Raw genomic sequence first — 72,089 nt, 5'->3', positions numbered from 1 at the left:
TGAATACCGAAAGTCTTAAAATTAGGATTTTTCTCAATTTAGTGGTAGTAAAGTTAGGATTCCTAACTTTAGGACTCCTAAATGCCTTTTGTGACTACCGAAAGCCTTAAAATTAGGATTTTTCTCAGATTAGTAGTAGTAAAGTTAGGAGTCCTAACTTTAGGACTCCTAAACTGAGAAAAACCTAATTTTAAGACTTTCGGTATTCACAGAAGGCATTTAGGAGTCCTAAAGTTAGGACTACTAACTTCTGTGAATACCGAAATGAGTAAGTGTCTTCTGTGAATACCAAAATGAGTAAGTGCCTTCTGTGAATACGAAAATGGTAGTAAGTTTAGGATTTTGTCTTAAGTTAGTTCTGTGAATCGGGCCCTATGTGATTGGCTAATGAATGCCTTTATTTTTTTCTAAATATTACCACTATAGTACCCTAATTAAAAAAAAAAAATGTTAAGAAAATTTGTACATATTTCTTTATTTTTCCTGAAACTTCCACAGACCTTTTTAGGCACCGTAAAACATTCTGCACAAAAATGTCAATAAATGTTACTACCCATTACCACTTTAAATAAATTGCACACACCGACACTCTACCTCACTCCACTCTACCCCACTCCACTCTACAACACTCGACTATACGCTATTTTAGTCTATGCCACTCCACTGTATGCCACTCCAATTTATTCTATCACATTGCACAACACCACTCTACACCACTCCACTGTACGCCTTGTCACTCTAAGCCACTTCACTGTACAACACTCCACTGTACTCTATTATACAGTACGCCACTCTACTTTACCCTACTCCATTCCACTCTCTGCCACTTCATTCTATGCCACTCTACTCTGTGCATGCTATTCTACTCTACGCTATTCCACTCTATGATATTTTACTGTTCACCAGTGCACTATACCTCACTCCACTCTAAGCCACTCTACTTTATGCCACTCCACTTCACTCAACGCTATTCCCCTCTATGCCACCCCAGTCACTGCCACTCCTCTGTATGCCACTCCATTCTACGCTACTCCACTCTAAGCGATTTCAGTGAATGCCACTCTATTGTACGCTATTTCACTATTTACCACTCAACTCTACGCCACTCCCCTGTATACCACTCCACTCCACTTGATGCTATTCCGCTGTATGCGACTCCACTCTATCCCACTCCACTATATACCACTCCTCTTTACACCAATCTACACTGCGCATAACTCTACTCCATGCCACTCCACTCTACACTTTTCATTCTATCCAATTTCTCTTTATGCCACTCCACTGTATGCAATTCCACTGTACCATACACAACACTACATTATTCCAGAGTAAGCCACACCACTCTACCCAACTCCACTCCATGCAACTCCACTGTACTCCGATCAACAACACTGTACTGAACTCAACAACAATCTACACCTCTCTACTCTATCACACTATACTTGACTCTATAACACTCTACTGTACAACAATGCACTCCTATCAATGCGAGTCCACAGCACTTTACTTTACTCTCTGCCACTAACACTCTAATCCACTCAACAATTTCTACACAAATTCATCTATGCTACTGTACTCTACTCTATTAGATTCTATGCCACTCTACTCCACTATATTCCTTGACTGCCCTATATAACACTCCACTGTCTGCAACTCTATGCCACTCACCCCTAAGGCAGTTATGCCAATCTACTGTACCATACTGTACCACACTCTACTGTACTCTGTTACTCCACTGTACAGCACTATAATCCAGTGTGTGGCACTCCACTCTAAAACAATTTCCAACACTCTACAACACGTCAGTCCACTTCGCTGTATGACACACAACTCCATATACAACACTTTACTCCACTATATGTTACACCAGTCCAATCTTCTCCACTCCGTGCCACTCTACTCTATGCTGTGCCACTCCACTCTAGTCCACTGCATAACACTTTACCTCACTCTATGCCACCAAATAACTCCATTCTACAACACTCCAATCTATCACACTCTATTCCTCTCTATGCATCTCCACTCTATGACACTGTACTACAGTCTGTGCTACTATTCCACACTGTACTCCACTCTGTACCCTTACACTTCACACTACAACTCTCTACTCCACTCTCCAACACTTTTCAACACTGTACGACACACCCCTCCACTGTACTGTACAACAAGTTACTCCAACTTATGATACTTTATTCCACTGTATGCTACACCACTCCACTCTACTTCAGTCTACAACACTGCACACTGTAACACAGGACTCTATGATTTAAAACATTTTGATATTAAAAAAACATTGAAATTCTACATTAATCCACTCCATTGAATTAACTATAGCTTGCACCTTCTCTATACACTGCTTCTACACCTTCACATTACATCACTTACACCACCTGAAATCACAGCATTCATATCAACACGTATGGCATCACAAATGAAATAATTTGTGAGAACACAGTGCATAGAGTCGTGAATTATAGTTCATATAAGGTACGCAACTGTATAATAATCTAAGGTTATAAATTAAAAGTATAACCAACTTTAGAATTTCTAATGTTTGTGTAGTTTAATTTTGGTTTGTATAGAAAAATAAATAGCGCTTTCCTAATTATGACTATATGCATAACTATAACAAAGAAAGGAGGTAGTTTCTCTGTTGAGCAGATGCACCAATGGGTGCTATCAAGCCAGAGTGCATGTCGCTGAGAGGTCTGAATTTCAGATAATAACGCCCTCACCTTATACTTAAGTAAATTTCTCAGTGACCTAAACATTTTGAACTAAAACAAACACAGATATTCAGCAGTTATAGTTAGCCCCACTAAGTATAACTTGTGCCCCTCTATGCACTGCTTATGACCTCACATATGACATCACTCATGACATGTTCTATGACATAATTTATGAATTCACTGATTCTAGAACTTTGGTTGTAGAAATATAAGATAGGAATTTGGAAGTTTCCAGGGTAATCTCTGCTTTATTATAAGAGAAGCATCATCACAGTCAGTCCAGCTAGATTAATTTTTTAAGTAGACTTTTGTAGTGGTCAGGGTTGATTGAGTGTAAATGATGAAAAGCAATACCCACATTAGTGTACGTTTTCTTATGAATTGATATCTGAACAGCTGTGAAGTTGGTGATATCAGTGTTGATTTTGCTACCATCAGCTCTGCATCTTTGTATTATAAGAATGAGATATTTTGAACTGTATCTTAAAATCAATCTACACAACAGTTGTGATCTGCTGTATGGAGAGGAGACGTTCTGTACAGCTTTCACAAATAGTTTTTCAAATGAAACGAACTTGAAATCTGGTACTGTAAGGTGCACAAATCACTCTGATTGAATGTCTGCTCTGCCTCAATAGACACAATTTACACACTTATGGTTCCATGAGTAGTTTTGTGTAAAGAAATCATTTATTGCAGTTCAGTCATTTTTTAACACATTTAGAACTACAATTAAAAACTCCTGTGAAGAGTAAACTGTGTTCCACTATCACAGCAGTCAACTATATCATATACAAATGCACTAGAATACATGTGTGTTTTTCAGTATGTACTTCAGATTTGCTTTTTGCGTTGAATAATGCTTTTAACGGAATAGAATATTAACTACTACATTACAGTAACATGAGACTCCAGACGTGTTACAAAATGGAAAACAAAATATATTGTGCTGACTTTATTTGTTTTTATCTTTTTTCAAGTGGATGTAGATTCTTCACTTCAGGTTGAAACATTTGAAAAATCTGCAGTCTCATAACTTTTTTGCTTTCTCTAAGTTGGATGCTTCTCAACAATGGAATATAAGCTCAGATGAGGAGCATAAATTCCTCACAACCAACTATATGCTATCACACAAGATGAGCCAGCATTTACTCTGCTCTCATCAAAATCTAGAAGGTAAAAGCCTGACAACGTCCTCACCCGTGATAAAGCGACATAGGATATTCTTTCATTAAAGACTGTGTGACGTATATTTATCAACACAGCATCCACATTTAATCCTTGAGATTAGTGAATGGTGACAGCATAGGCCAATCACAGAGGAAACATTTGTCTTTTCAAATACAGTGAGCAATATGCATACATGTGGAAACATTTCTGCCCGAGCTAGCGAAAACTCCCCCTGTGTTGTGCCGTGTTTGTGCCCGCCCGCACGGTACACGAGATGGGAGACTGGAAGTCTGGAAACTGGGTCATCTGGAATGGAGCAGAGTGGAGCAAAATGAAGCAAAACAGACAGGTCAGATAGCAGTAAAAAAGGATGGAGAGAGGGGAAGCCCCTTGAGTTACCGGCAAATCTGGACCTCTAATGTTGGACTCAGGGGACTGCGGATCTCCGCTGCTATGCTACACTGTACTATGCTGAGCTATACTAAGTTCTCCTTGGACTGCTTGGACGCCTCTGGAATGTCAGAATCAACTGTCCATTATCTGCTATTGTCTACTGGTCTCATACCCGCTTACCCCCGGTCACTGCACCTCACTCAGGGTGCGGCAGGGTGGTGTTGGTGTGGATGGGTAGTGGGTGGTGAACACTATCTCAACAGCAACTCCACACCCTACAGTACTTCACACCTGTGTTCTTCTCCTACCTGAATTGCGGAATGTCTAATTTGTTGTGTGGGGTGCTCTGTGATAAGGCTGACTACACTGGATTGTGTGGGCGGTGGCCATGGCTCCTAGGCAAGGACCAGAGGGAGGTAAGCCTGCTGTCTATTTGCCATTTTTTCTCTGCTCTGCTTGAAGTTGTTGGCACTATCTGTTCCTTTGTTGCTGCTGCCTTGTTGTGCAGTAACCCACAACATCCCATTGACACTCTCATTGCCCAGTGCCTGCTGTTTGCACCCCGGCATCCCAACCTGTTTCAACTTGCTTCAAGTTGCCTCATCCTACTGCGTCAGGGAAGAAAAGCAGCTCTTATGTGGCATTTTCACGCCCATACTACCACGCAGACTACATAGACTACAGGATACAGGAAACAGAGCACACAACCCACACAGGGTTCACATTTGGTGCTATTGAGGTTTGCTTTCGCCTGCTGGCTCTGACCTTTCACTACTTTGCACCTTAGTGAGACAGCCATGGACAAACATAAGTGAGCTGGAAGGCAAAAGGTCATTTGTCCCTGCACTAAACCCATCTCAATTGACCGGATGTTGCAGAGGGCAATAGGGGTTGTCTCAATGCAGATACAGTTGATAGAAAGAACACTGTCTCTGGGTTCAGCATCATCCCTTCACCTACCAGTTGGCTCACCAGGATCGAGACCATTTATCTACGGTTGAGAAGCCATATATATTAACAATAATGGGGTTCATGCTTGGGGGTTCTGGCACATCTCCAAGTGCAGCCAGTAGAGGCAACTTGTCAGAGCCCTGCTGCACAGAAATCAATCAGGCTCCAAAATACAGAGAAGGAAGTTTGGAGCAAACAGAACAAGTCGGTCACAAACAAAGCTTCCAAAGAAGGCCCTGCCATACCTGCCCAAGAGCCTTTTGAAAGTGTGGGAAGGGGTCCTGACATATCACCGAGCTGGTTGGCCTGTTTAGTGGAGGAAATAGTGGAAAGGGTTAAGGAAGTCCTGTGTACAGAACTCACACCAGGACTGGCACGGCTGGTCGTGATTGAACAATCATATGAAACCCTAAAAAAGCAGGCAAACATGAGAGAAGTTAAGGATGCTTGCTGCAACCCCACTATAGGAGTCTAGCAATTAACTGTGCATGTAGAAGCCCTACCCCCACTATCCCTGCACTAGCACCCAGAGCCAATGCAACAACCTCTGAGCATCCAATAGGACATCAAGGGGACCTACAGTGCCTAAATGGGAGCTCAAGTAGGCCAGTAGGCCCACCAAGCAGTATCAGTAACAATTTACCTGTATAAAATTACCACCTGCAGCATACCCCTGTGTGTCTATCCTAGCAGGAGTCCCTGAACTACGGGAAGGGCAGAGAGAAATCCAAGAGGAGCTTTCCTATAAATGCCTGAACTGGCTAGCAAGAAATAGTAACTTTCTATTTTCTTTGGCACACAGCATCCCTCTAACACACAGAGTGGGGTAGATTGGGCAGGGTGCTCGCTCTGGGGACTTCACCATAATTAATTTTAAAAATCAGAATGTAGTGCAGAAACTTCTATTCAACATTCCAAATAGGCCAACAGGGTGAGTCACAAATTGATATCTTACTACTGGGTTATTTCCACCACCCACGAGCACCACACACATCTAGCACTTGCATCACAGCTGCCAAATGCAGAACCAAATGGCATAATCTGCCCTGACAGAATTCATGGTGCGTCAAACAAAAACCATAAGAGGGGTGAGGACCACTACACCATACTGCCCTACAACCATTTTGCCTGTTTGGAAAGGGTTAACTGACCTCTACCCATTAGGCAAGGTCCACAAGACAGTTCACTCATATTTAGTTTGAAATTAAGCAGGTATCTTACCACTAGGAGGTTGTATGGTTTTCAAAGGAAAAACGCTGCCTGGGGGCCAAATCCAGCAGGGTTGCCCCTGTAAGGAATACCAAGAAAATGGAGAAGAAAATTACCGACAGGTATACCCTGACTTGAGAGAGCAGCATTTGAGCCAAAACGAGATTCTGTATACTGTCACGGTTGGCAGCATTATTAGAACATACAGCCCAAACCCCATTAGACGCAGACATCCCATCAAGAATAGAGGTGGAACTCCGACAGATCATGCAAACGCAAAAGAGCAGCATGGAGGAGATTACTATAACAACAAACACAGGACCCCATACTAATATTATTTATTGGAATGTGGCAGATTTGGCACTAACACTTGATCGCCCTGAGTGGTGTGAGGTTATCGAACAGTTTGATTCCTGCCTCTTCCAAGAGAGCTGGTCCATGCAGCCGCTTTACCATGCAGGCAATTTCAATTTTTCAAAGGCAGCTCTATCACCCAGAGGGAAGGGAAGACCCTCAGGGGGACTTACATCCCGGGTGAGAACTACAGTGGAGGGGGTGTTAAGAGAGTTCAAGGTGGACTCTCCAGACTTACTGTATGTTTGCCTTTCAACCCCCCTGGGCGAAACCTTTTATCTTTATAATACCTTTTGTAGGTCTGCTGTGAATAACAATGAAGCCATATTACTGGAGCACTTAAACGCTCATTTAGCTCATTGCCTGCAAGTGCCAGGAAAATTGCAGGGGGTGATTTTAATTGTCAATTTGAGCCCCTGAGTATAGGGTCCTCATGTCCTTTGATAGACGAGGATGAACTGTGATTCCAGTTTTGGAGATTAAACCAATTAGGAAATGGACAGGCAATGCAATAAAAATCAACTCACTGGTCTTAAACCAGGGGCTGCGAGCCTGCAATGGCAGATCCACCTCTTACAGGGCAGGGTCGCACACCTTCAATCGCATCACAGCAACTAGCCTAATAGATTATTTTTTGCTGGATCTTAAAGTATAACACACAAGATGATGGACAGAGTGTTGCACATTGGCAAAACATTCACCCCCAGTCACAGATCTGGGTTTAATCCATCGTTATTTTGCTCACCACGCCACCCCAGTTCAGACATGGCCATATGCAAATCAGTCTTGACCCTGTGCCACATGGGAACAGTCCAGCCCGAACTGCCAAGCCATGTCTTCCCTGGACCGGAATCAAGCATCCTAGGACCGGTTTCGGGGTTTCACCCCTCTTCAGCCAGGATAGCTTGACTCCAGTGGCGTAGTGAGCACGGGATCTTAAAGTATGGCCATTTTTTGGAAGATATGACAGTTTTACCCCAGAAGGATAGAAGCCGAAATGCCCTATCTCTCGAGTTAAGAATAAATGTTAAAGGTTCAACTGACATCTCCAGAAAGCCATTGGATAGAAGATTGAGAGTCTCCACTAACAAGTGCATGGTCACATGGAGTAGCATGGCGAACTCGCAGAAGGTCTTGGGACAGATCTATCGAGTGGTAGCTTATGGGATGGAGGGAATGGAGTTGCTAATCCAAACAGGGGACTACGGCCCATCATTAGAGAGAATTTCTGAAATCCACCAAGGGATGTTTGAAAAACTAAAAAGCTTATTTTATATTGAGGCCAGGCAAATGAGAGAGAGAAAGCGACCCCCGTCCTGCTACAACAAACAGTATAGAGTGGCAAAACATAATTTAGCCCTAGCAATAAGCACCCAAGATAGGGCCCAAATTCAAGCAGAACAGGGTACCCAAAAACAGGCTCTCAACTTAGTGGAAACAAGGAAGGTGAGAGAGGCTCTTATCTGCTGCCAGAGGAAAAGACCATCATGCCTTTGGGAATTTAATGTCCTTTTGTTCTAGGGAGGCACACTGTACTATAGCGACTAATATTGCAGCAAGCGACTGGGTAGAACACTTCTCTGACTTGTATGTACAGCTGGATGAAACTGCCATTTGCTCAGCCAAATCGTTGAACACAGGACTTGCAAAACAGATGCCTGGAAGCCTAGGGGAGGTAGAGGTTAAATTGGGGGGACCTCTGCCACAGTCCTAAGAACTGGGAATGACTATAGTCTTTTTTAGTCTGTAGTGGAAATATGTACAGCCATTAAGGGCATTGTCCCTGATAAAGCACCAGGATTAGATATAAATTCCGGGGGACCTGTTCTGGTGTGAGGTTGAAGTTTAGGGAGCCTATTTTTCGCCACTGTTTACAGCTTTCCTGCAAGGGAAACCTCTGCCCCCAACCTGGGCCATGGTAGAAATTGTCCTCATTTATAAATAGGAACCCCGCAAACTTCCAATCAACTACAGACCTATTAGTCTGCTCGATAGCTCTCAAAAGTTATTCTCCCGCATCCTACTTGGCAGACTAAAGGATTGGATGACAGATAATAACATCCTGTATCCATTGCAGACAGGGTGTAGGGAAATCTTAGGCACGGTTGACCAGGTGTTCAGACTCCTTTTGTTCATTCAGGACACGGTCACCCTGGGGGAGGTTGCCTGTACATCATATGTATGGACATCTGCGTCGCCTTTGATGTAGTCCCTAGGTCAACTCTATGGTCGGCGGGACTCGGGCTCAATTTCCTCGGACCTGTCTATTCTCGCCTCGGTGCCTATTCTAATCATGGGCCCCACGCTGCAACTCTGGGCAATAGCTTGCTTAGCCTCCACACCGGCCCCAACAGCGCTAAGGATGCCTGGCTTCACCCTGGGGGCGCCCAGGAGTGGACACTTCACAGGGAAAGCCAGGAGGGGTTCCACAGCGGTATGAGTATCAGCGCCAGGAAACCGCATAAGGCGACACCGCAAGGTGGCCGTCTGGTGACAGTGCGCTCTATAAGTACCTTGACATTTACATTTACATTTATGGTCGGTGCTGCAGGAGCTGGTGGTGCCAATTTATTTACAAGATATCATAGCAAGGCTGCACAACAATAACTATGCACAGGTCAGATGCGGGAATGCAGGTGAGCTTACAGAGCCATTCCCAGTCAATAGAGGGGTCAGGCAGGGGTACCTGTTTGCCCCCACACTATTCTCACTGTACATCAATGGCCTTATACAGCACCTAGATGCGGGTGTCAATGATGGCCCTAAACTGGTAGACATGGAGACCCCTGCCCTCGTGTTTGCCAATGATACCATCCCCATTTCTAAAGCACCAATGGGCCTCCAAACACTACAGGACCACTTTTGAGATGTTTGTATAGCACGGGCTTTGAAATAAGCATGGGGAAAACCAAGTATATGGTAATCAACCCAGGTTGCACATCCAACATTGTCAGGAAAACCTTTGGAGAGAGTACAGGCATTCACCTATCTGGGCATCACAGTAACAGAGAAGGGCGGGAGGCAGGCACACATTAGGCAGCACAGATTAAGACTAGAGAAAGTAGCAGGGTATTACAAAGCTGTCCCGTAACTCTGCGTTCTGACCGGCACAGCTGGCATTACAGGTCTGCCACCATCGAAACCCGGGGACGGCCACTTACGGTGCAGATCTGTGGGGCCATCTAGACGTCTCCTCGCTAGAACTGGTGGAAGACTGATTCATGCGAGCACTGGTGGGTGTCTCTGTAGGTACGCCTTCATTGCCACTAAGGCTTGGTTTGGGGTTGAGACCTCTCTTGTATAAAGTTGGTTTCTGTCCCATTCTCTTCTGGAGGAGGATCTGGGCTACTCCAGAGCTCCGTACATACCGAGCTGGATTAGAAGAAATACTCAGGCTGGTGGGTTCAAGCAATATACCTTGCATTAAGTATATTAAAGGCACCTTGGGGGAGATTGGGCTACTATCACTGTGGAGTGCACCAAGAGAGTCTAGATCAGTTTCCAAGAATAATATTAAATTAGCATACTGGCAGCATTGAGAGTCTTTAATACACTCAAATGCACAGCACGGCTCCCTGACCGATGCCTTCCTCTCAATTAAAGGCTCATTCATCACAGAAGATTACATGGATGAGATCAAACCCCCCCAAGCAAGGCGTCTTTCCCTGCTAATTTGCTATGGGACCCTGCCCCTCCATTAATTTACCACAAAATTGGGTAAATCGTCTCTGGGAGATGAGCAGCTGTGGTCTAGGGAGTCTCCAGACCATGTAATGTTGCTCTGTCCAGTCTACCTAACTAGTTGGCGTCGTTGGATCCTACCTCTGCCGAAATTTGGAGATTAGAGAATATAAGTCTGCCCTAAGGATATTAAAACTGACTGTAGTGAACCATTGATTTTCACACTCTCCCACTACTTGTTGGCTATGTGGATACGAGGGCCAAACCTAGGGCCTTAAACTGCTAAATATCTGGTGCAATTTGAATATTGAGCATACACATACAAAAATTGCATTTTAATGTTGTATTTAATTTGAGTTCTTATTTTCTGGCCACAAGACAGTTTTAATATTGTTTTTAGCCATATTTACTTCTGTACCATGTATTTATTGCATTATGATTGTCAATGTTTTACCATGCCTATTTTTGTGCTTTTATGACCATGACCCAAAATAATGCTTGCACGAATGAACGAACAAACACACAGATCTTTTACCAAGAGAAATCTGGCAGCGCAACTTCCTATTTTTTTCACGTCCTCAATGTGATCAAAAGTAATCAGAATATATTCATACTCTGTTCTGTTCGGATATGCAATAAAGTCCATCGCATTTCCCATTGCACCATTCACTAATCCCTTCTTGACCTTCAGATCTTATTGCTAAATTATTCTGCATTTTTTAAGGAGGTTTAGAATCTTCTCTAAACCAGCAGTATGCAACACTGTTTTCTCTAGAGATTCCAGTTTCTTTACCACTTATAGACATAGTGGTAAGTCTAAACATTGGTGTTCCATTTTATCTTTACTATCAAGAGTCACTATTTCCTGTTTCTCCAAATGAAGTATTTCTGAGTTAAACTGTGCACACTCATCCAATGTTGGCAATAAGCACACAATCTGTTTCTGCCTTTTCATAATATGTTGCAATATAGAAGCTGATGATTTCTTGTGTGGGAATAGAAATGTAACCAAGTGAGAAGCAAAGGCTTTTAAGTGTCTTTTAATATTTTCCCATAATCTAGATCTGATTCTCCTGTTAAATCAGAGTACTGGGAACTAAACCAGATGTTAACATTTCAAATACTTCCTCATAACTTCATTTAGTTGTGAGACCAAACTTTCTAAATCAATCTCACTCTTCTCTTGACCCATAGCATATTCTACTTCATTCATTGCTATGGATTTCTCTTTTTCAAGGATAGGCCGGTACAAGCTGATCTTGATTATTAGGCCCTGGGCTCTCACTGTCGTTTGTAACTTATTTAGCAATTGTTTACTCCTGTTGGATTTCCTCATTTAACAATTTCTGATATGTGTTGTGAGATGCTATATTTCACTGTATTAAAAGCATCTTTACAGCAGTCATAACCAATGTTCCCGCTAATTTTTTTCCTCTATGTGCGGCAGAGTAAGGTCTCTGTGCGCTTCAGCCAAGGCTATGTGTGCCAAGAACCCGACCGCGCGTGTAGACCCGGGCTTTAAGTTGAATGAAAAAACTAGAGGGGTTTATCAAAGGGGTGTGACCGATGCAATTAAGGGCATGGCTTAAATGCAATTAAGCGAAAAATCTGTGCTTAGAATAGTGTGCCACCCGACTGATATTTTGCTTCTTCTGTCATTGCATCCAGATCAGTGGTCGAAGTGGGGAAAAAAACAGTAGGGGAACTGTGGGCGGAGACTCAGAATGCGGGAATAACCTGATGATTGGATCAATGGGCGGAGTTAGAGGTGTGGCCAGGATTGCAAAACATCCCAATCTTTAGTATTTGTTTGGCATTTCACTGACCAGTTACAGCTTATTATGCTATGTAATTCAACCAATGGATACACATGATTATTTAACGATTAATATGAGTTATTGACATTAAAATAATTTCACAAAGTGGGATATGTTTCTAATCCCAAAATGTCCCAAATATGCTTAAAAGTGGAGTCACAAGCCATTTGTTTCCGAGCCATGGATTTTCTGTCATCGGCAATATACACAGAGACAATCAATTTTACGTGTGTAAATCACTGTATGGGAAATGTTACATAAGACCAAGGACTACAAGGTGTAGGAGTCACATGACAACCATATTAGTAGGCAGTATAGTTTAATAGTGATTGATCCGGAGAAACACAAACTCAGAATTTAAAACTTAATACCATGATTGGGGGTCACTTTAATAATCGTTATTGATTTCTATCCAAATGAACACTTTTTGCAACATTAGGATAATCAAAGACTTAGGGAAAAAAACATAAAGCTCTAGTTTATATCTTGCAGTCTGTATGCAGCTCTAAGATGAAAGTTATTAGCTCACTGTTCTTTGTTAGGATTGTAACTTATAAACTTCAAGTAGCAAAAGAATCTTACTGACAAAAGCAGTAACCCACAGACCTATTTACAATATGTGCACTTTGTGATGGGCATGGTACATGTTCTTAGCAGCAGGCACATTAACCCTCTGCTCTATCTATGCTGAGGAATTGCCTAGTACTTCCAAACCTCGTGATATTTGGGGCCCACTAACTGCATACCTGTTGACTATCAATGATGTCTGATTGCTCATGTCATTAATGTACTGTAATCCTCCACTGCCACATTGTGTCTACGATTGTCATCTAATTCATTGTCGATATCTCCTGCCACCCCGAGTGTAGGAACTGTTAATGTGTCATCAATTGCTACAGCATAACCATCTGTATGTGCTCTTTTTGAATCTGAAATTGAAATAACTAATACATTTTTTTTTTAAAACTCTGCGCTATCTTTCCATGAGTCAAAACTTCCTCTAGACAAAACTCCGAACTCGCTCTAGGAAGACTTTTATTCACCGGAGTTATCATGACATTTTTATTATTGCCGAAAATTGCTGTAGGCCAGGAAGGAGGCAGCAAGTGCTTTTAAAACTACAATATACAACGCCCCCACTCAAAGTCAGCACCCGTTGCGGTCACACCGGTCGCACTGCCCTAGAGCCAGCTCTTCTCTGGGGATCCTGTGACCTCAGTGACAGAGTCACTGTTGCTCTAGGGTCCGCTACTTCGTAGGCCTGCCTGCAAGACTGGAGGTGAACTTCAGTATGGATTGTGGTGGGTAAGCCTTCAAGGTGAACCCACACTTGCCAATGCTAGGGTCCAGGGCTTTTCCGGAATTGCAGGGCCTTCTAAGGTCTAGCATGGAAATGTGCTCCCTCAGGAGAGTGGTCTGGGGGACTGCTCATGAAGGCTGAACCTGGTTCCTCAGTTCTAAATGTGGCAGCTCTGCCCCCAGTACTGCATCCGCTCCCTCTCTGAACACCATACTGCCCCACTGAGATAAATTCACACTGCCTTCAACTGCAATCCAATTTGACCTGCTATAAACAACTGGATGCTTAACTTAACGCTTTTACACTCACTATTCAGGAATCAGTGAGTGCTTCTGCCTGAAAACTACAGGGCCCAGAAAGAACCCATTTCAATGTCCACTGCTTATATGCTCATAAAACGTAAGCAGTATGGTTTAAAAAGACCACATTTGTGAACACAAAGCCGCCGTACACATTTTGTTTTCCAATCCACCCATCAACCAGGTATTGCAGTACCTCCAGGTTTGATGCACTTCCCCACCGGGGAAAAACAGCGCTTGACTGGCAAACTCAGTAAAGTTACACTAATATTTTTGGGGTTTGAATAAAACCGATCTGGCCACTTTAAGAACACTCCATCTTGCTTTGTTTAGTTATTGATTTTTCTATTTTGAACCTTTTATTTCCCAGGATGCACTTTGGAATAGAAAAATGTCAAAACGGCATTTTCATCAAAAGTGTTTTTCTTTTTTGCATCCATTTCACAGGGGAACAAATGAACGACAGAAAGAAAGAGGGTGAGAACCATTTCTTGAGTCACGGTTTTTGGTAAGTGAGGAGGAGCTAGACAGACAGAGAGGGAATAAGAGTAAGAAAGAGGTGGCGCAGCTGCCAGCGTCAGTGCAGAAGCGGACACCTTCCTTGTCTCGTCTGGGCAGGAAGCAAGAGATCTTCACAATGGCCTACAATCAACCCGCAGTCGTGTTTCATTAAGACAAGACATGCATCAAGTCCAAAAGCACGACGTGTAAAGCACACGTCGTGCTTTTGAACTTGTTGCATTTCTTCTATTAATAGATGCGCGGCTGGGGGCTGATTGTGAGCCATTCTGAAAATATTTGTTAATTGCAGCGCATGACGGTGTTGCAGTTAACAAATATTTTCATAAAGGCCTACAAAGAGGCCTCAGCAGCGCTCCATTATTAAAGAAATGCGGCAAGTGCAGGAGCCCCTGCGGGCATAGGCTTCCCGCAATCAGCAAATTACCGTTTTTCGCGCCGCTCGCGTTTTAAAAGCGTGTGGCGCGAAAGCTCACCCAGGATGTGCTCGCTTCATACCGGACACTGCGCGTTTGGCGGCACAGAGGTGCGCGCACGCGCAGCTTTCAGGGAACACTGGTCATAACCACCTAGCAGATCAGTCTCTCAAAGCCAAATATTGGAAAATTGAAAGAAAGCCAAGTGACAGAATTCTCTTTTCTCTGCTGTTTGACAGCTCATTTTACAATGGTTAATGCGACTTGGTTTTCATGTCCCACTAAACATCCATTACAGCCAGTCACCCCAAAACTTTCTTGATCAATGTTCTCATCTATGTTATTTCTGTATGTAGAGTACTGCAGTACTTCATACAGTTAAAGAAGGCCCGCTAGCCCAGGCAGTGCATGTATTGTTTTTATCGTTTTTAACATTGTCTTACCCGCTTTACTTTTAAAACCACTTTGAGTGTTATTTTCACTTTGCTATTGTCACGCTACTCACCAGCGCACCGGAGCCTCCACTTAGCCGGTCCTGCCCTCCTTTTCCCGCACGCTCGAACGCAGTCTAGCGACCTTGGGGGTATCAGCTGCTGCACAGCAGGGCTGATTGGTGGGGAGGGGCCAGGGGTCACTGGAAGCATAAAATCACACCCTGGAGCGGACGTGCCGCAGACGCGTGCAGCGGGCATGCTGCTGGCACGCATAAGGCAAGCCCGTCTGCGCCCATCCGTGCCCCAACGGGTCCAGGGGGCAGGATCCCTGGCCAATTACGGGCATACTCGGGTGCTGAACTAAGATCTCATGATCTCAGGTCCTGTCCCTTAAAACATGAGACAGTAACTATACTCAAGAGAGAAGGACTCCTCACCTCACAGGGGGGTGAAACACCTAATTCATTCCCTGTACTCACTCCGGGGGTATCACAATCATGTCGGCAGTAAGACTTTGAAACTCTCGGTTCTGAAAACGCGCTCACTTCAGAAACATGCCACAGAGATCTTCACACTCCTAGAAGATGATGCCCCTGACATTCAAGCCCTGACTGAAACATGGCTTGACGAGAACTCCGGGCCCACCATAGCGGCATCACTACCCGATGGCTATGACGCCATCTGGCATAACAGGCCAGCAGGAAAAAGAGGAGGTGGGATGGCGCTTCTGTATAAAAATCACCTAACAATGGAGAAGTTGTCAGGAGAAAACCTGGAATGAGCTGATATTTTAATAATTAAGATTTGTCATAACTCGTCTAGTACAGTAATCACGGTAGTCTATCGTCCACCTAAATGTCCCCCGAATTTCGTACACCTCCTGACCGAATGTGTTACTAATCTCCGATCATACTTCAAACAACTCCTGGTAGTAGAAGACTTCAACTACCACTGGGATCAACAACCTAAAGGGGCTCAGGCCCGAAAGTGAGAGAAAATGCTCACCACTCTTGGGCTTATTCAGCTAGTAATGACTCCCACCCATGAGCTAGGACATACCCTGGACCTGGTTTAGTCTACTCTCCCATTGGTGACCCTCGGGGATATCACCCCTTGTGCATGGTCTGACCACCACTGTATCAACCTGCTACTCCCCCTAGCCAGGCACAATGTACGCCCGCCCCCAACTGGAAATTTGTTCGTAACTGGTCAAAAATCGAGGGTCAAAAACTAGAAAGTACCCTGAGAGACAACCCAGGCAGGCGGCCAGAGACAGCAGATATTGAAGAGTGGACTGAAGCCATCTCCAACCAGCTACTATCTGCCATCAATAAATTAGCCCCAGTTAAGAAAATAAAAATTGTTAACAAAGGAAAGGGCGCACCGTGGTTCACGGAGGAGCTCAGAGCTCTGAAACGTACGTTCCGCCACCACGAACGACAGCCGTGTAAAGCTTGTGAGCCACAGGCCCTCATAGAGTATAGGGCAAAAATTTCCACCTATAAAAAAGCGTTCCTTAGCAGGAAAGCTGAATACTACGTAAATAGGATTCTGGTAGCAACCAACAAACAAAAAGAAACATTTAAAATCCTTAAAGAACTGAGTCAAAAACTGTCGCTGGAGCCGCCATCCAACCAGGAACAATGTAATCAATTTTTATCCTACTTCTCTGATAAAATACAAGACATCCTGATTGAGATCGACAAATCCCCCTTTAAGCAAGTCTTCAATGCGGAGGCGGAAACCCAGGGAAAGAGGGTAGAGTTGATCTCTTCCTTCCAAACTCTCGACATCGAGACCCTACGACGCATCGCAACAAAAATCAAATCTGGCTCACCCACAGATCCATAGATCCATGCCCTCCGAGGATATTTAAACTAGCTCTTCCAGAGTTTGAGGGAGATATCCTCTCCTTGTTGAACCTCTCTCTGGAAACTGGGAAGGTTCCCAGATACTTTAAAGAAGCCAGAGTAATCCCTCTACTCAAGAAGATAGGTGCGGACACTTCCAATATGAAAAATTACAGACCCATATCCCAACTCCCATTTTTGGCTAAAATCATAGAACAATATGTCCTTCAAACTCTCTCCAGGTTCATGGAGGACCACCACCTCCTGGGAGATAGGCAGGCTGGCTTCCGAGCACACTACAGCATGGAACTAGTGATGTTGTCTGTACTCGATGATATCAGGATTACAGCTGGCAACAAAAAACCATGAGTCCTAGTCCTCCTAGACCTGTCGGCAGCGTTCGACACGGTCAACCACGCCCAACTCCTTGGAAGACTACGAAACATTGGGATTGGTGGGCCAATCCTCCAATGGATTACTTCATTCCTGACCACCTGCACCCCAAGAATTCAGATGGGCGACTGGGTCTCAGAGAGGGGACCGATTCCCTACGGAGTTCCACAGGGGTTGGTTCTTTCCCCCTCCTGTTTAATATATACCTTAGACCTCTGATAAAGACCCTCGCTTTGATTGACTGCCAGGTATTTAACTATGCAGACGACACGCAAATCATTCTTCAAATTGAAAACACCCCTCAGGCCCACTCCTGGGCGAAAGACGTTCTACGATTTGTGGTTAACTGGATGACGGCCAATTCACTGAAGATTAACCCAGACAAAACGGAGGTTCTGGCCGTGACCAATGATAGCAAGCCCTGGAAATCCTGCTACTGGCCTCAATAGCTGGGCGATGCTCCAGCCACAGCCTCTGTGGTAAAAAGTTTAGGAATAAAAATAGATGCCAAACTTTCATTGGCCAATCAAGTCTCCACCGTGTTTGGAACTTGTGTGGGCCTACTCAGGCTATTGAGGAGACTTTCCCCATCCTCTCCTTTTCTACCATGAGGACAGTTGTAGCAGCCCTGATCCTGGCCTGCCTGGACTATGGTAACTCGCTCTACATCGGATTACCAGACTCATTGGTGGGCAAATTCCAGGTAGTGATGAACGATGCCGCCAGGCTTATCTCCAAGCTACCTAGGCGCACACGGGCATCACCCCTACTGCAACAACTTCATCTGCTGCCCATAAAGCAGAGGGCCAAATTCAAGGGCTTCTGCATCACACATAAAGCCCTCTACGGTCAGGCACCCAGCTACATCCAGGAACGCCTGGAGAAATACGCCCCAGGCCGCTCGCCTAGGTCCTCTACCGAGGGCCTCCTGAAATGCCCGCGATTCAACTACTCCACCAAAGGGGGACGAGCCTTCTCGGTCCTCATACCTACACTCTGGAACAGACTGCCTGGCCAGCTTTGAGCTGAAAATCACCTTAAGACCCATCTATTCAAAGAAGCCTGGGCCTAACCCCGCCCTCTGTGATACTACTCGCCCTGGTACTGACGCTGATCTTCTTGTAGCGCTTAGAGACCTGCTGGTTTTAAGCACTATACAAATCAAAATTAACAAATTAACAATAACAATAACAAACACATGAGTTCTAGATGGAGACTTCGGTTAGGATAAAAATGTCATATTTGCTTTAAGAAGATCAGTACTTTCTGGGTCAACCCGAGCAAGATACTTAGGGGCATATGTACAAGCCCCTATCGCCATCATGTCACTTTGAATGACGTTGTGGTGGCGATAGGGGCCTTGCCTTATTTACAAGGCAGGGTTAAGCCACTGAACGTGGATTAACGCTGCCTTGTAAATAAGGCCCCTTTTCACGCTATGCTGAGCGTGAAAAGGATGGGCAGTGGGTGTTGTGGTGGGTGTTCAACAGCAACTCCCATTGTTTTTTTACGCTGCCCCCTATTGACAAGGGCAGCGTAAATAGGAGGCAGCGCCAAAATTAAGACCGGGTCTTAAGTTCACGAACAGCGGATCTAGCGCTGCAACGATTCCTTGACATCGCCATTACCGAGGGCGAGGCGCGTCATCTGACACGCCCACCTCAGCTGGCCACGCCCCTCACCTCGACTATAAAGAGTGCGCGCAACTGGAAAGCGCGACACCTGTGAACCCACGAGTCTCCTGAGGCGGAAGCCGGGAGTGAGCTTAGAACTTTTAAAATTTGATTGTTGTGTGATACTCTGTAATTTTTTACTTACTCACCTCCTGTTCACGAACAGCGGATCTAGCGCTGCAACGATTCCTTGACATCGCCATTACCGAGGGCGAGGCGCGTCATCTGACACGCCCACCTCAGCTGGCCACGCCCCTCACCTCGACTATAAAGAGTGCGCGCAGCTGGAAAGCGCGACACCTGTGAACCCACGAGTCTCCTGAGGCGGAAGCCGGGAGTGAGCTTAGAACTTTTAAAATTTGATTGTTGTGTGATACTCTGTAATTTTTTACTTACTCACCTCCTGTTCACGAACAGCGGATCTAGCGCTGCAACGATTCCTTGACATCGCCATTACCGAGGGCGAGGCGCGTCATCTGACACGCCCACCTCAGCTGGCCACACCCCCGTGACACCCTTCCCCACAGTCATAAATTATGTGTCTCGCTAGGAAGCGCAGCGGACGGGCGCAGCGGGCGCGCCGTCAGCGCGCCGAAGGCGCGCCAAAGGCAAGCCTGTCTGGGCCCGTCCGGGCCCGGACCGAGCCCAGGGCCAGCCCCCCTGCCGGTTCCACCGATTCCACCCGCACGTGTTGGACCAACTCCCAACTTCACCTACTTAATTCCTCCCACTGCTCGGCCACTACCCCCTGCAACCCAGACCATTTAGAATCTGTTCCTTTCTATTGCCCTCAATGCAACTTTACTCTCCCGTCCTATCTATCTCGTTCGCCGTTTCATCCCACACCGCAGCTCCCCGCTTCTAACCACCGGACGCTGAAAGCAGGCTTGGTCAACTGCCGGTCCCTCCCCCGCCATGCCAACGACATCTGGATGTCTATTTCCTCTGACGAGTGGGATATTCTATTTCTCACTGAGTCCTGGATCACTGATTCTTCCTCTCCGGACATCCATCTGGCTATTCCACCAGGCTACGACATAAAATGCATTAACCGGGCTGGGGGCAAATCTGGAGGCGGACTAGCCGTCATCCTCAAATCTCATCTTCAGATGACCACTACCAAACTCACCAACATTGGTATAATCGAAGCTTTGTACTTCTCTGTATCTGATTCCGCGGCAGTTATACTGGCTGGCTCCTTAGTTTATAACCCACCAACCGCCGCCTCCCTTTCCCTTACTGCTCTTACCCACCAGCTGGCTGATCTATCCCTTAAACACCAATGTTTTCTACTTTTAGGTGACTTTAACCTCCACGCAGACAACCCTCTCTGCGTGAAGGCGAACAATCTGTTGGAAATCATGGATAGTCTGAACCTCACGCAATTAGTCACCGGTCCTACTCATGTGGCTGGTCACACCTTAGACCTTATTTTCGCCAATTTTTCCACTATCACTGTCTTCCCTCCCCTTCCCCTTACGTGGTCTGACCACTATCTTATCCCCTTCTCTCTGGCCTTAGACCGGAAATCTATCCCTCTGGCCCCTAGGAAGGAGCTGGGAAGGAAGTGGCACAAAGTCACATGCGCCACCTTGGACCCGGTATTCCACTTCCAGACGGATCATCTATCCTCTGATATTGACGGAAATATCTCTAGGCTTAATACTGCCCTCATCAATGCTATTGACTACATTGCTCCCCAGAAAATCATTGCCTCCACTAGATCTCGCCCCTCCGCCCCCTAGTTCTCCACCTCCCTCCGTGAGGAAAAAAGCAGATGCAAAGCACTCGAACGGAAGTGGAGACTAAACTATGGCCCTGAAGCTAAACTTACCTACAAAGCTGCCTTGAAAAAATTTCTCAAACATAAAAAAATCACTATGAAAGATCATTTTTCCCTTCAAATTGCCAATGCCAAAAACTCGTCAAAAACCCTCTTCACTATAGTCAAAGACTTTATTAATCCTCCGGCTAGGGCCACTCAGAATTCTGCAAGTCAGATCCTATGCGAGGGACTTTCAGATTACTTCCTTGAAAAAATTAACAAGCTATGTATCTCCTTCCCTAAAGGGCTAGTCTCCCTGCCTCCTTCCACAAGTCCCCCTGCTTCTCCGTCCTTCCTCGCCTTCAATAAACTCACCCAGGAGGATGCTATCAGGTTACTCATCCATTGCAAATCTGGTGCTCCCTCTGACCCCGTCCCTGCCAAACTCATGGGAGAGCTGGCCCCCTCGTTAGCCTGCTCCTTCCTCTCCATCTGGAACGCCTCCCTTCACCACGGCTTTTTTCCTACCACTTGGAAGGAGGCCTTGGTGATCCCCATCCTAAAAAAGGCAGATGTTAATCCCACTGTTTTCGCCAACTACCGCCCCATTTCCCTTCTCCCCAAACCCGCAAAGGTCCTGGAAAAAGCCGTGCAGTTGCAACTCACGGAGTATTTGGAAAGCAACTCCCTACTACACGATTCACAATCTGGATTTCGGGCGGGATTCAGCACAGAGACGGCTTTGCTAGAAGTATCGGAAACAATTCGGGAATGCATGGACAGGGGCGAGGAGGCCATGCTAGTCCTCCTCGACCTGTCCGCTGCATTTGATACGGTCTCCCACCTCATCCTCCTTGACCGACTCAAACAGATTGGCATTGGCGGCACTGCCTTTAGCTGGATCGAGTCCTTCCTTTCAGGAAGAAGTCAGAGGGTATTGTTGCGGCCTTTTAAATCGCAGGAAAAACCCTTGTCATGCGGTGTGCCACAGGGCTCTGCCCTCAGCCCTCTGTTTTTCAACATCTATCTTGCCCCACTGGCTGGCGTTGTGGAGTCCTACGGAGTCAGGGTGGTCTCCTATGCTGATGATACCCAGCTAGTGTTCTCCTTCAGAGACCACTCGGACTCCGCGTTCACCAACTTCCGCCAGTGCCTCAACAACATCAGTGGCTGGATGTCTGAAAACCACCTTAGACTCAATGCAGACAAGACAGAGGTGCTGTTCTTTAACCAGAAAAATTCCATTCCTTCTTCCTGGTGGTGGCCCACGGCACTTGATCCCGCTCCCTCTCCCGTCCACTCTGCTCGTAACCTGGGTTTTCAGTTTGACGATTCCCTTTCATGCAAAACTCAGGTCAATAAAGTGACCTCTGCCTGCTTCCTGAAGTTGCGCATGATCAAAAAGATACTCCCCTATCTCCCTCTGGATTCCCGCCGTACAGTTACCCATGCCCTCATCACGTCCCACCTGGACTATGCTAATAGCCTTTATGCTGGTGCCCCCCAATATCTGATTGACCGGCTTCAGATTGTCCAGAATGCGGCGGCCAGACTGATTGGCAATATTCCTTACCGTCAATCAGTATCCGCATATCGTAAGGAACTTCACTGGCTACCTGTGGCCAGACGTATCCAGTTCAAGATCCTTACCCTGACCTACCGAGCCATCAACGACCTCGGACCCAACTACCTGAAAAAACGTGTCTCAATATCCCGTTCCATCAGATCTTTGAGATCCAATGACCTCCGCCTTCTGATCTCTCCCCGTTTCAGACTCTCCAGAATGGGTGGCAGAGGGTTTAGTGTTATTGCGGCAAAACTGTGGAACGCTATGCCAATCGACCTCAGATTCTGTCCCTCCGAATCCATCTTCCGGGCCAGACTCAAAACTTGGCTCTTCTCTGGACCCTGATCTTCTCCGCTGTTTTCCCTCCTTGCTCCTCTCCTCTCCTTTGGAGGTTCAGGTTCTAGCGCCGGGACACCCCTTCGGGGGTAGCTGTGCGCTCTACAAACTACATAAATAAATAAATAAAATAAATAAATAAGTTGGCGAAACTAGGAGAAATGCTTTATTTCTGCTCATTTTTTGCTTTTTTCATGTGTGCTGTCTTTTGCAGAACACATGGAAAAAGCAAAATGTCTTGGATTGTTTATGTGTAGGAAGGGGATCCTTCCTGCTCATAAACAATCCTTTAAAAAATGACATTTTGTAACTTCCATATGTGCTGCATTAAACAGCACACATAGAAGTGATAAAATGGCATTTCAGGATTGTTTATGTGCAGGAAGGGCCACTTTCCTACACATAAACAATCCTCCCCTGCACACAGACAACCTTGCACTAGGGGTACTCCGTTGGCGCTACACTGCTAAGTGTAGCAGTAGTGTAAGGGGAAACACAAGACTGCACCATATCCTTCTAAATATGGTGCAACCTTGCTTTTCTGAAGTGGCGGAGTGAGGCATTAAGCCATGATGGCTAACACCTCACTCAGCCACTTTCTTGTACATATGCCCCTAAATTTCGGGAAAAGGTCTCAACACACACTTATGTGTTGATGCTAGGCCTAAATTAGCCCAAATTATTACTTTGGACTTCCAATATAAGCTGTAAGGACTAGACTAAGTCTGTCACAAATTTCATAGGATCCAATTTATCTGATTGAGAGCATTTTTAAACTAAAACTGTCGGGAGCCTTTCATTGCACTTGTCACTTTGCCGGTGTTGCTGCCTGCCCAAGGTGGACTCCATTCCCCATCCTGCATAGCGGCCAGAGCTGCTAACAATGGCAGTAATGTGCCCGGAGGTACTTAAAAGTTGCTCCGGGTACCCGCAGTGCGGGATGCGGGTGGACGTGCCTGTGACGTGCCAAGTGCGGGCCCGTCAGAGCCCGGAAGAGGCTGGGCTGGGTCTGCTCTCTTGGTCTTGCTGTCTCAGTGGGAGTTTTCTGGCAACATGAACTAATCCCAAGAAGATGTACAGATACTGTTCCACACAGTAACCCTCTTCATTACTTTATTATTACCCCTACTTGTGGCTGTGACATTTTACCTGCAGGGAAAAGGGAACAAAACTGTGTTCTGCAAAATGGCTAAAGGGAAGCAACTGGGGAACAGGGAGGGGACACCCAAGATCCTGCAAGACTCCACACTCGACTGCTTCTTGACAAAGGCTGCTACAGCCATAGACAAGGATATACTAGCAGTTGAACGACAACTATCCTTAGGGGGTAGCTCCCTTATCACTGTGAACCAAGACCTAGTGCAACATGGAGTGTTTGATGACATTGACCACAGTGATCCTGGAAGCCTACACATATTTGTTACACCCCCAGTAGAACCATTACTGCCTCTCCTGAAGCCTTTTCCCCCATACCAAGTCCCTACACCACTTGGCCCATCCGATAAAAAGAAGAAAAAGTAAAATACCTGGAGCCCACAGTGGGTGCAAAGACTAGGTCTAAGAAAAAGCTGCAGGAACAAACCACAAGGAAATAATATCATTCATCCTGCTCCAGCTATTGCGCAAGAACCCCAACTTGCCCCGGCAGTCATTCCAGTACCACCCCTGCAAGACATATACTCTTTATTAAATCGGTTTGAAATATTATTAACTAACAATCTTTCACTTATTCTTTATAGACTCGCTTGACGCTAATGTGGGAGACTTATTGAAATCCGTCACAGGTCATTTGGAAGGGGTAGGAAAAGATAGAGTATTGCTTTCGGTCTCTACCACTATGGGGGAGCACATGACCCTGCAGGTATCCCGATAGGACCAGGATAAAGCTCAATCCAATAATGGAGCACTAAAACAAATTAACCAAACTCGTGGAAGTGGGTTCTCTGGTGGTAGCCTAAGGTCCAAAACCCAGAGTTCTGAAACTAATTTAAGGGGAAATGGTTTAAGGGGTAATGGCTCAGTGAGACAACTTTTTTGTCAGACAAATGTTGTGGCTCATCCTTATAAACCACCAAATGAAGTTAAATTGGATCTTCCGCCCGAATGCTGCCCATATGTTGCAATATTAATCAATGTTCCTCCAATTCAAGACAGCTCACAAGAAACCACAGAACAATTGAAAAAAAGGTATCCCACTGGCTATCCCTAAATATAGAGTATGTAAATTCTAGATCATGATAGTCTGATGGTTAGACGAGTGAGCTGGGTGGTTCCCCTATGTTATTCCACTCATGGAGACTGTATTGTGATAAATTGCCGAAACCCTGACCTTGCAGAGTTTTTATTCAGGAGTGTGAGAAACCAATCCAGATGGGGTCCAGACCATGGGATAGGCATAATGCAGCTGGGTTTTTTCTATAGACATCTAAACCCCTGTGGCTCAGCTAACTCACAAAAAGTGCGACTAACACGGCAAGAGCAGAAGAGGAATGATCAATTCCCTTTGGTAGTCAGCAACCGATTTGAGGCACTAACAGAATTGGATCAATTAGATTGACTAAAGCCTAATAATGTTGTTCTCACGATGGACCAGGGTACTCCCCAGGCCGGTAATCCTGGAGAGGATAAAACACAACTCATCCCTAAAGTAATAGAGAACCATATCTCTGCTAGCCCACCTGAGACTAGGGCTCCCACCAGAGACACAACAAGAGATAGCTCCCAAACAAGAAACCCAATGGGGGAAGGCCTATTGCTGATCTACAGCAGAACATCATACCTTGGAATATTGCAGGGTTGCACTCTAAACTCAATGATCCAGAGTGGGGCAGACTAGTGGATAACTGTCACATCTGTCTGTTCCAAGAAACATGGTCCACTGAACAGATTCACAGGGTGGGTTTCTCTACATTTAGACTAGAAATGAGACAGTCCTCATCTGGTAGACCTGCGGGTGGGATGTTGATCTGGGTCAAGACAACATTAGCTTGTAAAATTAAGAGCCTAGACATAGATTTACAGGAAATCCTTGGAATTGATTTGGTCTCATTCAAAAGGGACATTCATGTTAAGATTATCAACATATGTAACCAATTTCAAAGCCCCCATAAACTCTCTGAAACAATGACAATTTTAATTTAATTCCTTGAAACTGCCAAAAATGAGTACCACCTGATTATAGCAGGTGATTTTAATACAATATATGAGCCTGTAGAGCATGTCCAGGAAATAGTTCAGTAGGAAGAAGAAAATAGAGACATTAAAAGGCTTCAGATTCCAACTCTTAAAAGATGCACCAGTGTTGGGCAGCAGGTCCTATGATTTACTCTTGCTTATGGGGTGGGTGCGTGTAATGGGAGGACACACTCAGATGCAAATGCAGATTACACTTTTAAGAGGGGGAACGTTAAAAGCAGAATTGACTTCATTATGGTAGACCTCGATCTTTGGCCCCAAGTTACTGATATGTCCATCCTCAATCGTGAGGTCAGTGATCACAATGCACTGCTCTTAACCCTCTCTGGGCTTACAGCTCCCGTATATAGCCTGAGTATAATCTAGCAAAGGCGCCTGTAGTAACGACCAACAATAAAAGGAGAGTCAAGTGGGCAAAAGTAGTTACTGACGACAAGCTTCTCCCTAAAATCTCCAAAGAGGTGGCTCAGACTCTAGTGAACATGAGTAATGCTAACAAAAATGATGACACCATTTTAGCTAGTTATCAAGTCTTGTTGAACAACATCTTGCCCTATTTTAGTAGTCAGGGAAGGCCACTATCGCTTAAATATAAAAATGCCACATGGTATAACGATGCATGCAGACAATCAAGAGCAGAATTAATGGTGGCAGGAAAAGTAGGGTCAAGGCCCGAAATAATTTACAAAAGGAGCCTTTACAAGAGCACACAAGTGGAGGCTAAACGGAGCTGGGAAATAGAAAATTGGCGTATCCTAATCGAGGCATCCAGGCAAAAGGATTGTCGCCTGTTTTGGCATCTTTTTTCTAAAGGGGTAACCCATCAAGTTAGTGAAGAAGATTTTTATTTACAGCCACGCCTCTGGGATGAGTACTTCCAGGCATCATATTCTGAGAATGATTGTGGGCTTGAGATTGATGCAGTGGATCCAGCTGGGGCTAGTACTGAAATTCTTGATGAAAATTAGGTAGTGAGCTTCTCATTAATGGAGACTATGAATGCTATTAGCTCACTACAAACAGGGAAAGCCGGTGGGTTAGACAAACTGCCGGGGGATCCATATAAATCTGAACCCAAAACATGGGGCCCTCTGCTGCACACAGTTTTTAACGACATTGCACGTGGAGGAGACATCCCGGCAACTTGGGAGGGTGACGAAATAATCCCAATATCAAAAAAAGGGGAAAGAGGGGACCCTGCAAATTATAGGCCCATCAGCCTCATAGATGTGTCCCAGAAAGTTTTCAGCAAAATGATTTTATCACACATTCAAAACTAGATAGAGGACAATAGTATTCTTTCACAATTTCAGGCAGGGTTTAGAACCTCTACAAGCACCTTGGATCAGGTGTTTTGTTTTCTCTTGCTGATATGGAAAGAGGTCAAGCTCAAGAAGGGTCATCTTTCTGTAGTCTTTGTTGACCTCAAAAAGGCTTTTGATCCCATTGGTCGTCCTAGGCTCTGGTCTGTTTTCAGGGATCTGGTAATCCCCCCTGGCTTACTCCAACTTTTAATTCGTCTAAACCATGATAACTATGCCAGAGTTAGATAGAACTCGGATGGGAGCCAGACCAACACTATACCGATTATGAAACGTGTCCACCAGGGATGTGTTTTGGCCCCAACTTTGTTTACTTTATACATAAACGAGATCATAGGAGAGCTGTATGATTGTGGAGGTGATCCACACAAACTGGGAGGCAGGTTAATACCGTCCCTTTTATTTGCCAACGATAGATTACTTATATCAAAAACCTCAATGGGCATTCAGAATGTTTACATGAAATTTGCGACTGCCTGTAAAGCCCGGGGCCTCAAAATCAATCGCTCAAAAACAAAATTTATGGTTTTTAATCCATGCAGATCGACTAAGGGGAAACTGAGGCTTGAAGCTCAATTATTAGAACAAGTCAAGGATTTTGATTATCTAGGCATTAGAATTATTGACAACCTGGCATGGACTCCCCAAATCCAGAAAACTGGCCTGACCCTGTTGTGTGTAGATTTAGATTCCGTATATAGGTTTCCTGATTTATGCCCTTATATAGGTACAATTCATATTGCCTTTATTTAGGGATGGAAAATCCAGCCCTTATTTAGGCATTGTCCATGCTAACCAAATACAGGCATGGTCTCCTACATCCAACCATCCACATCAAAATGAGTTCTTGGAAAACCAGACTCTTAAGCCTTTAGGAATTTCCCTTGCTTGGATGTTGATTTCTCCAGGAACTCATTTATTATGCATGAACATCTATTCCTTAGGGGTTCATTCATGATGTTCTGATGCCCGACTTTTACGTCAATACAGGCATTCCTAAACACCTTCAAGGTATAAATATACCTGCACTTGCCCTGGCACACCACGGTTCCGGTACGGTCCAGCTCGATTGCCTACTTGTGGTTTGCCACGGCAAGTGTGGAAGGAAATCAAGTTCCAGCTTGACGCACTGACCAGATGCTGTCATCCTCCTCGCAGAGAATCCAGCTCCAGTGTTTCTGACTCCCCTTGCGGGATGTTAGATATCGAGTCCCGGAAAGAGATTCCAACCTCACACATTCTAAGGTATGGAGCAGACTAGAACTTAGAGAAACTTTTGGCAACTCTTGGCAAAACTAAAACTATAGCTAGCTATACTTTAGAAAACAGCACCTACTTCTTACCTCGTACTACACTTAGGTTAGGTACACTGGGGTAGAACTATTTAGAAGCATCAGATGAGTATCCACATTTTAGCCTGTGTTATTTATGTATGTATTTTAATTAATATATGTCATAGCTACAAACTATGCTATGGCAGTATTATTTTATCCTACTGTTAACTCTGTACATATTGTACTTCGCAGCCTGTCTTACGATTGTAGCAGTTCATATCTCTTGCATGAGAAATTAGACTGTTCAATAAACCCTTTTTATTGAAACAGCCGTCTTTCTATTTCTGTGCAACTCTGTAGAAACGAAGTGTGCACGATTGACTAGGTGAAACTGTTATCTATTGTTTCCACGGTACTGAGATTGTTCCGACTCTAAGGGAAACAAAGTTTTCATGTTTATGCGGTTGTCAGAAACTAATCCCTTTTTGTATATTTGAGAAGTTTCTAGTGACCTCTGAGTTAGCTGGCACACACAAGTAATTAAGTTTAATGTACTCGATAGAAACATACTGACCTCAGTCCTATGTCAAATCTATAGTGTATATTATTCAAATACGCAGAGCATATGTGAACTGTGCAAATGTTAAAAAAGTAAAATGCTCAGCTTTTCACCCAATTTCTCCTATGCTAGAAATACACAGGGCCAAAGGCTTGGGCGCGGCACTCTATGGGGCTGAACTGTGGGGACTGGAGCATATTAACCAACTAGAAGTTGCAGAAAATAAATTTTTAAGAGCTCTTTTAAATATACCAAAGAACACACCCAAATAACCCTTACGCCTCGTTTTGGTTTAAAGTCCATTTCCCATTTTGTTGTTCTGACGGTACTCATGTTTTGGATAAACTTTGGACTAGTAACACCCATGTTCCAGTGAAGGATGCTGTAGAGGAATTAGTAATACTCCAAAAGAGATCAGGACGCCTGCCATACTTTGCAAAAGTTAAAGAGTGAGTATGTATATTGGGGCTGGGGAATATGTGGGACGACCCACAGACCATCACAAAAAAATGAAACCTCAGTTAAAAATACTATACTGGAACCTCATTGATACCCTAGGCACTGAGTCCAGGTCATTCGGCACCTTAACCACAAGTTTCTTAAAGGTCAAAAGCTGTTTTAATTTTGATATGTACATGGATGATGTTGAACCAACCCAGGCATGAGCACTTGACATACAATTACGATTAGGCACTTTACCGCTAAATGCTAGGAGAAGCAGGTGGACAAAAACTACGACTTCCCCTGCATGTCCATCCTGCAACTCTACTGCTGAAACTATTGATCACTTTGTTTTTTTCTGCCCCACATATGCTAATCTGTGGAAAACATGGATTATCCCTGCATGTCTGCTGATGTCATTTTCTCACCCCTCAGAAGCTCTTCGCGTATTTAGGTCTGACACTACTAAATGGCTTGTTTGTGCGCCATCTAGATATCTCCTTTATGTTTGGGGGTCTAAAGTGGTTATATGAAGCATCATTACTGGACTATGGGGATTTCTACAGGAAGGGCTTAGACTGTGGTCCAAGTGTAATTTATGACGTAGGTTAAATGTTGCAGCTCCCGTCTTCTAAAAAGAATATAATATTTTTAAATCCTGACTTGATATATTTGTAATTCTGTTCTTTTTTAATATTTCATATGCACTTTTATAGATGGAATTATGCATTGAGATTTACTGTTATGTGTATGCGATTTTTTGTTCTGTGTATGATCATGCTATTGATCGAATAAAATAAAATAAAACTGAAACTGTAAAGCTTTTTAGTTAAAGACGTCTCTGCAGCCATCTCTCCCCCTTCATCTCTGTCTTTTCTGACTTTGATATATATGAAGTGTCGTATCCAGTTACAGCAATAGAATTGTCTGCTGCAAACTGAATATCCATGTTGGCATTCCACATGGACAGGATTACTGGATTGTAATCATTAATAAATTAGAAGCTGGCTCTTTGTGTGATATATCAGGATTCTTATATACCGTGTAAAGAGTCCAGAGGTTTCCCTACTAGTGGATTAGGCTTGTTATGCAATCCCAAAGTGCTCTATTAGGTGGTAGTGTGGTTGAGCACACTTAGACTTAACACAGAGAAGTGTAAGACATTTGCAAATACACATACTGATTAACAAATGACAACATGACTCCTGGGGCGACAAGGTCTACCCGTCCTGCTTTATGCAGACGATGCCGTCCTCATTGCCAGAACTGCAAGGGGGCTTCAGTCTCTGCTTGACATCTTTCTGAGTTTCATGGATGCCCGTGATTTGGCAATTAACAACTCCAAATCCTATATTTTGCAGGTCGGGACCCGGTCTAAGATACAGTACCATTTTAAAGTGGGAAAGGAGAAATTACCAATGACCTCAATTTTCTCTTATTTGGGGGTTTTAGTAGATGATCGCCTGAACTTGGGGCCCTTATACAGAAAAAAATGGGGGAGGTTGCAAGGGTGAATGCTGCTATTTTCAACTTTGCTGCTAAGATGGGTAAGTGCCCAATCGCGGCGATGTTGAAAATATACCAGTCTAAAAGTGTTGCTACTGCCAGCTATGGGAGTGAAATCTGGGGGTATAAAGCCACAGAGGCCCTGCAGGTGGTGGAAAACACCTTTTTAAAACGTCTCTTAGGGGTGCCTAGCGGCACACCAAATCTGGTAGTTCATGAAGAAACGGGGATGCCGTATTTAAGCGACATACTGGCTTTGCGTTCCTTGGTGTTTTGGCTTAAATGTTGGCTAAATAAAGACTTAGCTCTTAACCATCAGATCTTAAGGGAGAGCATAAATCTTGATCACATGTTACGTATACCATGGCTGAAATGCATCAAGGGGTGTTTTGAAGAGTTGGGGCGTCCGGATCTCATTTTCAAAGCCTGATTCTATCACTCTGAGAGACATGGAGTTTGTAAAGAAAACTTTTATTAGTTTGAAAAAGTTTGAAAGAGATTGATTAGAATTTGGAAAATTGAGTGTCCGTAAATTTGTGATGCTTAAAACAACCCCTTCTATAGAGCCATATCTTTTGGGGCCATTGTCGATCTATGAGCGCTTTTTATTGTCCAGGTTTCGACTGGATTTTTTTCACTTACTGCTTGCTGTTCCAAAAGGGAGCTGCAGAGGTCAATATAGCATCCTGTGGCTGTGACGGTATGTCTCCACAGGATTTGCTACACTTTATGTTTTTTTTTATGTTTTATGAAGTACCTCGTAGACATTTTTTAACACCCCTTTTAAAAGAGTTGAATTTTATTCAGGTCCGTCCAGCTCTTTTTTATTTACAGCTGTTGAAACCAGATTGTATACCTTTTATAGTGGGTTTCTTGAAATCCACATTGAGACTTAGGACTTGTATGGACAGTTCGTTCCCCCTTGACGATGGTAGGCATCCCGCATCACCATTGTGTGTATATATCCTTTTAACGGGACATTTCTCTTGAACTGTATGTTTTATTTGTAATATGGAAATGTGTAACGTTTATGGTTTTATCTTAAAGCTAGATAAAGTTGTTTTTAATTGATTGATTGACAACATGACTCAAGAACGAGATCCACACCAATTTAGAAAAATAGCAAGTAACTTTATTTATGTTTAGGCATCAGAGAAAACTCGTTCAGGTAAGTATGTTTTTTAAATATAAATTCTTGTCACTTTAAAAGGTGAACACAGTGCAATTTCTGAGTTCTGCACTGTTATCCTATGTAAGGAAGAGTAAGTTCTGCAAACAGCAGTTAAGTTGAGTGGTGGGCAAGACCCAAGGCAGCACCAACAGAACACCACCAGCCGCACAAGAGCATCCGGGTGAAGGGTGCAAATCTGTGCCGGTAGCCCAATGCATTTCAACGAGGATTGGTCTCTGTATAAAGAGGCTGCATGTTCTGTCTAGGAAGCCAGGTGGGGTGAACCAACGGGGTTGAGATGCTTGGGGAGGTAGGGACACCTGAGGTCCTCTGAGGTCCTCTTCTCTGTAGCCTGGGACTGATGTATGAAGAGGTGTCTTTAGGCATTTTAAGCACCAGGTTTTCCTTACCAGAGCAGTTGCTGTCAAGGGTGCTACATGCAGAGGCTGCATGTGACCTCCGGGAGCCCATGAGAGCTGAAAAAATGTTGGACTCCAACTCTGGAGTGCTGGGGAACCTTGCTGGTATCGGTGGGTCACTTCAACTCAGGCCAGAGGCAACACATGCAATAGTGGTTTCGGGTGACCGAGGCAGTTCTGGAGGCCACAGATACTTCTTTTTGGAGTTTCTGCTGAACAGGTATGCTGTTCACAGGATGTGTTGAGTCTGTTTCAAAGACAGACAGTCACCCCACATTTCTAGAGTCACAGTTGCAGGGCGAGACAACTTTGGCACAATTTTCAATGGGGGCTGCAGACAAGTCGGTGGGGCTGGGGCCAAGTCAGGAGCTCTCTTTAGTATTCTCAGCTTTCGCAGCTCTTCTGTGTCCTTTCCCTTCTTAGGTCCTCTGGATCTGCTTCTCTAGTGCCCAGGACTCCCCTAAATACTGAATACATTGGGTAGGAGCCAAAAGGCTACTAAACCTTGGGATCACTATGCCCCCTATATGACCACAGTGAGCAGAACCGTGTCCCTGAATTCTTAGCTATGCCATTGCAAAGCTGGTTACCTCTCAGAATTTGGTTCCACCTCGTCATTAGCCCACATTAGGGGTTGAAGGTCACCATGCTGAAGGAGGCTAATCAGCAGGTTATACTGTGGAAGGGAGTGTTACACCCTCTTCAAGGACAGGCTTACGTTCCTCACCTCATGAGAGAAAAGAGCTCTCATCATAGAAGGTCAGAAACTTGTCTCAAGTGTCAGACTGACCGAATCTAGTCAGCAAGCAAACCAAAGGCAGTTAGGCTTTCAGGGGGCAGCTTTAAGATGCCCTCTTAGTGCACGTTTTGATAAATCCAACACTGGTATCTGTGTGGGTTTATCAAGACGAGATGCTTGGTACCAAACATATCCATTTTCAGTGAAGCAATCATGTAACTGGTGAACCCCTTTTTACCTGTATCCAGCACATGGTTTAAGATGGCTTTTCTGGTCACTTGCACTGGCTGCAATATGGCTAACCAGCCCAGGGTCATATTTGTTAATGCACCCTGCCTTAGGCCTGTCAGACCTGCTGTAAGGTTGACTTACAAATATTATATGCAGTGGAAGGGGACATGGAACACAGGGATGTATGTCAGGTCGTGTTTTCACTTTTGTCTGTACCAACACACGCAGCCTCCAAAGGCAGGCATGCACGTGCTTGGTGAGGGTTCCCTTAGGCTGGCAAAATTCGAGCAGCAGCCCTTAGGGGACCCGCTTTTGGTACCACGGCTCCTAGACAGCAGGGTACCATTTAATAGGGGCATATTGTGGTAGCTAAAGGTTTGCCAATTAGGGAAACAATTGTACATTTTTATGGAAAGAACACTGGTACTGAAAACCTGGTTAGCAGGGATCCAGTACACCTTGGTCAAAGTTGATCAAAAAACAGGCAAAAAGTGGGGGGTACTGCAGCAAAATTCCAGTTTCCCACACTTTTTATTGAAGATATAATGAAGCATGGCTTCACCTCTGTGCGTGAAGTATCTACAAACATTTGCATTATCAATGGAACACAATTCACCTGCAGACTTGAAATCAGTCCCTGGAACATTTGCATTAGCTTGCCTGAGGAACTCATGAAGATCATCCCATATACTCTACACAACTCAAAGTAACAAAGTAGGTGGGAACACCTAGAATGCGTAACATACATTTTAGCTCAATAGAACGACGGACCGAATGTTCATTGGTGCTATGTTGGAAAGCCAAAACATTCATCAAATGAATTTTGATTGCCTCATCTTTACCATGTGCTTTTTCCACAAAATCTTCAAACTGTGTTCCTGTTCTCCTAACATGGCCCACAGCATAAGACAGCACTGAGAAATCACCTTCAAACAAAAGGTGGAAAATGTATGGTATATTTTGCCTAAAGCGGAGATCTTCAGAATGTGATGTAGTGCAATAATTTTCTGATGCAAGAATCTGTAGAGGACAGTTATCTTAACGACAAACTTGTCCTGTAGGAAACAGCATAGGAAAACATTGTGCTTCTAAACTCTTTTACCACACACTTATTTGTTCTCCTTTTTCTTGCTTCATTTTGTACACTTTTAAAGAATCACCCATCATATCTCTGGAAGGTAGAGGGTGAATGCGGTAATGTTCACATATTTCTTCTGCTTCACCTAAATCAACCTTTTGTTAACTGAGTAGAAGAAGCTATTGTTAAACTTTCTGTTCTAAGACAGGTAACATGTTCCTCTTTATCAATTTCTTTGTAAATACATATTCCATTTTATGGTATTGTAAGTCCTCTTAACCCTATCAATACTGACAAGTTCCTGCCAATTTGTTTTGTCTTTGGTTGGAACTCCATTTACTAGAACCACTAGTAGTTCTTCATCATACCGATCTACCCCTATAGTTTCAATATTCTTCTTCATATTCAAAGGAAAGTACACAACTTTACCTTTCCAAACATGAGAAGGAATTAGCAAAACTTCCAATTTGTTATGAATTCTTCTAGCAGGCATTGTATTACCATCCAGCTTTTAAATGTAGTATTTACACACAAACTGACTCACACACAAGTCAAATCTTTCTTCAGTGATCAAATAAAGAGCAAGTTCAAACCCTTGTACTAAATCCCTCTCTTCGGTTTTTTCACAAATAGAATTTTTTTTGACTTGTGATTTGTAGTGACTTCACCCACAACAAGCACACACCTTGTCTGGCATGTATGCAGCTGTCATGATTGGATCTTTTTTTACCAACTTTGACGTGCTGGGATGGTTCCCGACTTCAATTCTTGAAGGTTCTGTTCCAAGGTAAGGGCGACCCTTCCTGGTAGCCACGGTGCTGTTGACAATAAAACGCCAGAACAAACTGTCCCTTCCAGAAGAAGTCTTAAAGAACAAAAATCCCAAAGGGAAACAATCTCTTCCTAGGCAGAGACTCCAGAAAAGGAAGGGAGATGAAAAATAGAAGGCCTGGGGAGAAGCCAGAAGATTCCTGGAAAAATTAATCAGACCAGATAAAAGGACCTCAAAGCAAGAGCAGAAATCTCTAAGGAATCCAAACAGGAACATGAAGTGTCACATGAACCAAAAGACACATCAGACAGGAGCAAGAAGCACCAACAGGAGCGAGAACACACCAGCAGGAGCAAGGAGTGTTGCACCACCAAGAAATGAGTGATTCAGCCCCTTCTATACCAATAGACAGGAAGTGATGTGACAGGAAGTGAACAGTCACAATCTTGGATAGGAAAGAAGTGGTGAAGAAGATAGGAAAGATCACCATCTTAAAATGTTGTAACCCTTTCCGAGGTCTTCTGGAAGTAAGACTGTGGAATCATGGGAAGAAGACAGGCAAGAAGATGGCCCCAATGCATGAGAATTGTCACTATATATGCCCCCCAGGGCTGAGGTGAGAACTATTGGGCTTAAACGTTTTGCAGTACAAGACGTCTCTGTCCCAGAATTGGAACTGAATCATTCCCTGGATACTGCAGACACAGAAATAGGCCATCTCATAGTTCCGCGTTATGCCTGAAAGGAGGAAGGTTTTGTGTACTGAATGGTGATTTGCCGTGGTATAGATAAGAGTATTGTGGGGTGTACCCGTGGCACTCTAACTGCAATAGCCAGCCTCTGTGGGAAACCATAATCCCCCCAAGAGGAGACGTGAGGTACCGCAGGCTCAACCGTGGCCCGTGGTGGTGATGATGAGGACATCGCAGTTTGCATCAATTTGCTTTTTCAAATTGTCTAACATTATGCTTGTATTAGAATTTTCAGTGTTGTTCTCAACAACTATCTTAATCTCTTCACTTGACCTTTAAGGTCCAAAGTATTGCATCTGAATGTCATATATTATAGAACTGACTTGAGAATGCGTACCTGCTAATAGCATATCATTTAGTTTCTGAAGCTGCAGAGATGGATGTTTTACAAAATACCATCTTCTTACTAGATTACGCATTATAGTATGGTGCACAAACATCATCCATATGTGATGGAAAGTACTGTCATGGATCTGCTGTGATAAGCAAGCCAATGAATGTCCTTGAAGGTTTAAAAGTTTCCTTACACAGCAAGAATCAACACTTCTGAGTAGTTTCATTTTTTGTTTAACAGTGACCTTGTTGTATTTAAGAACATGTCTAAGTTTGTTAATGAACTGTTGTCTTATGCTTCATACACTTCAACATTTCTACTCAAAAACTGGATTTTAAAGACATTGACCTAATACTTCACTAGTTACCTCTACTTCTACATTTCTAGGCACAAATTTTTATTTTCCAATCGGTTGTACCTTCTTTTATTTCATATACACAATCATTTCTGCTTATTGCAAACACTAACTGAGTTTCTTGTATATAACTCTCCTCATTAAAAAATGCCTCAGTACTGGGGGTGTTTATACTCTCCCTAGAAAATACTGTAGAATTTGCCTTACTCATTCTCTTCAAAATGAGAATAAATTGCTTTTTTAAATACAAAAGCCTTGTCAAATAGACACTCAAATAATAAAAGCTCTTTTGCTATTTACTCTTTCAATGCTTCACATAATATTACATACTACTCTTCTATGAAAGAACTGATGAAGTACTTTATTTTTTTTTTAATCTGTCAGGTTGGCCTTTTTTTGTGGCATTATCTTTTTTTGAACAATGAAACAAATGTTTGTTAGATGTAGACACGTTGCATTGTACTGAAACCTTTAGAGGAAAGGTTAAATAGTGTTATTTAAAAAAAGACTAAGTGCTCCTACGTGATTTGTATTTTCTTTTACCAACATTCTCTTTGGGTGTGTTTGATCTTTTGATACTTCTTTGTAGTACATTTGGTTTATCTTCTCTTTCTTCTGTTGTTCTGTTGGCATCTTCAAATGTTTGGAAGCCCTACAAAAAAATAAAAAGCACATAATATGTATTTCTAGATTCTATGTTACTACATTTCAACATACTATATATTCTGCATACTATAGTCTACCACAGGAAGGATGAGGGATAATTAAGTTGGACTTAAATTGACAGGTTAGTATACAGAATGATTGCCTCAGTTCTATGAGAACATTTCCTCTCTACCAATAGGTGTATCAGAGGTTATAGGTTGGGTGTAAAATGATTTTGGTGAGTGATTGACTTCAACATAAAGTAATCTCCTCAGAGATAACATGGTTTATGAATGGTTTTACAGACAGCAAGATCTCTACTGATATCTCTGAAGAGAGGAAAGGGCTGCTAGTGTAGAACATTTTAGAGAAAGTCTAGGCCCTCTCCCCTTTCTTGTGGTACCGTTTCATGACACAGTAACTTCTTGTTACACAGGCCCATGCATAGGGAATGGTTCACATTTACAACAGTACACAATCTCTCCTGACAGTGCTGTACAGGTTAAACAGTGGTGTGAAGTGCTTTAGTAATAGAGGCATGTGTCTCAACAGATGTTATCTCGTAAAGAATGTGTTTGCTTCAGTTCACAAACACCTATCTGTCTATTGACACTTCTCAAGAGGATACAGGATAAATGTACAAGAATCTGTGTAAACAATAGGCCTTCTTTTATCACAATTTAACAAACCTCAGATTATGTATGGCTCAGTCAGGAAAGAGGAGTTCCTTTTCTTATAAGTGCATACAAGGCAAATGCATATTTTTCTATAACATACACTGTCTGTTAAGAGATCTCCTCATGGTGAGGAATCGGTGTGATAGGCTTTATTGATAAAGTCATCCATCTATAAAGATACTTTTTCTGAGTGAATAGGGTGTTTAGCTCAGTACTGTCACACCACCCTCGCTAATAATTCCTCTGAGCAGAATGGACAATCTCTGTAGAATATTACCAGAACAAGTAGGCCCTGGTCAACTATATTTTAGCATGCTATACATTCTGCATGGTGTAGTTTGATAAAGCAGTGATGCTATCTCATACTATCCTGCAACTGCAGTGTCTCTGAGTGACAGCTCAACAGGGAGCTTTTGTTTTGCATACAAGACCTTACAGAGATAGTACCTCCTGTGTTTATTGGCATTGTAAAGAGCAAGCTGTCTCCTGATATCTGTGAACAGAGCAAAGTGTGTGTAAAAAGACTCAGACAAACACTAGGCCCTGTGTTAATACGTTGCTAGAGGGGAGGCGAGGGATACTGAAGTTTGATTTAAAGTAAAAAGTTTGTAATAGACATGTATACAGGGGGATTCGCTCATCCTATCAGAACATACCCCTTTCCACAAATATATCTATCAGAGGTTATGAGTTGGGTGTAGGAGGGTTTAGTGAGTAATGGACACTTTCACAAAGGTGTCTCTTTTAACAGAATATGGTGTATGAATGGACTTACAGACAGCAAGATCTCTACTGATACTTCTGAAGAAAGGAAAGGGCAAGAATGAAAGGTTGGAGAGAAAGCCTAGGCCCTCTCTTACCACATTTAAACAGGTTACAGTTTGGTTATTGTACTGTCTCATGAAGCACTAATTTCTTATTATGTAAGCACATACAGATTGAATGGTTCACATTTATAAAAGTACATCTTCTCTCGTGAAAGCCCTGTGCAGGATAAACAGTGGGTGAGAAGGCCTTCAGTTATATAGGCATATGCCTCAACCAATGCTTTCTCATAGTGAAGAGGGTTTATGGTTCAGGTCACAAATAGCTATCTGTGTAGTGACACTTGTGAAGAGGATAAAGGATGGATGTACAAAAATCTGTGCAAACAATAGACCTTCTATTATCACACCTTAACAAACCTCAGATTCTGTAGGGAGGAGCTCCTTTTCTTATAAGTGTATACAAGGAAAATACTTATTTTTGTATGACAACATACACTGTCTGATCAGAGATCTCCTCACAGTGAGGATTGGATGTGACAGGCTTTAAAAACAAAGTCATCACTCTATAAAGATATTTTGCCTGAGCCAAATGCTAAATCCGGTATTTGTAAAGTGCGAACTACTCACCCTTACAGGTCTCAAGGTGCTGGGGGCTGTCGTGGAAATGAAGTGAGCTACTGCCCAGAGTCACATGGTGCTGAGCTGATCTGCCGCCGGGGATCAAACCGTGAGCCCTGTGCTCCGAAGTCAGCTGCCCTGGCCACTGCACCAGACCTCTCCACACCCCTGGCCGCTGCACCACACCTCTCCACGAGTCAAAAGGGTGTTTCGTTGAGTACAGCCACACCACTCTCTCTAATGATTCCTTTGAGCAGAATAGACAATCCCTGTAGAAGCATTAACACAACAAGTAGACCCTGAGTGACTATATTTCCGCATGCTTTACATTCTGCATGGTGCAGTTTGATTAAGCATTGATGCTATCTTATATTACCCCTGTAACAGCAGCCCAGCTAGTGTCTCTTCAGCAGAGAGCTATTGATGTGTATAAAAGAACTTACAGAACTAGAACTGGTATGTTATATGGCTTTACAAACAATAAGCTATCTACTGATACCTCTGAACAGACTAAAGGTTTGCGTAGAAGGTCTCAGAGAAACTCTGCGTCCTGTGCTATCACATTTTAACAGGGTGCATAATGAGTATGGTACATTTTGATGCAAAACTCTACCTTTCTAATACAATATTATATAGACTGAATGTCTACCTTCTATGACAACATTCCCTCTAAACTAATAGGCCTGAGGAGGTTGAAGGTTTGGTCCAAAATGATTTAGTGAGTAATCCAGCTCTGCATGAAGGCATATCCTCTGAGATAACATGGTGTATGAATAGATTTACAGACAGCAAAGTCTCTAATCATACCTCTGAAGAGAGCAAAGGGTTATGCACAAGATTATAGACAAACACTAGGCCTGCTCTTATGAGATTTAAACAGGGTATGGTTTGGTCGTGGTAGGATTTCATGAAAGAGTACCTCCTTCTTCTACAAGTACATACAAAGTGAATGCTTCAGTTTCATAAGAGCACACCATCTATCTTGACACACCTCTATAACTTAAACAATGGCAGTGAAGTCCTTTACTAATTAAGCCATCTAACTCTATAGATGTTTTCTGAGAGTGAAGAGGGTGTTTGGTTCACTTCACAAACAGCTATCTGTCTATTGACACTTCTGAAGAGGATAGCGGAAGAGGATAGCGGATATGTGTAGAAAGTTCCATGGAGACCTCAGGCCTTGCATTATCACATTTTAACAAGATACAGATTGTGTATGGTGCAGTCTGATCATAGAGGGTCACCTTTTCTTATAAATGTGTACAGGCTAAATGCTTCCCTTTTTTCACAACATAGCCTCTCTTCTGAGGCATCTAATCACAGTGAAGGGTGGGTGTGAAAGGCTTTACTGAGAAAGTCATCCTCTGTAAACATGTTTTGTCTCAGTCAATAAGCTGTTCAGTTCAGTACAACACGGCCACCCTCTGTATTTATTTCTGTGAGCACACTAGACAGTTTGTGTAGAAGCATTGAGAGAATAAGTAGGCCCTGTGCTACTATATTTCAGCATGCTATATGTTCTTCATGGTGGAATTTCATCAAACAATGATCTATCATCATCCTACCCTGTAACAGCAGTATCTCTAAGTGACAGTTTCTGAAAAAACAAATCGATTGTGTCGAAAACCTTAGAGAACTTGTACCTCCTGTGTTCCATTACTTTATAAAAAGCAAAGTTTCTTCTGACATCTGTGAACAGAGTAACAGGTGTATGTAGAAGGCCTCAGACAAACACTAGCTCCTCCGCTACTACATTTCATCACAGACGAAATGGGGAATAGTAACGTTCTATGTAAAACTTGGGGTTTGTAATACAATGCTATACAGAGTGAATGGCCCACTTCAATCAGAACATTCCCTTTCTACCAATAAGTATGCAGAGCTTGTAGGTTGGGTGTACAAGTCTTAAAAAAGTAATCCAGCCCTGTACAAAGGAATCTCCTCTCAGCGAACAAGTTGTATGAATGGCTTTATGGGAAACAAGGTTCCTAGTAATACCTCTGGAGAGAGTTAAGGGTTAGCATACTAGGTTTTAGACAAGCACTAGACCTATAACCTGTAAACAGGGTAGAGTTTGACTATGGTAGTGTTTTATGAAAAAGTAACTTCCTCCTATACAAGTCCATACAGAGTGAAGGGTTCCGTTTTATAAGAGCATACCATCTCTCTTGATACTCCTCGACAAGTTAAACAGTAGCTATGAAGGACTTTACTAACAAAATGGCCTCTCTACTGAGACCTTTCCATATTTTAAATGCTGGGAGTAAAAGGCTTTTGTTAGAAACCCATCCCTCTACAAAGACCTTTTTTTGCGAGTGAACCACATGTATGTTTGCTTTATGAAATAGTACCCTCTGTAATTAGAGCACTAAACAACACATTTTAACAGTGTGCAGATTAAATAAGGGGTAATGTGATAAAAACCTTGAGTGTATTTCATTCAATTTAATATAATATGAACACTAATTATAATGCCAATATACACTCTTCACAACACAGCTCTGTACAGGGTGATACCTCAGTGTTATACTCACCCACAGAATCTCTGACACACCCATTCACACCCATATAACCTTTCATACACCCACTCCAACTTCCACACTACCCTTCTCAAACCCATTCACACACCCATACCAGCACTTACACAGTCACTCACTGAGTCATAGATCAACACAGACATCCATTCACTCACCCATACAGTCACTCATACACCCACTCACTCACTAATACAGCCATTGACATATCCACTCATACAGCCACTCACACAATGAGCAAGTCACCTATAGAGCTAATCACACACCTACTCACTAACCAATACAGTCAATCACACAGCTACTTACTCACCCATACAGTTATATATACACTCACTCACTTACTCAAACAGATACCAAAGCATACTAACTCATCTATACAGTCACTGAGACAAGCACACACTCACCCATACAGCCACTCTCACATTCACTCACTCACCCATACAGTCACATACATACTCCATCACTCACCTATCATGCCTTTCACATACCCAGGCACTCAGCAATATACCAGTGGCATATGCACTCACTCACTGACACAGCCATATACACACTTACTCACCCATACAACCCCTCACACATGCACTCACTGACCCATACAACCACTGACACACCTAGTCACTCATCCATACAGGCAGTCACACACACCCTCAACCACCCACACAGACACTCAGACACACATAGAGGCACTCAGACAACCAATCACTCACCCATACAGAATCTCATATATCCACTTACACACCCATACAAAATCTCATATATCCATTTACACACCCATACAACCACTTAGACATCCACTGAGAGACAGATACAGACATTCACACAACCAGTCACTCACCCATACATTCACTGAGACACCTAATCACTCACTTATACAGTTAGTCATGCACCCACTGAATCATCCAATCAGGCACTAATTCACCCACTAATTCACCAATACACCTTAGCATATATATTTACACTCATACACTTTTAAAAACACTCACAGCCACTGGATGATGTCATCAGTGATTTCATTTGAAATGTCATCAGTGATGTCACTGACCATGTCATAAGTGATGTATTATGTGCGGTCATAAGAAGTGCATTGCGTGGGGGGTGAGTTATAGTTAGCCTTCTAACTATATTGACTGTATTTATCTGGTTTTTTTATGAGTAAAAGGTCAGCCTAACCAAAACGACCCTGTAACCTTTGTATTTTCAGTGAATTTCTAAGGTTTTATAAATTCCATTTCCTAACTATAACGTCCGTGCAGATTGCAGCACACATAGGAAGAGGAAATAACGAGGAGAAAAAAGATTGTTCTCCTCTTTAAGCCATTCTTTGGGAGGTGTAGCGATTTCACGCAATCCCAGGTTTACAAACCTTTATAAATCTGGGATTGCGTGAAATCCATGGGTAGATACATGAGAACTCCCATGTTCCAACCATGGAACACCTCTGTGAATGAAATGTAATGCAACGCAGCGTAAGCCATTGCATTGCGTTACATATTTTGTTACGAGCCCATGCACGGTGGTGCAAATCGCCCTTGCATTGCTTTGTAATTATTTATTAGCATTTTGTGTCATGAATGGAGAAGTTTCCAAGAAATGTGATTAATTGAATTTCTATTTTTCGAATACTGGACAATTTAAAATACCTTTCTAGATATCAGATCATTGCCAGCAAAGCATACCTGCTGAAGGTATTGCAGCTATCCAATGGAAAGATGCATATTGCTTGCAAAAGCCTAGCAGCATCTCTGCAGATGCTATGAAATTGGGTTTCAATGCTCTCCACTTGCACTAGCTTGTCAACAATGGCTGCTATATTTACTTCTGCCTATAAAAGCTCGGTGCTCTCCAGCCTTCGTGTATGAATTACCTTTTTCATTACGTGGCATTGGGGACGTAGAGACCCTGGTAAATATGGCACTACAGAACATAATTTGATCCCCGTTAACTGCCCTGCATTTAGCTTCCTCCTATAATTCACTTCAGTTCTGCATAGTACCGTACCAAGTGCCATAACAAGTTTGCATTTACAGCCCAATTTGCTGTTTAATTTGTTAATTAAACGTGGCTGCAGAGAAGCAGACTAGAAAAGGAATGCCCTTGAGGATTCAGGGCTGAGCACTTTACGGTTTATTTAGGCTTTTTCATAGAGATTAATTAACGGGAAAAACGCATGTTGTGTAATTTGTTAACATTACCTTCATACACATTTTGGGCTGTTAGAAAATTAAATAAGTCCTGTCACAGACTAACTACATAAGTAGAACATCAGGTTCAATTTTCCTCCTTTGATTGATTATAAATGCATACTTTATGTGCTAATATTTCACCACAGAAATGCGTTACTGTTTCTCTTGAGGAAGGTTGTCCTCGCATAAATCTTTCCTCATTGAAGTGACCACCTGTGGGTTGTCTGAAATAGAATACAGATGGCGGAGCAAAGCTTACAATGACTTACAGAGAAAACTTTGAAGAAAGTTTCTGACGGAAATTTCTCCAGAAGGATTGGGCGTGAACTAGAAGCGGACATGGACATGGGCAGCCATTAGGGTTGCTGACAATTAAGTCAAAATATGGCCTACAGTTTGAAGTGCTAACTGTTTCAGTCTGATATTAGAGACTACTGAAAAAACATTTTTGTATGGGTTAAGCTCTACTGTCTGATACGCAAGTGTAATTCTGCTTACTTCCTTATGGAAAGAGAGGCATTATGGCAAACAATAAGAGAAAAAAGCGCCACACTATTTAACAAAATGTCACGCTGTGTTGTGTGATAGGGAGAGGGCAGGAATGCACTAGATTTAACATTATGTGGCGCATTCCTGTACTATCCTTCACTATGTGCTGCCTAGCACCAATGCTAGCACCCTTGCACTATGGTGCCTGTGTTGAACAGGATTGCTTTTGTGCAGGAAAAGAAACCTTCCTGCACAAAAACAATCTTTGAGGCATTTTCCCATTTCACAGAAAGAGGAAAAATGAGGAGAAATAAAGATATTTCCCAAGTCTACCACTCACAGTAAATCTGGGAATCCACCAAAATTCATTGGTGGATGCAAGGGAACATCCAAGTTCCACCCATGGAACGCCCTCCACTCCCCCCAGTGTTGAGTAATGCGATTCAGCAACTTGCGCTGCCTTGCATTACTCCAAACTTACCAAGCCACGCAGGCCCATGCACCATGGTTAAAATTGTCATATTTACTGTTAAACCATACCACTTACATTTACATCACGCTATCGTAAACTTTCCTGCTGATAGCACAACAACTGGAAGAGTCAAACGCACAGCAAAACCTAGGCCTAACATACAGCAGGGAAACATTTCAAGCAGCAGGTCAAAAAGAAAGAGAAGCATGCACCACAACTCCAGAAAGATGTTAAGGACTTGCAAACATAGGGGCTTCTTTACAAGCTCCTTGCGCCACTTTTCGCATGTTAAAAATGATGCGAAAGTGGCGCAAGGCGCTTGTAAATCAGTCCCATAGAGCTTTACATGCTGAAAGCTCACAGTTGAAGCAAAAATAGAACACTCCTATAAAGCATGTCTTAAGTCCTGTTCAACAGAATGTTTTATAAATAAATATAATACAATCAGAAGTGCCTATTCACAATGGTGAACATACATGTACATTAATCTACAGGTGTAAGTTTAAACTTACGTTTTTGAATAACTTTACTACTTTTAGCTATTTGCCATTATAAAAAAAGTGTAGACATTTCTCCAGCACCGAAACAGTGGTTGGAGCCAGATTTACAAGTGTGAAGTGAACTCCAGCCAAAAATATCCATGAAAACCACGGCTACCGTAACACCTTTTTAAAACAATATAATGACATTAATTTAAATTAATTCAATGCATTCTTTTGTACTTTTTGACACATAATATAGATATATAAACAATTTGCTTAAGATGGAGTTGTTTAATAACTCTTTTAACAAATAATTGTAATCTCATTTAGTATAGTAAAATTATTTAAATATTTAATTCAAAATTATCTTAATAACTGTAGCATTTTCTTATTTTGGTTGTATCTTTAAAACAAAGATATACAATTATGTACATCAATATTCAACAAAAACAGTTTACTAAATGTTTTCAAGTTTATTAAACTTTTAGTTTTCCCTATATATTGCCATATTGAGATCTGTTTCCTGGTGATGAAAAGCTCCCTTTAGTAAAGATTATGATACCACTTCAGGTACAGGTGTGCAAACTGATGATGAGCCTTAAAAAGGTGAAACTATAGCTATGTCTGTACTAACAGAGGTGGTCACATTAATGTTTACACAAATGCATGTTGCTCATGAACCAGCACCAGATATGCCCTTCTGTCTACCGCTTAACTGTGATGCATTGTCACAAAATCATGCAATAATAAAGGTACCTGCATTTAGTGACAGAGATCATTCTGCATAATCATACATTTGTTAGGTTCGTGCTCAATTAATTCAAAGAATATTATGGTCTGATTTGCCTAATTAAAGATTTGTGTATTTAAGTTGTGTGTTATTGGATCAACCTTTTCCAGTCAGTCATAATCTATATTCGGCCATAAAAGATCAAAAATAAACAAATGACAACATCTAGTAAAGACAATATCCATGAACACATCAAAATGTTACAAAATAAAAACATCTGTTAATAAGTGCATAACATCTTCATTACACTGAACCATAGTTCTCCTCATCCCAGTCATTACAGATTGCTACATTCTTGCCTCAGACAGAACGTTTAACATATCTAGGAGCCATAGGCCCCTCTTTACATAGAAATCTTTTATGTTTACTTCGGTGCCATAAATACTCCTCCATTAACCACTTCCTGAATATTACAAGTCCATTAATTGGTGGTGCGTCAGGGACGGTGGGGAGGGTTGTTGACTAGGATGGGGAACTATGATTCGGCATAGTGTAAATAATTGAATCATTACCCCTTCATCTGGGTCCTCTTCATCTTATTCGTTACAAAATGAAGATGTATCAAGCAGAACAAGAAACACACCGACAAGAGATGCTTCAAAAACGTATTTCAGTACATAAAAAAATGTGCCATTGATGAGTTCACAACAGTGGAACAAGGGGGGGGGCGTGGCTTGAGCCGCCACAAGATGGTCGCATCCGGCTGAGGCTCCGGGCTTCGAGCGAGACCTCTTTGCCCAACGCAGCCGCCTCAGGATTCCTGACAGCAACGGATTGACAGGTTTTGCGGAGCGGGCATGGGGGTACAGGTAGCCGTTTTTCTTTTGGTGCTCTCTACCGCCCTGTCTCCTCCACACCTCGCTCCCTTCAGAATTCTCGGCAGCACCCGCCATTTTGTTTGCAGCGAGATGCTGCTTTTGTATTTGGATTTCCCGGTGCTGCTTGTGGTGCAGTGAAGGTGCTGTGCTGCAATTTCTCCCTTGGTAACATGTAGAGGAGTTACATTTTGTAACAGAGCTACTGAGTATATTTGACCTCTATGTAATTGAGGAACTTCTCTCGCAGATTCAAATTTTTGAGGAGACTCTTTTGTCGTGTCATTCTCCCTGGGAACACTTCCTGCGAATTCAGCTATGTCACTGGTGTGACCAATGCTTCTTTCTTCATGCACACATGATTTATTTGAGACTTTGCTCAATGTATTTTTGCACCTCTCAGATGGGACAGTTGTGACAAATCTGCATGTCATGCTTCCATTTACTCTCTCATCCTCAGGTGGATAAAGTTGGCTTTTCTGGCATCATTTCGCTGTGGTGGGTTTTAGAAGAATTTCTTCACTGTCTGTCTTCCTCTTGACGTTCTTAGCTATTTTTGGACCTCCTGGGGCTGACTCTTACCCCTTTCAGCTTCAACTTTTCATTATTGAGGATTCCTCTGACTGTTCTCTTTGTAGCAGACGCAAGCTTACACGACATTAGATTTGCTTTCATCTTTCCTACTAGCTGTGTTTTTCCCCAGTTTTTTTTCTCTAGGTTATTTCAATCTACTCTTCCACACTGCCCTCCTCTGTGACTGAAATACACTTTTTATAGTTATCCTTGTGGAGCCCTCTCCCTCTTTAGGTCAGAATAGCGCCTCAACAACAATGTCCTCTCTTCGCAAGGACTCTAACACTGCTGCTGCTTCCAAGTGTCAAAAGAAAGAACCCAACTCTCCTACCAAATCTCCACTACCTATAACAATGGAGGACCTTATGGAAGAGCTCAAGCTTATTAAACTATTTGTGATCAATACCAATGCTACTTTTCAAAGGCTGGAAAAGAAATGGTCCAACTTAGAATCTAGAGTATCTGCGGTGGAACAGAGGATTAGCGATATTCAGGATGTGATTCCTCAAGTTGCAGCTATGTCCAAAGAGATTGCTCTTCTTAAGACACAAACGGAAGATTTGAAAAACCGCAATAGGCATGACAACCTTAGAATGTACGGTATTCCTGAGGGAGAGGAATGTTCGGATATGCTCGCCTTTCTAAAATTAAAATAAATTGTTGGTCTCAAGGATGGCAAAAATCTTAATTTGCAGGGTGCACACCGCATCACCCTAGAGGAATAATTGTTCTGTTTTTGGAGTACACCGAGCTGTTAATGGTTCTCTCGGCAGCTAAACTTAGAAAGCAGATGTCATGGTCCAGCCAAAAAGTTCTTTCTCTCAGGATGTGGTCCGTGCTACTGCAGCTCGTCGCAAAGAATTCCTGTCTCTTCATCTGGCTCTTCAGATCAACGAATGCTAGATATGGCTTGGTACATCCCTGCTTCTCTAAAGTCACCTACAAGGAACGCTCTTTTTCATTTGATCGTCCTGAGGATCTACGACAATTTATTTCCCGTCACAAAGGGGATGAAATGGACTTCGGTGGGTTCTGAGAATTGTCTCCTCTTGTTTTGTCTTAAATTTTTCGATTCAGCCTTTTTCATCCTAATTTCCTGAAGATATTATCTTCTTTTATTGTTGTCAGTTAGGCATGTTATTTTATTGTAGATTGTTGTAGTTTGTTTGCCTTCATGGGAAGTTATTTCTCATCACTCCCTTTGTTTTTCCTCCACAGATGCCCTCCTTCCCATACAGACTCACTCCTCTGATGTTTTCCTTCCCCCTACCTTCCGGTATTGTCCCTACTGTGTGCAGTTGTTTTAATTGTTTGGTAAGTGTCAATCCTTCCTTTAGATACTCAAATTACAGTTGTCGGATTGCTTTATCTATGTTATTCTTTGTTTTTGGTAGTTATTCCCTCCTACTGCTGTATCTCATATTATGCTCTCTGCTCTTCGTGTTTTCTTGTTTATTGTCTCTTGTCATTTCCTGGTGTCTTCATTGGATCGGTCCTCTGTCCTCTCTTCGTGGCTCCTGACCTCAGTATGCTATTCTTTTTCCTCCTGATCTGTATTCTGTCATTCTTGATTGAAGCCTTCCGGCTCCATGTCAACCTCTCTTCGTATATCATTAATTCCCACTCCTTTTTTCTTTTCTTTTCTATTCTCTTTCTTTCATATTCTTTTTTAAATAAATATTTATTTATTCTTATTTTTTCTCTTCTCACTTTTCTTCTCTGTGTTGCTCTATATACTCCTTATTTTTCTTCAACATTTTGTCTTTGATTACTTCCGTGTTTTTCTTATTGTTTCTGGTTCATTGCTACTTTACTACCCCTTCTTCTTATTGGTTTTTATTACTCACTTTCCTGTGCATGGTTTTGCATGTTTCCACGTTTAAATTTCAAATCTAATGGTTTTACAATTCATATGTTGTTGCTTATTGTTTTCTTCTTTTTATCATGAATGATAATGTTTGCATTGTTTCCTGGAATATAAAAGGTCTGCAAAACCCTGTTAAGAAACAAAGGGTACGTACTCACTTATCTAGGCTGCACTGCAAAATTGCGATACTTCAACAGACCCATATCAATGATAATGACATCAATTCTCTAAAAAAACAATGGGTTGGCCATGTTTATTGTTCCCCGGCTAAGGATCGGAGGAGCGGAGTGGTCACCTTAATTTATAAGTCCCTCTCTTTTATTTTAGAAAAGGAAGAGAAGGATGTAGATGGTAGATGTCTACTTTTACATTTCACTATAAATCGCTCTCCCATTTCTCTCTTAACATTTACGACCCCACTGGTGTTGATTCACAATTTTGGCTGTCCATGTCGCATACCCTTCATTCATGCCCTGATGCCAATCTGTTGGTGGGTGGGGACTGCAATCAGGTCATAGATCCCTTCACAGACAGAAAATCCTATTCTAGATACATTCCCAATAAAATGCAAAACATTTTTACAAATACAATTCGTTTGATGGATTTGGTGGATGCCTGGAGGATATTTAACCCGGATACCTTAGAATTCACTTTTTACTCCCCTACTCATAATTCCTCTTCTAGAATAGATTATCCTCTCTAATTTAAATAATGCTGAGATTGGATCCATCCTTTATTCTGATCACGTCCCAGTTCTGATTAACTTAGATCTTCCTTCTGAGCCTTCCACACCCCGCAGATGCGTTTCAATAATTACTTACTTAAAGATCATAATTTTCTGCAACGTTTCAAAGAGTTTTTATCAGATTTCTTCCTCAGGAATATCAATCCCGATATGCCCTTCCACACTATCTAGGATGCTTTTAATGCAACGGGCAGAGGATTCTTCATTGACTATGTTGCGGTTAAAAAGAAACAAAATATTAAGGACTCAGCTTCCTTATTACCTTCCATTAAGCTTCTTGAACATACCTACGTTTCCTCTAATAATGAGGATACACTTAAGAAACAAGTCCAGGTTAAATTAAGTTTTTGTAGAAAATCCACGGAGGAACCTTCTGGGACCCTACTCAAAGTTAATTCTAAATTTGATGGTGGTCGCAACAGACTGGTAAATTGCTTGCGAACAACTTGAAGGTAAAATCCCAAAAATCTAAAATACATAACATCATAGATGACGGCGGTCTTAATCATTTTAAAGATGAGGAAATTCTAAAATTCTTTACTGATTTCTGTAACACATTATATACTCCTGAATCATCTCCCTCTGACACGGCATTGGACTCCTTTTTTGAAGCACTACCTCCCTGTTCTGCTTCCTCTACTGATTGCTCTCTATTAGAAAAAGACAAAAAAAAGTAGCTGAACTACCTAAGGAGAAATCCCCTGGTCCGGACTGTTTTACTGCCGAGTTTTATTATTGCTTATTCATTCTTCTCCCAGACTCTTCTCCCTCATCTTTTATCTCTAGTCCTATATTTTATTTCTCATAAGGAGGCTTGTGGCTCTTTCTTGAAACCATGATATGTCTAATTCCAAAGAAGGATAAAGATCGGTCTTCGTGTGCTAATTAATGACCTAGCTTTTTAATCAACTTAGACTGCAAGATCTTTGCAAATGTTCTTGCTCTTCGTATCAATAAAGTTATTCCTGACTTGATTGGCTATGAGCAGACAGGGTATGTGAAAGGTAGAACACTTGCAGATAATTCTAGAACTTTTTTAAATATCATACAGCTTGCTTCTAAAAGCTCCTCCTCTGTCACGGCCATTACCCTGGATGTAGAGAAAGGTTTTGGCTGCATTCATTGGCTTTTTATGATGCACGCATTCAAGTGGCATGGTTTTGGTCCTGTTATTTTATCCCTTATTAATTTGTTGTATTCTTCCCCTACTACTTCGGTTTTTGTTAATGGATTACAATCTCCCTACTTTTCTCTTCAGTGAGGCACTCGCCAAGGCTGCCCTCTCTCTCCTTTGCTTGTTATTTTATCTCTTAAACCCTTTCTCCACTCTCTTAGACAATCTTCTGCTGTTCGGGGCTTTTCATATAAGTCGGTTGAAATTAAGTTCACTGCGTATGCTGACGACATTCTGTTGTACCTCTCTGATCCTTCTACCTCTTTTGCCGCTTTCACAGATCTTTTATCCTCTTATGCTGCCCTGACAGGTTATAAATTAAATGTTTCTAAATACGAAGTTCTTCCATTAAATAAGTACTGTCTAAGAACTATGTTCGACGGGACGGATTTCAAATGGAGCACCAATTCCATTCCATACCTGTGAATAAAATATTCTTCCTCAATTACTAGAATACTTCAACTTAATTAGGATGAAGTTATATTGAAGGTATCTGGCATGGCTGACAAATGGTCTTGTTTATTCTTGTCCTGTTGGGGTAGGCTGGATACCTTTAAAATGATGATGCTTCCCGTCATTCATTTTTATTAGTCCATGCTACCTCAACATTTTTTTTAAAACTCTTAAGGGTATTTTGAGTAATTTTCTAATCAATAATTGGAAAGCACATATATCTCTGTCTGCTTTGTCTGCTCCTAAAGATAGGGGAGGGGTTAATTTTCCCAACTTTAGTCAATATCACTCCTCCTTTTTAATGCGTCAGGCCTTGCCTTATCTCTACCCTTCGGATGATCCCTCTATACCAGTATGGTACAAACTGGAGAATCTGCTATTCATCCACTTCCCTTCTCTTCATTAGCTAATTTTACTCACCCCCTCGCTCGTTTAAGTCCCCCACTATTTTACAACTTTAATTGACCTTCTATCCTGTTCTCACAAAGTCTTTCTCCTCTACAGATATTCCTGGACTCTTCTATATGGCACAATAAGTCCATTAACATTTCTAATCGTACCATCCTTTGAAAGGATTGGGTGGTCGAAGGGATTCTCCAGGTAAAACACCTTATGCTTAATATGCAATTTATGTCCTTTCGAGAATTTCAATCTAAATTTGGCTTACCTGTTAATTCCCTCCTCAAGTTTGAATCGCTAAAATTGATTTTAACTCAACAGTTTTCTCTTATCTCTGAAGCTCCCTCCTCCTCATGAAACCCCCTGTTAGAGCCATTACCTATTTCACTTTCTGTTCGGGCCTCCCACTTATATAAGTATCTCCATTTCTCTTATCCCACCCACCCCAAAAGGAAAATTTAAAGTTTATGGGAAACAGATCTACAACGTACTCTCTCTACACGCACATGGGATTCCATTTGGACTTACTTACATCACACCTCTTGCAATGCTAGTACCACTCAAACTCTTTATTATTTTTATCAGAGATTTTTTTCAACCCCAGTTTCTGTATCCAAATTCAGTTCCAGTACATCCCCCAATTGTTGGTCATGTAAAAATACTACAGGCACATATCTACATTCTTTTTCCTTTGCCCTCACATTTTCATTTTTTGGACAAAGTATGTAAATCAATTGCCTCCATTTACTCCACCAACTTCCCTTTTGATATCTACTCCATCTTTTTGGGTAGTAATTGCATTTATTGGCTAGTGCTCGCAGATCTGGCTCGTTTGTAGATTTATTAATTGCCATTGCTTTTCAGGTAATTACATCCAATTGGAAAGACACCTGTAAAGTTTCCTATTCGGCTTGGTGGAATCTCCTATGCTACCATCATCGGTTAGATAGAACCTCTGTAACTACATCTCAGCAACTCCTTCGTAAAGAAGCTTTTTGGTCTCCACTTACTAACCACCTATCCTCCTATGCATTACCTACCAAGGATAGTAACTTTGCATTTTAGCCGCCCTGAGCATTGTGTCTAATATTTTCCAGACTGTTTATATTCTATTGAATTTATACTGTTCTCTCAGATTTTATACTGTTCATTAATGGAAAGTCTCATTAGATTATTCAATAAGGATTTTGATTCTTTCTATCTTTATTGTTCCTTTCTCCTTCTCTTTTTTCTTTTCCTTTCTTCTTCTTTCTCTTTTCTTTCTTTACCTAAAAATACTTAAAAAATGCTAATCTACTATGGTACATACTTCTTTAGTTTTGTTCTTTCATCGGTTTTTGCTCTTGATAGACTACGAATTAACATGTTTTCATCCTTTGTTTAATCTATATATTGCTTGATATCTTTTGTATCGCTCTTATGAATATTTTTATAATTCTGTAACTTGCTACCTAATTGTTTAAATAAAGCTCTTTATAATAAAAAAAAAAAGACAGTGGAACAAAGGGTTGCATCACTTGATTTAGTTTCTGGTGGGATGACCAATTCGCTGCCCTGCATATCTTGGGATAAGCACGTCAAGCATCTGCCCCGGAACCTCAGATTGCTCTAGTGAAGCAATCTTGGATGTGTGAAGGATAGGCCTGGGTGAAAATTTCGTTCCGTTCGCGGAAATTGCGATAATTTGACATTTTCGCGTTCTGCGGAGAGCGCGAAAATGTAAAAATTTCTGCATTCCGCAGCTTGGCGATAATTTGTTTCTTGCTCGCGCTGTAAAATAATACATTCTCGCGCGCGCGCGATCGCCTTACCTGAATCCCTGCGTTCGCCGACAAGTTTTCTTGATCCGGTCGCGTTCTCCATGAGATGTTGTATTGTTTTTAGCCATTTGCGCTGTCTCGCGACAGTTCGCGCCCGCAGTGACGTAATGCGTCGTGCGATCACGTCTTTCTTCTCGCGATCATGCACCACGAGACAACTGAAAACAAGATGGCCGCGCCCGCGAGCAACCACATGGGTAAGTTGGCGAGCCGCAACCATGCAGAAAATCTCGCGAACATGCGGGAAAAAAACTTCCGCATCGTCGCAATATTTCCGCGTGTTTGCGATAATTTTTAACATTTTCGCGATAATTTGCGAAAGTGGATTTCGCAAATTCCGCCCACCCCTAGTGAAGGAGCCATTTTGGCCATTAAGTCATATTCCTGAAATATTGCCTGACAAATCCACATACTGACAGAGTTTTTGGTTGCCTTTTTACCTCTGCTGGCTGAGCCAAATGTCAAAAAGAGAGAATTAGATCTAAACTCTTTAGTATGTAGAAGGTAAATCGAGAGAGCTCTTTTCACATCCTGAGAAGCTGAAACCTCTGAAGAGGTGTCTGAGAAAGCAGGTAACACCAACCTCTGCTTGAAATAAAAAAAACATGGGACTTTGGAACACATTTAGGGTCTAAACTAAGTATAACTCAATCTGTAAAAAAAAATCTTAAATATGGAAATAAAGCCTAAAGGGCTTCCAGTTCACCTAATCCTTTCACTGATATACCAGCAAAAAGAAAAGCTATCTCATAATAAAAACCGAGGCAAATGTACTTGCTCTAATGGTTCAAAAGGACCAGTTTGTAAACCCAAAAAACAATCAAATGGTAAGAAAGGGAGTTTGCACAGAAGGTATTTGCAAGCAAAAAAGTCTGAGAACTCTTGTAACTAAATGGCAGACTTTTGAGCAGTCTAAGCCAAATTGATAGCCTTTACTGGCAGCTCATTGTGTAGATAGACCTTACTTCCCTAGGAATTTCAGTATTTAAAAAGGATCCACAGTTAATGTAGTGATACGCCCCAGAAACACACCACTTACGGAAAGAAGACCAATGTGTTTTTATATGAAACAAAGTAATCAATGTGGAACAGCACATCTTTTCTAACCCAACCCATTCAAGTGAAAGCCCATCAACCTGAGGTGTTGGAGCTGAAGAAAAGGAAGCCAAGGAAACTGGAGTGTTTGGGGCTTGAGAGATGAGATGGTAAAAAGACCCTTGAACATGGACCTTACCTTGAGAGCCATGGGTGTCTTGGCCAAAAGAGAGCCATGTCATCTAGTTTGGATCTGCACAACTTTGGGCCAGTGAATGAAAATTTTTGGATAGAGCCTTTTGTTTGGATTCCAGTTTCTATGACTTCATCCATGTTGGACTTGGCACTCTCTGCAGAGGCATCCCATTTATTTTGCCTTTACCCTCCTGTTTTCTGAACCCATTTTTGTTGGCTTTTAGGAATCTGCGCATTTTACACTGCTAACCATGGCTAAAGTGATTGCACTTCTCTTTTAAACGTGGTGAAATTAGTTTACACCACTTTTGCACATTTAATTTACTTATATGTCTCTAGTAGTTTTATAAGCCTTTAAATTAAATGCTAATAGTTGGCCTGCTGCACTTATTCTGCCACACACTTCATAAGACTCTAAAACATGTCTCAGGCCTGCCATTGAAGCCTGTGTGTGCAGTTTTACACTGCCATTTCGACCTGGCAAAATAAACCTTGTTCCAGGCCTAATCTATCCTTTTTAATAGATATAAGTACCCCCGGGCTAGGCACTATGCAGCCCAGAGAGCAACGTGTAGTGTATTTGAAAGGTTGGACATGTACTTTTAAGTTTTTCATGTCCTGGTAGTGAAAACCTGCTAAATTCATTTTTCACTACCCGGAGGCCTATCTTTGCCATAGGAGAAAATTGCGTTACCATATTACATTTAATAAGAGGAAACTTTCAATTCGTAGCAGGTAGGATTCTCATGTTTGGTGTCTAAAGAATTGCTATTTGAACCCTCTTTTATAGTCAAAATTCTGAAAATGACACTTTTGAAAAGTGTACAAAAGAGTGGTGGATGGAATGCTTGAATGAATCTCAGTCACTGGAAATCACTCGGGCCTCATGCCAATTGTTTGTTATTTTGCACACCATGCCACCTCAGTTTGGACCCAGCCATACGCAAATCAATCTTGACCCAGCTCCAATAGGAACAGTGCAGCCCGAATGGCCAAGGTAGGGTCTGCCTGAACCGCAACACAAGCAACCCAGGACTGGTTTCACCCCCGTTATGAGCTCCTCATCTAGGTTCAGATTGGTTTCAGTGAAACAGTGTGCATGGGACTCATGTCTGGGCATACCCGTCCCACTCAGTAAGTATATAAAACAGTGATGGATGAAAAGCTTGAATTGATCTCAGCCACTGTTAATCACTCAGGGTGGCATTCCAATCCATCATTATTTTACTCACCATGCCACCTCAGTTTGGACCCAGCTGTATGCAAATCAGTTTTGCCCCTACTCCAATAGAAACAGTCCAGCCCAAACTGCCAAGCAAGGTGCTCCTTGAACCAGAACACAAGCAACCCAGAATCACTTTTGCCCTAGTTATGGATTCAACTGCCGGGTACAGATGGTTCTAGTGACACAGTGTGCACAGGACCCAGGTTTGGGTATACCCATCCTACTTAGAGTGACACAATAGGTATACAAAACAGTGACTAGCAAGTTAACATATTATAATGGATTAAGTTAGCGTAAAGGCTGATGCCATTTTGAATATTTACTTTACACGTTAGGGCTAAGTGGCCTGTTTTCATATTTAAAGGGTTGTTTTGCATGAAATGTTTTTCTCTTTCTTCCCACTGCAGATGCTGTAATTTTCCAGAAGCCTTTCTGTTAGCTAGTGAATAGCCATTTTTATGTATTAGAACAACTGATAGCGAGGTTCTCACCAGGAGGAGAGGAGATGTCAGGAAGCAGGAAGCGTGACTCGTGGGAATAGCTGTCTGAACCACAAGATTTTGTTCAAAGTAACAAACCAAATACATGGTTGTCTATGAACCATTTTAAATACATGAGAAAATGGGGAGTTTACCTGCTCCCAGAGTTTAGGGATGACCAATTCGTTCATGGAAGTGAGAATGGGAAAAATATTACAATTAGAATTTTGCTGAATTACACTAGCTTTTGTTCTGGATTAGGGCAGGGCAGATTTTAGATGTGCTTGGAGATATCAAGCTGAGAAGACCATTTCAGCCTCTGCTGATCCTCAATGTCTCAGTGCTAAGGCTTCATGCCTACGCATTCCTACTCTCTTATCAGAAATATTCATTTGGTTTTTCTGAAGCTGACACTTCACCTTACTTTGCTCAAAGTAGATCAACCTTCTTTAATTTAGTCTACGAATTTCCATTTATTGAACACACTTCCTGCACATTCTGGATTCTATTTTTAGTTCTTACCAATCTCCTATTGTATCTTATGTTGAAATATTAATTTTAGATTATTTTAATCTGTAATAATAATGACAGAGATTTAAATATTTACTGTACTAATAATTGATTTTAATGAACTCCCTTTAAAACTCATTCCAATTCTCTTTGTCATTTCCTGTGTAGAGCCAATTGGTCTTCACTATTATGGTAAATAATGTTAATGATAGCTCCTAAGCTATTCTTCATAATGACCAACAAAGGTCCATATGACCAATGGCAGGGTTTAGTTGATGACTATACTCGATGTTTGAGATACAAGAATCGCCGCCCCAGAACGTGGTAACAGTCAGACAGTTAATGTAACAGAAGAAAAGGAGCTAAAATTGTTCAAAAATATAAATTGATTAAACTTGCCCCAGTTCAGAATTGCCCATGTTCCTAAAGTCCATGGCCCCACCTTGAAGACTGAAGGAGTTTGGTGGTTCTGAAGGTGTTTGCAGTGGTGGAGGTGTGACCATTCAAAGGGTTCTGCATCACATTTATCTATGTTGAGCTGATGGTGTTGTGTGGAAGCTGTATGTTTTGTATTCTGGTAATGTCTATGTTATAGTTGTGCATATATGTATATGCGTTTGATGCTGAGTAGTAAAAGTTGGTATTAAGTTTGTCTCACAATCCAAGATCCCAGGATAGATAAGAGATTTTATTGTTTTACATGTCTGCTAAAGTTTTGTGGTGCTGAATCATGAGGTACCATCAACTACACAATTGAGTAAAGGGCCATACCAGATTCCTGCGATTGTACAAATAGTAATTGGTGCTAATAGATTCTGTTGTGCAAAGGGGAAGCTGCTTTAGTCAGGGTGATTTCTGCTGGTCGAGATTTCATCTGTGTGTGTGTGTGAGGGTTAGAAAGTGTAAATTCTTGTCTGAGTGATAACCTTAAATTCTTTAGTGGAACAGACTTGGGTTATTTGTATATTGTGCTTCCTTAAATTTGTGGAATTCTACGCATGAAAAACTTGTAAAGGAGAGTGAACTGCTGCGCAGAGTGAGAGTTGTGTCAGAGTGTACCATGCTGGGATAGGTTGACTGGTGCAAAGTGTCACGCTGGAATTGGTTGGTTAGTAAATAGGTGTTACATAGTGATAGGTCCACAAAGGAAAGGATTATGCTGAGGTTGGGTACGAATATCGATCTGTATTGAATCATGATTAGAACAAAAAATTGAAAATATTTTAAGCAAATTTACTCATTTCATTGTTGAATTTTTATAATTATCAATATTATTAGAAGATCTTGTAATTTTGTTTAGCACTCAACTACCCACACAGCATTTCCCAGCACTCTAGCTACAGATTGGATCTAGCCAGATCCTGCTGACTCAAAACATCCAGGGCTTTAATTATTTTCAGAAAGTGGTCAGCGAGGTGCAGCTTCTCAGGTGTCCCAGTAAGACATTCCAGAGTTCCGAGCCCAGGTATGCAAAGGACCGCACTCCTTTGCATGTCCATTTAACTTTGTTAACAGAGCACAGGGAAAGGTCATTGGACCGTAAGGGACAAACTTGCTGTTATGGCCGCACCAGTTCCAGGAGATAGCAGGGACCAAACCCTGCTATTGCTCTGTGCACATTGCACATGGCTTTGAATTTAATCTGTTTCTCCACCTTGAGCCAGTGAAGCTGGCAGAAGAGAATATTCAGACGTCTGTAAAGCATACTGGCAGCTGAATTTTGAACCACTTGCAAATGTCTCATGGATGCTTTACCAAATAGAGACGTTCCCGGTATCCAGTCTAGACAAAACGAGTGCCTTAATAACTGTCCTTTGTGCTGACAATGGGTGTAGCCAGATGATTTTCTGCAGCCATTTGAGGGTGGCAAAACAGGTTGTGGCCATTTGTGCTACCCGAGGCTTCATGGACAAATTAGCATCCAGCAAAAAAACAAGGTTTTTAACCTTTTGAGCTGGAGCACGAATAGCACCCAAGGTATCTGGCCAGTGCTGTGGGCCCCAAAGGACGGGGCCTTTCCTAACACGAGTACCTCTGTCTTGTATTCATTCAGGTTAAGAGAAGTAGTGTTAATCCATGACGCCACTAAACTCAAACAGGAATTCACAGCCTCATGATTGTGGTCCTGGGCGGATGTCAAAGACAAGATGATTTGTGTGTTATTCATGTAAGAGAATATAGTAAGACCATAGCTTTCAACCTAGTCAGCCTATGGGCGAACATAGATGTTCAATAGCGCTGAGCTTAGGGCTGATCCCTGGTGAACCCCTGAAGTGAGGGTGTGCTGTGAGGAAGTGACGCTTCCTGAGGAAATCTGGAAGCTTTGATCCTTTAAAAAAGATGCCAGTCAGGATAAAGCTGTGCCTTGGAGACCCAGGTTAGCCAGTTTCATTAACTGTGTGTTATGTGACACAGTATCAAAGTGGTGCTAAGGTCAAGTAGAATAAGCGCTGCCATCTTGTCTTCGTCCAGGAGCCGCCTGAGATGTACTGTGACTCCTACAAGGGCAGATTCGGTGCTGTGTCCTGCTCTGAGCCACCATCAAGAGAAATGTAAGAAGTTTTGGGACTCCATAAAATTGGAGAGTTGTTTGTTAACATATTTCTCCATGATTTTAGACAAAAGGGGAGCATGTAAATCGGTCTGTAGGGGAAATAGTTGGAGGGGTCCAAATTAGGTTTCTTTAGGAGGGGCAGCACATGGCGTGCTTCTATGGTTGATGAATATACCCCTCCTGTAAGGAGAAATTGGGGCATTCCATCATGAGCAGCAAAATAACTGCGTCTAGAGTGCAGAGCTTAGCAGGGGGAGAGGATGTTTGGGTGAACCAGGTCTTTATAGATTGTGCCAGTGACATAAATAGAGGTACGTCCAGCATGTCCCATGAATTCAGTTTCTAGATGGCTAATGTGGTGATAGAAATGGTCAAGTGTACTGAGACGGAAGCTGGCAGGCTGATGTTAAGCTGGGCAGAATCCTGACAGTCTGCGGACAGTGAACTCTGGATGTTCTACACTTTGTTAACAAAAACAAGCACCAGTTCCTCACACTGAGACTGATATAGTGCTGGTGCTGATGTCACGATTTTGGAGTCAGAGAGATCCTTGACTACTCCAAAAAGTGTTTTGGGCTAAGATAATTTGGTCTGAATAAAATTTTACAGAGCCTTATAGATTTATTGAGGGGTGAATTGCGAGCCCCCGTCCATGCAGGCTTGGAAGCTCCACTGGAATGTACGCCAGGTATGGCTACAAGCAAGGGGCTAGATCACTATAAGTTCTCCCGTTGTGGACCAGCCAGCAATAATAATCTATTACTAACTCAAAAGATGGTATGCCCTATCAGAAGTGTGTAACACCACCTAAGTGTGGGGAAGGAAGCAAGTCCTTTTGTTATTATATTCCCTCACAGACCCTAGTGGTGTCATGCTTCATCATCAGGACACCCCGACGCCTAAAAGTGAGGGTGGGCTCAACCAATATTTCAGGGAGAACTTAATGAGATGTTATTTGGCCAGGGGGTTAAAGATTAAAAATCGGTGTCAGACCCTAGTTTCCCTTTATTCTTGGGTCTGGCACTGATAGTAAAAACGAAAGAAGTGGGTTTCCAGGGATATTATGGTCCTAGGACCCTATTGCCAACATGTTTCTGTCCTAATTGCCCCATGAAGGGTGCACGGACATTCTTCAGGGCGTCTACCCCCTGTGAGATTGGGAAAGTACACGGGAAGTTCCCTCTACTGATGTGCAGTAAGGGCAGATAGCTGCTCCTTATTAAAATTCTATCGTTCTGTCGATCAATTCACTCCATCTGTGAGAAACATGAAAGAAGACAAACAACATATAAAGCGCATCAATTCCGTTTTCCAAAGAAACTAACCTGCTTGTCTCTATACTCTCCACATCATCATACGTGAAACCAGGAAATAGAATGTGCGCGTGATTAGGCATAACCACTCGTAAAAGTGACACACATCATTGTGGCGTGTATATATTAAGGTGGCGGTGATTTTCCGCATCCTATTATCACACATTATCGTGGCGTGTAAAAACTAAAAATTAAGGTGGCGGTGTTTTGCCGCATCCTATTTTCACACATTCATTTGCGTGTGATTATAAGACAAAAGTCTTATCAGTCAGTCTCTCAACACATCAACACGAGTTTAAAACAAATCCATCCTCAGTTCATTCTTTTGTGGTAAATACGCATTTACACTCCAGCATATGTCACACAGTATCGCTTACCCCAATTTAGGAGAGGATAAACATCATGTGGGACCTCTATACGTAGGGTAGCCCTGTAGTCACACACTGTGAATACGTAACATAAAAAATATATTCAAATCGGTGCATCCCCGACCAAACGATCGAGGTTTTTTTGAAACGAGCGCTCATAGAGAGAAAGTCCATTCCCACAGATTTTAGCCGAAATATGAAAGAAAAAGGAAAAGGAAATGAGGCAAAGTGGGCAAACACTCGTTCGTAATCACTCTGTGTCCCAACTTCCTGCTTTGACTACTCATCTCACACAGTCAGATTACTTACGTCATCAAGGGTCCTGCCCCGTATAGACACCTATTTGGTAGAGGTTTCCACAGCTTGGAATCACTCCCGTTCTCGTGGCCCTGGTTTTTAAACTGGTATTCAGGCCTCGATGGATGATCCCGTCTGTTTCCGGAGCTTCGAGGCCACACCCCCACGCGGAAGTGTGTATTGTGCATGTACCGCTACGGGGTGTCTGAGACATGCACTTTTTGTGTAATGAGTGGTTCTCGCAGTGATGTGAACTCATTTCCCTTACGTTATTCATTTATCTGCCGGTGTTCAAGTCCCGAGGAAAATCAGATATGCATATATCACTCTCTATATCCTCCCTGTTAGAGGCATATGTGTTTCGTTATTATTGACAAACCAATTGTACCTGATTTATCAATTGTGATATCTTGGCCATCCCAAGTGGGGGTATGTACATACCCCAGAGTCACAATATTTGGTGTTGATGGGATTCCCAAAATTACTCCCAAAAATTAAACCAAAGTTAAATATACTATAGACCCAGGTGTTTTATATTAATAATGTAAGGTCTATATACACACACACTATATCGAAGTTTATATCCTCATATCTACCCCTCAAACACGGGTTATTATAGGGGCTACTTATTCTTGTTTAATTGATTCCAAGGGATGTGGTCGTTTAGACCGGTCTCGTGGGTTTTCAATCTGTAGACCCATCTTTGTTCTCGTTCTAAGGGGGTTTTTGACACGGTACCATCCCCTCTAAATTATAGACCACCATAGGTCGCTGTCTGAGTGTTTCTTCTCTAGATAATGTGCAGTGAGTCTGGTTGCTGATATGGATCTCCTGATCGTACTTCTATATTCGTTAATGCGTACTTTTATTTTTCTCCCTGTCATCCCTATGTACATCAACTGGCATGGGCATTTAATTACATAGCTGACTTTGTCCGAGTTGCAATTCGTATGGGACCTCTGTTCCCATCTGTAATGCATACCCAGATCAATTTCTTTGGTATGTTCCGTAAATGCACATGCTACACATGAACGACATGGATAGTGACCCATAACTTGTGGCTGGTTCCAAAGGGTACTCTGATATGTGGTTTTTATTTTTTGTAAGTCTGTGTGAATCAATGTATCTCTTAAACTCCTGTTCCTTTTGAAGGAGAACATGGGTTTCTCAAAACTCAATTTGTTCGATGTTAATATCGGCCATTTTTTGTTAATGATTTTCTTGAACTCATTAGATGATGCATTAAAGGTGGTAACGCAGATAAGGGTACTCAATTCTGCCTTCTGATGAGTTTCAAGTAAAGCTTCCCGTGGGGTATTCCGGGATCGTTTTTGTGCCTTTTCAATGATTCTTTTTGGGTAGGATCTTTCTTCCAATTTTCCAGCCAGGATTTTTGCCTCAATTTTGTAATCGGTCAGATCTGCACAGTTTCTACGTATACATAGGAACTGGCCCACGGGTAAATTCTCTCTTAATGCACGTGGATGGGCGCTGTTGAAATGTAACAAACTGTTTCTGTCTGTGGGCTTAGTGTATAGGGAACTGACAATGCCATCGTCCTTTGCACTGATAATGACATCCAGGAATGATACATGGTCTTGATCATAGATCATCGTGAATTTAAGATGCGGGTTCCGACTATTAAGCCATCCGTGAAACTGCCCTAGTGTGGTTAGGTCTCCTTCCCATATGACAAGAATGTTGTCAATGTAACGCCACCATTTCTTTATATTGTTTGAGAATGGATTGGGGGTCCATATGCCTTCATCTTCAAATTGCCCCATATACAGGCATGCTATGCTCCGCGCGAATGTACTGCCCATAGAAGTTCCGTGGACTTGTAAATAAAGCTGGTTATCAAATCTGAAGAAGTTTTCTTTCAGTGCCAAACGTAATAGGGTGATGACCTAGCACACCGGAGCTTCCCAGGTCCAGTCCTCATTGTTCAGAATGGTTTCAATCACTTCAATGCTTTCCTCTTGGTGGGATGCTCGTGTAGAGAGCTTCTACATCTAGACACACGAGTATGTTTTTCTCCGGATTGTATGGCACATCTTGGAGAGTGTTCAGAAGATGTTTAGTATCCTGTATATAAGACCTGGTACGTGTGACTAATGGGCGGAGAAACCAGTCAGTATATTTAGAAAGAGGCTCCAAAAGGGACCCAATACCAGACACAATTGGTCTTCCCGGTGGAGGGAATTTGTCCTTGTGTATTTTAGGTATGGTATAGAAGATAGGTGTTCTAGGGTCTTCACAATTCAGAAACGCGTGTTCTTTGTTATTAATCCATCCTTCTTTGAGTGCTTCAGTAGTTATGGAGCTTATGGTTTGATTAAGCCGTATGGTGGGGTCTCTAGAGAGAGGTTGATAAAATTTGGTATCAGCCAAAAGGTGTTGCCCCAACACGACTCCAGTTACTCAAGGGAAATTGGACCATTTGACAATTAAATATTACCCCCATGGTTTGAGAGGACTTTGGAGACTAGATCCCACCCAATGCTAACCCTGGGTGGAAAAATCCGCTCCGCATGTGGAGTTTGTGGAATTTTGGCAACTCTGCATTCTGCGTAGAATGCAGAGTTGCCGAAAACTCCACGATCCGCAGCAGAGCTGAGTTTTTTTCTTCTTGGCGCTTTCAAAATGCATTTTCGGATGTGCTGTAGTGACTTACCGGGATCCCTGCACTCGCCAATGAGATTTCCTATCCTTTTGTGTGCGCTATAAGATTTTGGTGGCCGGACGCACCATCCTGCGAGAACGCAGAATTTGCAATCTTAAGAAGAATATCTCTCAAGCAGCATAAAACCTTCTCGAAAATGATCATTTCGATTTAAAAGAAACTCCTCAGATTGACATTTGGCTGTACTTTTTTGTGCAAGAAGTCCTTTTTATTTTTAAAGAGGAAGGAAGTGCCCCAAAGTCTCCAACGTCCAGTTCCTGTCCAGCAGTCTCCTCCCAGTGCTTTGTCCATGTCCTGTTCCCTTTTCATTTTGATTTGGAGCTGGAAGGATCACTCTTTGTGCCTGCTGCATCATATATCATTGGATTTGAGGACTTTTGGATTTGAGATTTTACAAGTAAGTTGGAGAATTGGTGTTTGATTGGGGAATTGCACCTACATTTTTTGTACTTTACATCGTTTTTTTAATTTATTGTTGTGTGTGGCCTGTACTTTCAGTAGGGGCCTAGTTGTTTTTCTTTGTATGTAATTTTTTACTAGTTTTGCTTTATAAAGGAAACATGTTGCAAAGTTCACTACCTTTTCTCCAACTTTTGCAACCAATTTGCAATATTTATTTAATTTGCTAGCCCAGTAGTATGGCACAATAGGCCTTTCAGCCAGTAGGCCCAGAGCTACTCATGGGTGCATGAAACAACTTTTTCTGTGGTGTCCGTTGAATTGAAACATCATTAAGGGCATGGATGGCATTGGATTGAATTTCACTTTTTTGCTGTGTGTTAAATAAATGCCTTATTTGGATGTGTGTGTGTGGTGGGGTTGTTGTGTTATTTACAAATCTTTTATAGCCCTGTGGATTTTCGTACGGCCGACCAGAGTTAAGTACATAAATGAATAAATAAAATGAATTACGTTGCGCGCGCTGCAGCACCATTTGTGTTGCAGCGCGCTCAATGTAATTTGTTTTCTTTACAGCATGCCCTCCACTAGCTGCGACTGCTAACAAGTGTGACCACCACACACTAAGTTATATATTATATTTGTTTGATTGTACTTGTAGTAGTTGAACCACAACAACAAATGCCACATTTCACTGATATTCTTCTGGCTTATTTGCTTTTAGGTGCACAGAAGACTGAGGAGGAGGTGTCATCATCATCATGACGTGTGACAACAGACATCTCTGCAACTTGCGCAACTGTGTCCTGCTGACATCTGAAGAAGATGGCCCCAAAAAAGGTACCAGGTCCGCCTGTACCAAGAAAGTTGTCAGCGAGAAGAAGGAACAGAAGAAGGAAGTTTCACTTACCAACACTGGTGGTGTGCCGCCCAAAATTTTTTGGGGGAACAAAAAAATTAAGCCTGCAGCAGCGGTGTCCAGGAAGCAAGCTGGGAGCAGCACCTCGGCATCAGTGGGCCCACCCCACCAACCTAGGCCCAAGTCCATGAGTGTCACAGAGGCAGCCAGTCTAATCGCGAAAACACCAACGAGCAGTGATGTTGAAATTAACTTATCATTATCGCAAAGTAGTACCCAATCAACACAGAAGGAATCTCAGCAGATAAGTGATAAGTGGACAACAGTCGCAACAGCAGCTGCAACAACAGCCGTAACCACCGTCCACAATAGTAGTTGTTCCTCCTGGGCAGTTCAGGAAATCGAGCTTTCTGCAGAGGAAGAAGAAGAGCAAGCCACTCTCCCAGAAGATCCATTGTCTTCCGGATCCTCAGCAAGGAAAAGTAGTGTTAGTCAATCAACTTCTTCTTCAAGCCCCCTTCTGATGATCTAGATGCCACTTGGAAGCCATCACCTTAGTTGAACAGTGAGAGACGCCATGAGACAAGGCTAGGGAAAAGGAAGGTTCCAGAAAAGCCTTAGAGGTATGGAGCTAGATGTAGAAGATGAGGATGATGACGAGCCAGTCATCATGAACATCACTCCCGTCCCAGTTGACATGGAGACCGACATTATTTCCCCTTTCCAAATTGCTGTCAGGGATGTGGCCAGGATACCACCAACACAGGTAACACCAACACCACCTCCAGCTTCCATATTTGCATTGGCAAAGGCCCGGCAGGGACCCACATACAGCACAACCACCACCTCAGTAGGTAGTGGTACTATACAGAGTCAAATTTCAGGCACACCCTCCAGTTCATCCGGCATTGCAAGTGGCACCTCCAGCAGTGCAAGAAAGTTCACCTCCCCAGTTTGGGACTACTTTTCGGTTAGCAGTAAAGAGGAGAATGTTGCTATATGCTCAATTTGTTGACAAGGTGTTAGTCGGTTTAAGCTGGGTACAAACTATGGTACCGGAGGCCAAACAATCCATCTGAAAAAACACCACTTGATCCAGTGGGAGGCACACCTTAGCGGCCTAAAAACTGCACCCATTGCTGTTGGTGGGGATGAAGAAGTAGAAGAAGATATGATCGCGGTGGAAGGTGAACAAGAGGGAGACAGTTTCTCTGGTACACAAAGTAGCCCTGTCCCCAGCAGTGCAGTGGTACCACTACCGCCCACATTGTCATCATCCTCAGCACCATCTCAGTGGCACCATAGTAAGAGTCAGGCTGAGACACCAAGGCAACAGAGTACCGCAATGAAAAAAAGTGCGGCATTGAACCTAACAACATCTGGATTCAAGAAGTCACCTGCATCAGTGGCACCAAAAAGGAAATACATCCAGCCTACCATTCTCAGTATGCTGAGGTCAGAGGGGCAGTATGAACGCAACCACCGTTCAGCACGTTTGTACAATGCAGAGATGGTGAAAATGTTAGCGCTGGACCTTCTCCCCCTGAGAAATCTCATACTGCTGCAAACATTTTGTAAGAGTTTAACAGCAAGGTCTTTGAGTGGCTGTACCCAAGAGGGCTTAACATTGGTTTTGTTGCCACAGACAATGGAAGTAATATAGTTAGGGCCATACACACTGGTGGCAATTTCAGGGTCCTGTGTTTGGCGCACTGCATTAACATCATTGTTCAAGACTTTCTGAAAAAAGAAGATGGAGTCAGAAACTCCATCTTCTCGTGGCCACTCCAAAACTTTGGAACCTCTTGCCAATTGCCATTAAAGCCGCTCCGAATCTGATTAGTTTCCGTAGGCTTTTGAAAACATGGTTGTTTAACCAGTGAGAAGCCGGTAGGATGATGAACTTTAGTTGCTCCACAGCGCCGAGACACCTTCGGGTATTTGTCGCGCTATAAAAGTTGCGTAAATAAATAAATAAATAAATAAATAAATAAATAAACTTACTGACCACCTACAGAAGAATATGTACACATTTCAGCCATTCTTTTAAACCCCGGAAGCAGCTGAGGATCATTCAATGTAAGCATAGAGTGCCAGTTAAAGCACTCATCCAGGAGGTGCCAACACGTTGGAACTCAACGTATTACATCCTTGATAGTCTGTTTGATCAGTACAGACCAATCAATGACTGTGTCATGCAAAGACTAGGGGATGCTACTGTGAAAGGCATGACAGTTGAGATGGACCAATGGGGCCCAGTTAAATGCTGACAGAGATGCTACTTCCTTTCAAGCTCTTCACACGTGAAATCAGCAAGGAGGACTGTACTATGGGGCAAGCTATCCCATTGTTGCACAAGCTAGAGCAACAACTTAAGGCGGTGTCTGAAACGTACGCAGGTGTGTAGGAAAAAAAGAAGCATATGAGTTGGTGGAGAACTTAGCCCTTCGTTTAGCAGAAAATACAAGGGTGCAAACCAAAATTTGTGTCAGACAAACATTACATTTCTGCCACAATTCTGGATCCACAGTACAAATCAGCACTGAACGCTAAGACATTAATTCCTTTTTCAGAAGTAGATGTTGCCCAGTACAAAACTTGGATAGCTGAGGTAACCAGTGACTTGGAAAAAGAACGGCTGGTAATTAATTCCGCTACTCCAACCCACAACAAGTACTGCAGGGCATCCAGCTCAACTTCAGAGCCTGAGGGCAGTGCGCTTGGCTCACAGCAGTCACCAACACTATCAACAACAGCACGAACAGGATCATCAGCCCCAGTAAAATCGGCACAGGATTTGTATCTACAGCAAGGGCTTTTTAGGTCCAGTGCTGATGCAAAGGCAAAAGAGGCCCAGCAAAGCAGAGCACCCCTGAGCATTGAGCAGATGGTCCAGGTCTATCTGGATGATGCAACAGAGGTCTACATTGATCAAAACCCACTGGTGTATTGGTATAGGAAAAGGCATATAAGGCCAGCCCTCAGCAAGCTGGCGATAAACTATCTGTCTTGCCCTTTCACAAGTGTCTCTTCTGAGTGTGTTTTCAGTGTTGCTGGTGCCATTGTAACAGTGAAAAGAAACAGTCTCTCACCCAAAAATGTGGGGAGGTTAACCATGATGAAAATGAACCAGCACCTTATACCACCGGATTACAAAATAGGTAATTCACAGCAGGAAGATGAGGACAGCGACTTAGGTGATGGAAATAGTGTGTAGATTACCTACTTCTGGTTGAACCACCAGAGATTGAGGAAGAGCTCTACTTCCCTGACAACTAGGATTTCAAGGTGTTACTTTCTTTCTTCCTTATTTACTTTTATTCTTTGTGTGCGTCTCTGTCTTTCTGGTTTGAATCAAAACATATCCATCACCACCGTCTTCTCTTTTTATTGCCATATTGGAGTTGCAGCTGTGTGCACTTATTAAAGAAGTCCACTCGTCCGAGTCCTGCTCCAGCTTCCTGACTCCCCCTAAATCCACTTCCCTCAAGCCAGACATTGGATGGAGAATAGTACAAGAAATGTTGCCTCTTCGAGTCCCTCCAAAAGTAGTGGAACATGATGATTATATCTATCTTCCTTTCAGGGCCGAGAGGGACTGCCCCTTAAGTTAAGATGAGAAGGAACAGGTAATGATGGCATGCATTGGACGCTGACTCTGAGTGATTGGTGTTTGTGTTGTTGTTGTGCATGAAGTCGAAGTGTAATAGAATTTAATCTACACTCTAAAAGTGACTCAAGTCAATGTTTCCCTTCTTGTTGTTTAATAACAAAATTGTATTTCTACTGTAGGTTGATCCATTGCATTTCTGAATATGGAATCTGGACTCACCCGGTACACTACAGACTGAGTTGGACAACACCATGAAGATGACCACATAGTATCTTCGCAGTCAGTCAATTGGATCAGAGAATATAACTCAGGGCATTTCACGAAGTGGCATAAAAAGGTAAACAAGTCAACAATAACCAATGCAGTCCTACATGTCTGTGTAGTGGTGGAGTTGAGTCACGAGTGTAATAGTGTTATGACTGACAGCCAAGCATTGATTTGGTTACTTACTTTGGAAAATGCTATGTTGCTGTATATGTGTGCTCTGTCTGGCTCGGTCAAAATCTAAGCTAAGTGGAGTTTGGGTGGGCGCCATGGGCCTGCTCTGTCCTGTTGCTGTTGTTGGTTAATGCTGAAAACAGACAACAGAGTAGACATGATTTAGCCAGGCTGACCTTTACCCTATGCTAAACAGAAAAAAACAACTCACATTCACCTACCAATCCGAATCCGCCAGGCAGGCAGTGGCACCCAAGATTGACGGACGCAGCGTACATGAAAGGGAGGACCAAGAAGAATGTCGAGATGCAACCCCCCAATTTGACTAGGATAACATACAGTAACTTTAGCATCATTCAACATCTTTTAAATAATTTGACTGATTTTTTCTCTCCAATCATTACGACTGTGTTGTTGTTATTATATTTGCTCTTTGCTTGTAATTGCTCCCTACAGCTGTTTTTTTTATTTTGTTTGCTAGCTTTAAAAGGAAACCTGGTACAACAGAACATAAAATGTATGTAATTTGGGTCTCTCAGAGGGCAGACAGGCAAGGCAAATTGCATAATAATAATTAATAAAATACTGCTGCCCTGTACTGTCTACTAGTCTAGTTAGTAAGTCCTAGTTATCATCATAAACCATCAAGTCATCATCATGCATGTATTTCCTTTTTCTCCTTCAAAAGATATATGATGGTAGTCTGCCAAGATTGTGTGTGTTCAGTTGTTGTTGTCCATGTGTAGTGTTTGTCTTTGTCAAACCTTCCCCTCAATTACCCCTTCCCAACCATTCATCAAACCCTAACCCTCTTCCCCCGGGCTGTGTGATTTATATTGAGGTATGACTAAATTAAATATACACAAATAACTGATCACACACTTGCCGGGGTGGATGTGGTGAAAGCAAAACTAATTCAATTTCAAGGCAGGGCAAGGAGCTTCTTCTGCTTGCCCACCCATGCTCAGTATATTTGCAAGTCAATTTTTTTCCCAAAGGAACATAAACCATCATAATTAATTGCTGACATCGATTGGATTCATCATCATCCTCCTTACAGCACTAAAGGTTATGCTTGTGTCGAGTGACTCGAGTCAACTACAGTTTGTAACTTGTTGTACTAGGCTATTCCCATCACCGTAATGTTTTATTTTACTTTAGCATGCTAATCATCAATATTATGGTTTCTTGTTTGGCAGTCTTCTTGTGTACTGTACTGTACTTCATTCTACTACTCCTTCCAGAGTGTCTCTCAGGCGACTGACTGTCTCATTTTCTTTTTATGCAAATGCTACTGCAGGGTCTACTACTACCACCACAACCATGGCCTCTTGGGAAACCAAACCATCATCACCATGCAGCCATCGCTGTGCCTACGTTTAAACATCAATCACAGGTAAGAGAAGAAGTTTAGGGGAGCCATAATTAATAATGGAAATTAATTCATTAATTCACATGCCCACACCCTTGAGTCCAGTTGCAGACTGCATAGACTAGGAGGAGAGACTGACAGTACTAGTTGGACAAGAAACTAAGTGAGGGTACCGCCTCTATCTGTTCATGTGTTACAAAATCAGCAGATTATTTAAATCAAAAACTGGCTGCGGTACTGCA

The sequence above is a fragment of the Triturus cristatus genome, chromosome 5_1 (assembly GCF_964204655.1).
Source record: "Triturus cristatus chromosome 5_1, aTriCri1.1, whole genome shotgun sequence".
Lineage (NCBI taxonomy): Eukaryota > Metazoa > Chordata > Amphibia > Caudata > Salamandridae > Triturus > Triturus cristatus.
Note: the sequence above shows the minus strand (reverse complement) of the source record.